Source organism: Pyrgilauda ruficollis, unplaced genomic scaffold (genome assembly GCF_017590135.1).
Source record: "Pyrgilauda ruficollis isolate IOZ18807 unplaced genomic scaffold, ASM1759013v1 scaffold125, whole genome shotgun sequence".
Lineage (NCBI taxonomy): Eukaryota > Metazoa > Chordata > Aves > Passeriformes > Passeridae > Pyrgilauda > Pyrgilauda ruficollis.
In genome coordinates, this window is record NW_024510877.1 from 704,284 (window position 1) to 765,231 (window position 60,948).

At 51.5% G+C, this 60,948-nt stretch overlaps 3 protein-coding genes across 3 annotated transcripts; all 3 read left to right on the plus strand.

Annotated features, from left to right (window-relative positions):
- The first annotated feature begins 30,886 nt into the window (after window positions 1-30,886).
- On the plus strand, window positions 30,887-42,848 carry STC1 (stanniocalcin 1). The gene is given in 5 exon segments (XM_041490671.1): window positions 30,887-30,920; window positions 30,923-31,309; window positions 33,892-34,034; window positions 35,455-35,666; window positions 39,442-42,848. Coding segments are annotated over 5 exon segments (1,047 nt in total). The 3' UTR covers window positions 39,713-42,848.
- A 9,409-nt stretch (window positions 42,849-52,257) lies between these two features.
- NKX2-6 (NK2 homeobox 6) lies at window positions 52,258-56,722 on the plus strand. The gene is made up of 3 exons (XM_041490634.1): window positions 52,258-52,372; window positions 53,619-54,156; window positions 56,578-56,722. Exons 1-3 carry the CDS (start codon window positions 52,258-52,260, stop codon window positions 56,720-56,722), a joined length of 798 nt encoding a protein of 265 aa, XP_041346568.1.
- Window positions 56,723-56,830: 108 nt separating this feature from the next.
- NKX3-1 (NK3 homeobox 1) lies at window positions 56,831-60,067 on the plus strand. Its single transcript, XM_041490674.1, has 2 exons — window positions 56,831-57,122; window positions 59,676-60,067. Exons 1-2 carry the CDS (start codon window positions 56,831-56,833, stop codon window positions 60,065-60,067), a joined length of 684 nt encoding a protein of 227 aa, XP_041346608.1.
- The last annotated feature ends 881 nt before the right edge of the window (window positions 60,068-60,948 follow it).

Below are 60,948 nucleotides of genomic sequence, written 5' to 3' on the forward strand. Positions count from 1 at the left end.
AATGTTCAAAAATGAGGAGTTGTGGCACTCTGGGACACGGCTGAGTGGGCAGGGTGTGATTTGGCCAAAGGCTGGACTTGATCTCGGAGATCTCTTCCAACCTCAATGATTTTGTGATTCTCCAAAAGGAATTAAACCTCAGATCTTCCCAAAATCCTCTTCCTGAGCAGCACAGCTGGGGATAAACCCATTGCCTCTTGTCATTCCAGGAAATTCCCCCTTTTTAATGAAATCATTCTCTTTTTGAATCAAAGTCCAAATTTTCAGCCTTTGCCCTGGGGTTTTGTGGTTTTTCCACATCCTGGGTGGGGTCCCCCCTGCCCACCCCATCAGCTTCAGCCGCATTAATTAACAGCTTTGATGAGATTTAATGGGAAAAGGCTTTGAGAAAACACAGGATCACCCCTTGGAACAGGAGATAAGTGAGATTAGGGGATGAAAGGTCCATAAATCATCTTTATCTGCACTCCTGGATGGGTTAAAGGACCCAGGTGACACAGATAAGGACAAATCTCCACCTTGGCAATGGTCAAACACTCAGGAAGAGCAGCTGAGCCACCCCAAATCCACCTGAGGGTGGGCAGCAGGTGAGAAATGAGGCCAGGGAGCAAATTTGGCTGGATTGGATAAAATTCCAGGTGTTCACAGCCTCAGTCTGAGTGACGTGAGGATGGATGTGGCTAAAACCTGGAATATCTGTAAATCCTGACAGAAATCCCACCTGGAGCTTGGGATTGGTGTTTTCATTACACAAACCTCCTTTGAGGCTGTGTGGGATTCTTGAGGTTAAAGTGGGAGACAGAATGAAATATGTGGTTAAAAAAAAAAAAAAAACAAAAAAAAAAAACCAGCTAATAATGGGATGTTCAGGGGTCAAATCCACATTTCCAGTCTTGGTTGGATGGTTCTCACATGACTGGGAATTTATGGCAGGTTTCAGCTGGGAAAACTCCAGCCAAGGCTGGAAGTGTCTGCTCTGTTTTCCCCCAGCTCCCCCAGAATCCAGCTGGGATTTTAACCCCTGTGCTCTGGAGAATCCCAGCTCTCCAGAATATCTCTGCATCTGTGGAGGGCAAGGAGGAAAAGGAGTTTTAACCCAAAATATTTGGGAAAGAGCAGAAAAGAGGCTCTGTGGCTGAACTCCTCAACCCAGGTTGGGTGGACTGGGGGAGAAAATCTTGCTCCAAGGAATTGGGAGCAGCCTGTGCTGGGAGCTGCCCAGGAGCTCTGCCCCATTCCCAGCCCTGCTCCCAACCCTGCTCCGAGGCTGGGAGGTGCTGAGAGCCTCTGGAGCATCCCCAGGAATCCAGGACAGGAAAAAATCCAAACTGGGGCTTCCCAGTCCTGTCAGCCACAGATCCCTGTCACAATTCTGACTGGGGCTGAAAATCCTGACTGGGGCTGAAACAATTCCTGAATGGGGCTGAAATAATTCTAAACTTGGGCTGAAACAATTCCAAACTGGGGCTGAAATTCCTAACTGGGGCTGAAACAATTCCAGACTAGGAATGGGCAGAGTTCCTGGGGCAGCTCCCAGCACAGGCTGCTCCCAGTTCCTGACTGGAGCTGAAAAAATTCCTGACTGGGGCTGAAATCACTCCAAACTGGGGCTGAAACAATTCCTGACCGGGGCTGAAATAATTCTGAGCTTGGGCTGAAACAATCCCAAACTGGGGCTGAAGCAATTCCTGACTGGAACTTCCCAGTCCTGCCAGGGACAGTTCCCCACAGCCCCCGGGCTCTGAGCTCAGCCTTCCAGCAGGACCTGCAGGAATTGTGCAGCTCCCAGAATTTCAGTTTTGTCTCCCTAAATGAGCAGAAAATCAGGCCCTAATGATGGAAATTTTTCTGAGCAACCTGATAGTGCAACGGAATAATGATGGCAATAAATCAGAGCCCTGGGCCAAAAGTGTGAACAGTTCCATGCAGTCCCTGATCTTCACCCTGGATGGCTCCCATACTTTTTAGAAGGGAATTTACCTAGAAAATATATTTTTTTTATTATTTTGGGTGGGTTGTTTTTTGTTGTTTTTTTTTTTTTTTTTTTTTTTTTTTGGTAAGGGCCAGATGAAAGATTTGCAAAGAAATGTGGGAAAATTCTGGGGCTGTTGCATCCCCCAGGCTTCAGGTAAGATGCTCCAATAAAGACACATTTCAGGAGAGGAGGGAACAGCTGAGGTGGGACACATGAATCATGGCATGGAATTATAACATGGAATTAATCTTAGCATGGAATTAAAGCATGGAATCATAGCATGGAATTATAGCATGGAGTCATAGCATGGAATTAATCATACCATGGAATTATAGCATGGAATTATAGCATAGAATTATAGCATGGAATTAATCATATCATGGAATCATACCATGAATTATAGCATGGAATCATACCATGGAATTAATTATACCATGGAATTATAGCATGGAATTAATCACACCATGGAATTATAGAATGGAATTATAGCATGGAATCATACTACGGAATGAAATGTGGGAAATTTCTGGGGCTGTTGCATCCCCCAGGCTTCAGGTAAGATGCTCCAATAAAGACACATTTCAGGAGAGGAGGGAACAGCTGAGGTGGGACACATAAATCATAGCATGGAATCATGGCATGGAATTATAACATGGAATTAATCTTAGCATGGAATTATAGCATGGAATTAAAGCATGGAATCATAGCATGGAATTATAGCATGGAGTCATAGCATGGAATTAATCATATCATGGAATCATACCATGAATTATAGCATGGAATCATACCATGGAATTAATTATACCATGGAATTATAGCATGGAATTAATCACACCATGGAATTATAGAATGGAATTATAGCATGGAATCATACCACGGAATTATAGCATGGAATCATACCATTGGATTATAGCATGGAATCATACCATGGAATTATAGCATGGAATCATACCACGGAATTATAGCATGGAATCATACCATTGGATTATAGCATGGAATCATACCATGGAATTATAGCATGGAATCATACCATTAGATTATAGCATGGAATCATACCATTGGATTATAGCATGGAATCATACCATGGAATCATATAATGGAATCATACCATGGACTCCTGGAATGGTTTGGGTGGGAAAGCACCTTGAATCCCATCCAGTGCTGTGCTGATAACATTTCCTATCTCAAATTTACACACAAATACATACCTATGGGAGCCTTCTATCAAACTTAGAGAATTCTCTACAAATTCACGTCCCACACAGTGTTCCTGTGCTGGAAGGCACCAGCATTTCCCAGAGAATTTCTTTTCAAGCCTCTGCCACCACCATCGCTGTGAGCCTAATTCTGCATCCAGAAAAACAAAAAGGCAATCCTCATGTTTGAATGGCAGCTAATTCAAGTCATTTCTTTTCTGTATTTCAAGTATATTTAACTTTGCAAATTGAGTTTCAGTTTCACAGACAAATAACCCTGGTCTGATAGAAACAATTGATGATCAGAGAATGCAGATTCCCTAAGGAAAGTAACGGGCAAATGTTAAGGATGACAATGGCAAATATTTTTACTTTCCTTTACAGACACAGTATAGAGTGTGCACTCGAGTTTAGTAAAGCAGCGCTTCCACAAGTATTGTTTGCACACTCCTGCCATGGCAGGGACACCTCCCTCTACCCCAGCTTCCTCCAGCCTGGCCTTGGGCACTTCCAGGGACCCACTGCAGCCACCTCAGGGAGCCAGAACCACCTCAGGGAGCCAGAACAACCTCAGGGAACCAGAACAATCTCAGGGAACCAGAACCACCTCAGGGAACCAGAACAATCTCAGGGAGCCAGAACAACCTCAGGGAACCAGAACAACCTCAGGGAGCCAGAACCACCTCAGGGAACCAGAACGCAAATTATTCCCCATTAGAGGAGAAACAGCTGCTTCAGAGGAAAGGCAAAAACCTTTTTGTGCTGCTGACTCTCACCCAGGACTGTTTAATTGATCCATCTTCATTAAGATTCCGAGATCCTCAGGGTCACTGAGCCTCCTTCTCCCTGAGGAAAGGGATGAAGGGAAGGAAGGGAAGGAAGGGAAGAGGGGAGGGAGGGAGGGAGGGAGGATTGCTGGATGTTTTCTCAGGTGCAGGGGAGGGTGACGCCGTTCTCGGCCAAGGACATCAAAGCAGGGAGACCCTCCCCAGGCTGCCGGGCTGGGTGGGGCCGGGAGTGACTCAGAGTGACGGGAGCGCTCTTTGTGTCAGCCGGAATGGGAAGGAGCCTTTGTTCGGGAACCTTTGCAGCTCCCCGGGTGAGTTCATCCCGGTGAGCTCAGCGGGCAAAACGCATCGGGGACAGGTGAAGAAAATGGAAAACCCTTTAAAACTCTGCGTTTGGGGACATCTGTGTGGGGTTGGGGTGTGCTGGGTGCGGTTCTCTCCCAGCACGGGGATGCTGAGGCCAGTCAAATCCTAATCCAGGACCTTTCCTGTGTGGACTCGAGTCCTTCCATCCCAAACCTTCGTTCACACAAGGGCAGCACCTTCAGAAGTGTCCTGTTGGGGTGCCTGCAGTCCCTTCAGGAGTGCCTTTTTAAGGTGCTCACAGTCCCTCCAGAGGTGCCTTTTTAGAGTTCCTGCAGTCCCTTCAGGAGTGCCTTTTTGGGTGCCCACAGTCCCTTTAGAAGTCCCTTTTTAGGGTGCTTGCAATCCCTTCAGAGGTGCATTTTTAGGGTGCCCACAGTCCCTTCAGGAGTGCCTTTTTGGGGTGCCTGCAGTCCCTCCAGAGGTGCATTTTTAGAGTGCCTGCAGTCTCTCCAGAGGTGCCTTTTTGGGGTGCCCACAGTCCCTCCAGAGGTGCATTTTTAGGGTGCCTGCAGTGCCACCTCCTGCTGGAGCCAGTGATTAATTAGGAACAAGCAATAACAGCAGCACCACATTTAACCCCAAATGGGTGCCTGGGAGGAGAATCCCCCTCCCACACACGGCAGGGCCCGAGGGTTTGGGATGTGCAGGAGGTTGGGGGGCACAGCAGGGGAATGAAACCTGGGAACACAGAGCACCCTCTGCCTGTCCCTGTGTCCCTCTGCCTTGGGGACAGCCACTGCCAGCACTCAGGGAGGGATTGGGAATCCTGAAGTGAGGGTTTGGAGCACTCAGGGAGGCAGATAAAGGATCCTGAAGTGAGGGTTTGGATCACCCTAGGAGGGAGATTGGGAATCCTGAAGTGAGGGTTTGGAGCACTCTGGGAGGGAGATGAGGAGTTCTGAAGTGAGGGTTTGGATCAATCTGGCAGAGATTGGGAATCCTGGAGTGAGGGTTTGGAGCAGTCTGGGAGGCAGATAAAGGATCCTGGAGTGAGGGTTTGGAGCACTCAGGGAGGCAGATAAAGGATCCTGGAGTGAGGGTTTGGAGCACTCAGGGAGGCAGATAAAGGGTCCTGGAGTGAGGGTTTGGAGCCTCTGGGGCTCTGGGCTGAGCAGGAGAACAGTTTGTGCTGGAGCGTGGGAAGTCGGGCTGGGCCTGGCTGTCCCTGACCCGCTGGGCCGGGCTGATTGCCTTTTGTGCGTCCCATTGTCCAGGGAAAGGTGAAGCTCCTGGGGGCACCATGGCTGTTTACACACAGGGGCCCGATTTCCAGAGTGCTCCGTTAATTATCCAGCACAATTAATCCCAGGGATTAACTATCCAACACAAATAATCCCAGGGGTGGAACCAGGCCCGGCTCGGGGCTGAGCTCCTCAGCACCTGCCCTGCTGGTGACTTCACTTTGAAGAAACACAGGATGATTCAACCCTTTTTTTTTAAATATAAAACCTAAATATCCAATAATCCCAAGCACTTCCAGCCCTTTCCTTCACCCCAGCTGCTGCATCCTCCTGCAAATGCAAATACTCCAGCCCAACACCAAAACCTCAGTGCTGGGGGTCTGCTGTTGCACCAACCCAAGTGGCAGCAGCGAGTCCTTGGCTGGCTGCCACCTCTTTTGTCTTTATTCCTTCTTTGTGTACTGCCAGTGGCATGGCCAGGAGTCCTGCTTTGATGAGAAACAAGAATGAAGAAGTTGCAGGAGGAAATCACCAGTGCTAGAGCCAGAAAAGTGGAGCTGCAGTGGTTACACACAGCTCTAACCAAAGCTGGGCTGAGCTGGGCTGAGCTGGGATTGTGCTGGGGCTCAGCTAGACTGAGCTGGGCATATTGGGATTGTGCTGGGGCTCAGCTGGATGGGAAACCCAAAGCTTTCATGGCCTCCAATCCATAAAAATAACCAGAAAGACAGAACTGGGTTTCATTGTGCCCAAAGTAGGTGCAGATCCAGGGGTTTGGGTGAATTTCCACTCGTTCTTTGCTCCTTTCTTAAACAAAGTGGATCATTCACAGCGATTTGGGGTTTGGGAACCTGTGGGGGTTCCCTCAGTTTGGGTCCTGGTAGCATTCCAGGGGTCCTGGAAGGGGAATCACAGTAGGTCCTGCTGGGACTGCACCTGCTCAGGAGGGATGTCAGGCCCTGGGTTGGAATAGGAGGGCCCAGCAGGAGAAAATCCTCCTGGATTTCCAGTGGTGTTGGATAAGGGATGAATCAGCTGCTGAACAATGGGAGGGTTTCAACAGTGCAGCTCTCCCTCCCAGCCATCAAAACTGCAATAATTCCATTATTTTTCCCTCCTCTTTCCTGCATCCTCTCATCGTTAGCAGGCAGGATTCCCCTCTTGGGAGCAGGAACAAACCCTGGCAGAACAAGAAGGAATTCCCATCAAAAATCCCAACACTTCCAGCTCTGGCAACACCGTGGGATGAAGGAAATCAGTTTTACTTTGAAAAATCCATTTTTTCAAGAGATTGAAAACCATACTCCTATCTCCCAAGCTCCCTAGCATTGGAGATGAAGGGCAGAGATTGTCTTTAGTTCATTTTCTGCCTGTACAATCTCATTTTTTGCTTCCTCAGGACATTTCTGAGGACAGATTCATTTCATGATTTGGATGAAGGAAAACTCTCAGTGGAAGGACCAAAATGTTTCCAAACTGCTGCTCTAAACACGGGCCCAGGTGGAAGAAGTGGGGTGAAAAAAGGGGGAAAAGGGGGAAAAGAAAAATAATCTCTCCCCTGACAGGTGGAAACTTGTGGGAAATTGATTTGTAGAGAATTCTTAAATCTAAGAAATGCTTATAATGTATTGTAATGAGGAAATATTTGGCTTCTGATTGTGATGGTGTGAATTTTAACATCTGTATTGTCTCACCCTTCTCATGAGACTCAAAATGGAATAAAAGTTTTTAAAATGCCTCTCAGTTGCCCCATCTCTGGGTCAGAGAAGGGCAAAATCCAATAAATAATGTGAGAAATGAATTTGTAGAGAATTTTCAAAGCTTGAGAGAAGGCTCACATAGTTTGCATCTGTATGTAGACTTTAAGATAAGAAATGTTGATTTAGAAATGCCATGGAATGGACAGACATTGTTGAGAGAGAAATGGAGCTAGAAACAAGTTTTAAAGGATGGTTTTATAAATAAGACTAGATACTTTGGAGAAATGAAACTATGAAAGATGTATTCTAGTAAGATTCATGAGGGGCAATTTTAAATTGACTTTAAGGCATTTATAACATGGTGTAACTAAAGCTGATGGACCAAGAAATGCTTATAATGTATTGTAATTAGGAAATAGTTAACTTCTGATTGAAATAGCATGAATTAGTACATCTGTATTGTCTCACTCTTCTCATGAGACTGAAAATAGAATAAAAGCTTTTAAAACACCTCTCAGCTGCCCCATCTGCGGGTCAGAAAAGGGCAAAATCCAGCAGAAACTCAGGGAAATTATCTGAGCATGCAAACTCCCCAAGAGTGCTTGATCCTAAGCACGAGTGGTTCCTAAAAGTCTGGCATTTAGGGGATTACTCGTGTTTAAAATGAAAGCCACGTGTCTGGATCTGCAGAGCTGCACCTTCCAAGTTCGGGGTGTGAACTGGGCGCTTTGGACTTTATCTGGTGATAAACACCAAAAGAATCTTCCCAGCAATGCCAGGCCTTGGAGAGCACCCACACCTCCAGGTCCCTGGGTTATCCCGGGTTACCTGCTAAAAATGAGGGGAAATCAGCATTAAACTGCTGCTCCCACCCTCACCTCCCTGCACCCCTGGGCTCTCTCAAGTCTCATTTTTTGGGGATTTGCTTCAGCCAGGGGGCAGAACTAAAATTTCACCACATTTTATTCATCTCCCCTGAGAAGGTTTTCCTTCCAACCCTCCCATTCTGCCAGTCCTCTTGGGTTTGTGGGGTGTCAGTGACAGCTTTGGGTCAGGTTTGAGGCTGGGATAACAATTCCAGGTGGAATTGAGAACAGCTTTCCTCTCCCAGCTCAGATGTGCTGGGAAGGAGGAGGATGTTGGCACCTGGTAGAAAATAACGTTCACCCCAACCCCCAGTTATTAAAAACAACTCTCAGTTTGAAGCAGGAGAATTTCATGTTCTTTTTTAAACCCTTGCCTGGCTTAAAACTGCTTTTTTTTAATCTTTATTCATGTCTAAGCTCTCCTTCAAAATCCTCCTACGTGTCTTCAACAATATCTCTCAATAAAGAGTCTAATTATGATTTTTTTTTTCCTCTCAAAGCTTTTATTTAAAAAAAAATTTAAAAAAGGAAAGTGGAGAAGTTCCAAGCCCAGAGCAGCTCCGGAGGTGTGAGCAGCTTCATCCTCTCCCAGCAGCTGATCCTGATCCCAGCTGCTCCTTGCAGGAAGCAGGAGAGGAACTGGGCACTCAAATAAATCCGGGAGTGGCCTCACCTGCCCTGAACTCTCGTTTTTCAGTACAGGCTGGTGCAGTTTCGCTTTTTTTGGAGGAACTTTTTGCTCTGAGGTGCAGCCCCATGTGCCAGGGGTGTTGGAGTAAATCAAGGCCCTGTGGTTCTCCCGTTCCTGGGTGTGATTTCCCAGCTGGATTTCCCTGTCACCAGCATGGCCTCCAGGATGAAGGAAAATGTCCCCTCCTGACTTGTTTGGGGGGAGAGGGGAGCCTGCTCTGCCTGCAGCCTCTGATCCTGAATCCAGGAGCTCTGGGCTTGTCTGGCACAGTTTTATTATAAATATCAACCTTGGAGTGAGCAGAGACCCGGCTGCTCCTGGAGCTGCTCCGGGGCAGGAACCCTCTGGAACTGGGATGGGAGAGCTGGGAATGCTCACCTGGATCCAGCAAGAGCTGGGAATGCTCACCTGGAGCAGGGAAGGCTCAGAGCTCAGAGAGCTCAGAGCCCCTGCCAGGGCCCAAAGGGGCTCCAGGAGAGCTGGAGAGGGGCTGGGGACAAGGGATGGAGGGACAGGACACAGGGAATGGCTCCCACTGAAAAAGGGGAGATTTAGATGGGATATTGGGAAGGAATGAGGGTGGGAGGGCCTGGGATGGAATTCCCAGAGGAGCTGGGGCTGCCCCTGGATCCCTGGCAGTGCCCAAGGCCAGGTTGGAGCAGCCTGGGACAGTGGGAGGTGTCCCTGACATGGCAGGGGTAAATGGGATGAGTTTTAAGGTCCTTTCCAACCCAAACCATTCCATGTTTTATGTCTGATAAACCAATCCCTGCACCATTTGGAGCTGCCTTTGTGGCACTGGTTGACTTTAAGGTCCCTTCCCACCAAACCATTCCAGGATTCCCTGCCTCACTCCAACATCATTGCAGGCCTCTCTCACTTCTCCTCCTCCAAGCCCACCGTGCCCGCCCCAAGAAAAAGAGGATTTGCAGGGCCTGGGCTGGGGAGGGAATGTCAGAGGATGAGGAGCAGTCCTGTGTGGAAACCCAGAGCACTGTGAATATTTCCCTGTCTGCTCTGGGGTGTCCTGACCCCCAAGGGAGCATTGACTTTGACCCTCATTCATGGAGAAAGTTTCCCAGACTTCAAGAGAGGGACACTTCTTCATGCTTCTTCCTTCTTCATCATGGGTTTGGGTGGCATTTTGTTTTTGGCAGAAAAGTCCACATTGCGGGCTTCCAGGGATGAGTTATTGGGTTAAAAGGGAAAATAATCTAGGTGTCAGTTCTTTATTGGATAGTTTGGTCTTAAAAGACCCTTGTAACAAGAGATTGTTAGCCATTTTGTGCCTTTTAATGAAAAGCTGCTGAACTCGTGGTTCTGGGACTGTTTTACTGATGAGAAATAACAAACACCTGACTCCAAACATGCGCTAGAGTCTCCAGGGTCTTCAATCCAGACCAGAGAAACCGACAGTCCCGAGGGTCAGGGTGGATCTTTGTCCTTCTGCAGAGGATCGGGAGCTGCAGCACAGCCAGGGCTGAGTCCAGCACAAGGAGCACAGCTGGGAACAGGAATTCTCCTCTGCCTCCTCTGACCTTCAGCTGGGGCTGAAGGAACCAGCACAGCTCAGGTGTTTTCTCTTTTACCTGTTAGGGTTCTTTTATTTTCCTTCTCCTCCTTCTTTCCTTTCCAACCAACCAGCCCCGTTACACAGTGACATCATTAAAACACAAATTTCACCTTTTTCTCCAATCCTATTGGCAGCTGGGAAAGCTCCCCCAGTGATCCTTTGAAGGGTTTGGAGCTGGGACTGAGCTCTGCAGCCCTGCCCTGCTCCGTGAGCGGTGCTCACAGACCCAGGGACATCAAACCCCCCAAACAAAACCATTTAACCCCCAAATTTCATCTTTTTGCCCAATCCTATTTTCCAGGGGGTGCTGGGAAGGCTCCCCCAGTGACCCTGGGCAGGGTTTGGGGCCGGGGCTGAGCTCTGCAGCTCTGCCCTGCTCCCACAAGAGGCGGTCACAGACCCATGGACAATCTCAAACCCCAAAATTCACCATTTTCACCAGTCCTATTTTCCAGGGGGTGCTGGGAAAGTTTCCCCAGTGATCCTGAGCAGGGTTTGGGGCCAGGGCTGAGCTCTGCAGCCCTGCCCTGCTCCCACAAGAGCCAGTCACAGACCCATGGACATCCTCAAACCCCAAAATTCACCATTTTCACCAATCCTCTTTGCCAGGGGGTGCTGGGAAGGCTCCCCCAGTGACCCTGGGCAGGGTTTGGGGCTGGGGCTGGGCTCTGCTCCCACCGAGGGCAGCTGAGCCCGGCCCTGGCCGTGCCTAACGAGCAGAGCCCGGCCCTGTGTGTGCCGAGGGTTTTATGTAACGAGGGGAAAAGGAGAGCCCAATGTGCCAGGAGGGAAAATTGCTCATTCCGTAATGACTGCCACAGAGCGGGATAATTAGGGTTTCTTTTCTCTTTAATTAGGAAATGGCAAACATAGATGAATCAATTACAAATGCCTCTTTATCCCGCGGTGCACTGCAATTAACATTACTTAAATGTGTTCACAAAGTAGGAGGCCTGGATTTGGAAGGGCACTTCTGGCTGTTTTTTTTTTTCTTTTCCCGGCTCCCAACATGTCTGAACTCCTCCCATCTCCCCTTTCTCCTGCTCCTGCGGGGATTTAACCATTCTGGGCTTTAAACCGTTCTAAACCGTTACCAAAAGTGCCTTTTCCAAAAGAAAAAGTGCTTTTGGAGAGCTGAGGAGTGGAAGACACAGGATCGGGATTTCACTGGGCTCGCACCCCCAACAGCAGGGGGAAAATCCGGGAAATACAATAACTTGATTCATCCCTGCTTCCTGAGGCCGCTGCCAAAAGCGTGATGAAGCCCTGAAGGGTTCGATTTGGGACACGGGGGAACAAAACCAAACAAAACCAAACCTCTCCTGGGCTGGGGTGATTCCCAGAAAACACCCAGCGCCGCTCCCGCTCGGGGTCGGGGGGGAGCTGCTGCTTCGGGGCACGGGAAACCGTGCAGGGAGGAGAGCAGGCTCCAGGAGCGGCTGCTGCATCCCGGGGATGCTCCGAGGGCAGGCAGTGCATCCCGGGGATGTTCCGAGGGCAGGCAGTGCATCCCAGGGATGCTCCAAAGGCTCCAGGCAGTGCATCCCGGCCCTCGCTGCATCCCAGGGGTGCTCCAGGGGCCGGGCTCACCTGTGCCGGGCGGGAGCGGGGCTGGAGCCGTGCCGGTCTCCTCCAGGCATTGCTGCCATCTATTGGGAGGAATGGGCTCGCTCCCGTCCCGATCCCTGCCCGGAGCCGGGCTTTGGGAAGGGGAGGGCTCTTCCAGCCCCGCTGGAGGTGCTGCTGCGCCCCGCGGAGTGAGCGGCTTGGGGGGATCTTCAACCCGGGCTGGGCGCACGGAGCTTCCAGAAAATCCTGGAACGGTTTGGGTTGGAAGGGACTTTAAAGCTCGTCCCACCCCACCGCAGCCATGGCAGGGACACCTCCCACCATCCCAGGTGGCTCCAAGCCCCGTCCAACCTGGCCTTGGGCACAGCCAGGGATGGGGCAGCCACAGCTGCTTGTGTCTTTTCAGGTATTTTTAGGAATTCTGTGGTGGCCCCCCTTGCCGTCCCGGACTCCCAGGTGCTGGTGGCAGGGTCTGGATTGAGGCCCTGATTGATAAACTCAGTTTTGTGGTGTAAGAGGTCAGGGTTAGGTGCAATATTGGGAAGGAATGCCTCCTTGTGAGGCTGCTGAGGGGCTGGGATGGAATTCCCAGAGGAGCTGTGGCTGCTCCATCCCTGGAAGTGTCCAAGGCCAGCTTAGAGAACCCTGGGATAGTGGGAGGTGTCCCTGCCATGGCAGGGGTGGGACTGGATGAGTTTTAAAGTCCCTTCCAACACAAACCATTCCAGGGTTCTGTTTTTCCAATGACACCGGAGCTGAGCACACCCGGGGTGAGTGACCTGCTGAACTGGGCCCTCAGGAAGGAGCCCCACGGACTCTCTGGACAGATTTTATTTTTTTAACCAGCCAAGATGTGCAGAGCTGGAGCTGGAGCTGATCAGGGTGCTCATATCAAGTGTGTGCTTTCAATTTGGGATGTTCCTGGCCCTGCTCCCGGGAAAGGCTTTGAACTGGAGCAGTGGCCTGTGGCTCCCCATGGCTCTGCTGACACAGGACAGGATTTTGGCTGCTTTGGGACAAAAGTGCTGCTGGGAGGGGTTGGTCCTACCACAGGATCCTGGAATAGGTTGGGATGGAAGGGATTTTAAACCCCATCCAGTGCCACCCATGCCATGGGCAGGGATACTTTCCACTATCCCAGGGTGCTCCAAGGTCTGTCCAACATTTCCAGGGATCCAGGTCATGCCTCAGGTTTGAGTTTTTCTATTTTTCAGGTTCTGAGCTGCTTTAGTGTGTGGGTCTGAGCTTCATATTAGGGATAGTGAGCTCTCTGCACATAGCAGGGAGACAAAACAATTCCTGCTCCAGCTGGGCACCAAGGACAAATGATCCAAATCTCAGCCCAAGAGCACAAACACCGTGGGCTGGAGAGAGAAAAACAAGGATGGGAGTGCAGGGGCTGAGCTGGAATTGGACAGTGAACTCCAAGATGCAAATGGAGCAGAGCTGATAAAAGTGAGAGACCCTGTGAGCGGTCGTGCATTTTGGGACCATTTTGGTTCATTTTTGGTGCGGCCCTGGCTGGGCTCTTGTGCTGCCCAAGGTGGATCAATGGAGGCCTTTTAATAAATCCGTGCTTTATTCTTTAGCTCTGCCCAGCCTCTGCTCTAGGCCAGCCTTCCCAAGGCATCACACGGGCAGGCACAGCTCTTCTGGGAAAGCTGCTCCAAGAGAAAATGAGGCTGCAAAGACCCCCAGGTTGTTATCACATCACCCTTGGTGTTGATAAGGCTGAGGCAGCTGGAGCTCCACAGCTACCACTGATGGTTTTGGGGCTCTGAAAACAGAGGCCAAACAAAATTATGGGAATAAAAAGCATTGCTATTTACTGAAGGGCCTTCAGGTACATTTAGGGCAGACAGAGCCCCCCAGGGGCTACACCCAAAATGGATGGTGGGTCATGGATTTTCACATTTTTATAACTTTGGTCCATTTGCATATTGGGGGTTAATGTTCCAATTACAGCTTCAGGTCATGAAGTCATTGACCCCAAGTTTGCTGGGCCCTCGCTGCATCCCAGGGATGCTCCAAAGGCTCCAGGCAGTGCATCCCGGCCCCCTCTGCATCCCAGGGATGTTCCAAGGACCGCGGGCAGCGCATCCCGGCCCTCGCTGCATCCCAGGGGTGCTCCAGGGGCCGGGCTCACCTGTGCCGGGCGGGAGCGGGGCTGGAGCCGTGCCGGTCTCCTCCAGGCATTGCTGCCATCTATTGGGAGGAATGGGCTCGCTCCCGTCCCGATCCCTGCCCGGAGCCGGGCTTTGGGAAGGGGAGGGCTCTTCCAGCCCCGCTGGAGGTGCTGCTGCGCCCCGCGGAGTGAGCGGCTTGGGGGGATCTTCAACCCGGGCTGGGCGCACGGAGCTTCCAGAAAATCCTGGAACGGTTTGGGTTGGAAGGGACTTTAAAGCTCGTCCCACCCCACCGCAGCCATGGCAGGGACACCTCCCACCATCCCAGGTGGCTCCAAGCCCCGTCCAACCTGGCCTTGGGCACAGCCAGGGATGGGGAGAGCAGGAATTGGGGTCCCAAAGGGCTGTTCCTGCTCTGGAAGGGCTGGGATGCAGCAATTCAATGGAAAGGACCAGGAATGAGTCTCTGGGGTTGTGGGGACCCCTCTGGAAAGGATTTAGATCCACTTGCTCGTTTCAGGCTGCCTGTCCTGGATCCTCATTCTGTTCCCATTGGATCTGTCCAACAGTTTTCAACAAGGACAGACGCTTCCGCTTGGAAAAAGTTTGGTGGATGTCATGAATGGAATAAACTGAGGGATGGAGGGTGACAATCCCCTGTGTTCACCCCAATTTTCCACTTGGTTGAGATTAACTTGTCTAGGGTTTATCCTCTTCAGAACTAAAAAGGGAAAACTGAAGCAAAACTGAAGGGAAAACTGAACTGAAACTGAAACTTTTCCCCCCTGAAAGTCAGGGAAAATCCCATTTTGCTGTATGTTCAGCAGGAACTTGTGCTGCCCATGTCCCATAGCTGAGGTGTGTGTCAGCAGCTGCTTCATGTACATTTCTGTAATCTCTTAATTAGAAGGGGGTTGTGCTTGGGAGATTAATTTTGAGGTTCTGAATACCTCGATTTCTTGGAAATCTCAAAGCAGCACCTCCTGCTCAGGCCTTTTTTGGTTAAAAAAAAATGAGCTCTTGGAGGTAAAATCCACTGAAGATGCATTTTCGTGTCTTTTCAGGTATTTTTAGGAATTCTGTGGTGGCCCCCCTTGCCGTCCCGGACTCCCAGGTGCTGGTGGCAGGGGCTGGATTGAGGCCCTGATTGATAAACTCAGTTTTGTGGTGTCCACTGAAGATGCATTTTCAGGTTAATCTGTGAGAAGAGCTGGATTTATCCAGCAGAACCTGGGAACTGAGTGGCGTTTGGGGAGTTGGGAATTTTCTTGCAGGCACCTAAAAATCTGAGTTTCTTAAAGAGGAAACTTTACCTGAAAGAAACAGCTTGCAGAGAGACAAACATAAATAGCCCTGCACGTAGCTCAAGTTCCAGCTTTGTGTGCTTTGTTCACCAGGAATTTGTCAGACAAATGTCTGGGCTCTAACACATCCCTAAGAGGCTTTGAGGCAGCTCCATCAGAAAGTGCAGGAAAAATTGGATTTGGGGCTTTTCTCACCCAGAAATTCCCAGCCTGGTGCAGAACTTCTTGTACCCACCATAACTGTGCTGGGAAAATTCTTATTTGATTTATTTCATTATAAACTTGTGTTTAATGACTCGGGAAAGGGAGGGTGTGAGGTGTTTTCTGAGGGATAACCAAGGGAATTCCTGATGATCCACTGGCCGTGTGGGGGTGATCCCATAAAAAACAGAGGGTGGGCAGCCAGGGGATGCAATTCTACAGATTTTGCAGTATTCCATGGTGCTGGGCACACCTGTGCCATGGTTTCAGGTGTTTTGAGGTGTGAACTGCTGGGTTCCACCTTCCCAAAATCCCAACCCAGGAGCCTTTTCCTGGGCAGGTAAATTGGGAAGGGATCGGGGCTGCCTGTAGCTGAGGCTGCCTTTGGAGACAGAGGTGTGTGACAGAGACAGGGGAGAGGGAACAGGGGACAGGGGACACAGGACAGGACAGGGGACATGGGACACGGGACACGGGACACAGGACATGGGACAGGGGACACAGGACATGGGACATGGGACAAGGGACAAGGGACAAGAAACACGTGACAAGAAAAAAGGGACACGGGGCAAGGGACAAGGAATGGGGGACACCAGATACTGGACAGGGGACATGGGACACGGGCCAAGTGCTGCTCTGCTGTCTTGGGTTGAAAGCTTTAGCTGGGGTGTGTTCAATCCCCATCTGTCAGAGCTGGGGCAGTTATCCTCGGTTCATTGGGCAGTTTGTTCTTTATCTCTCCCACAGCCAGTCCTCCCCCCAGGAGATCTCTGCTGTTCATGTTCCATTAATTATTAATTATCTTCTGTTCATGGCCACTGAGTGTCCCTGCATGGCTGATTTGTATTTTTCATTTTCCTAATAAAGAACTGTTATTCCTTCTCCCATATCTTTGCCTGAGAGCCCCTTAATTTCAAATTTATAATAATTCAGAGGGACAAGGTTTCCATTTTCCATTTCATGGGAGGCTCCTGCCTTCCTTAGCAGACACCTGTCCTTTCAAACCAGGACATCTGCTCACAGCTCTAATGAGGGAGCTGACCCTAAAAGGCTCCTGGGGGAACTGGGAAGGCAGGAATGGGACAAATCCTTTGGATCAGCCACTGGAATGTGTTTGTCCATGATCCATGGAACCCCGAGCTGTGTCCTCCAGCCCATTCCCAGTTATCCCAGGCTCTCAGGCTGCTGATTCCCTCCTGGTGCTCCTGAAAATCCCTGTGTGAATCCCATCCCTAAAAATCCCTGGGCTCCATCACAGCTGATTTCAGGCCTGAATTTTATTATTTTCATTTCATTCCTGGAGCATCTGGAAAACTAAAGGGCTCCAGGAGGTGTTTGGCAACTTGGATAGAAAAGGGCTGATTTAACCCCCATTTTACTCAAATCCCTTTGGGCACAGACCGGACGGGACCAACACTCCAGGCAGGGAGGATTCCCTGGGGGATCAGAGCTGCCCCAGGATATTCCTGGGGGGATCAGAGCTGCCTCAGGCTATTCCTGGGGTTTGGAGCTGCCCCAGGCTGTTCCCGCTGTCCCTCGGGATATTTAGATGGGATTCTGTCCCTGGATCACGGCCTTTCCCTGCTTCCCAGCTCAGCATTCCTCGCATCCTTGCCCAAATTTGCACTTTAATTCCCGGGAAGCCGCTGACTTCGGCACTGGCTGGAGGGGATGATTGTGCAGATTTTGCTGCCTGGTGGCTCTGTACCCTAAAATAACCAAAAGTCGGGGCTATTTTTGGAAGCAGAGCATTCTCCAAAGCTTCCTGCCTTGATTTCCCTGCCTCCCCCCACTGATTGTTCACTGCTCACTGCTATTCCATGAGTGATCCCAAATTCCTACTGCCCCACAGTGAAAAATCCACCATTTCTGTGAATTGGACTCTTTAATTACATTTTTGTACCCACAATTCTTCCAGCCAGCAATTAAGTGCTGTTAATTAGCCAGCCTTCATCCTGCAGCTCCAGGAGATATTTGCTACCCCCAATCCAGACCTTGGCAAGCATTTCCGAGTGGAAATTTTTCTTTGGAAAAGATGTGAACAATTTTCAGTCATTATTCCAGGCCCTTTTCTCTCTCTGGTGAGCAGGAGGTTCCCAGCTCTGAAATCCCTGGAAATAACACCTGGAAATATCCATCCATGAGGAGTTCTCCATAGGAAGAGCTGGGAAATCAGGAATTTCCTGGTATAGGATTGCCAGAAGCTTTCCAGAGTCAATTCTCTGGGTCAGTAGCTGCTCCAGTGGCCACTGGGGAGAAATTCCCTGGATTTGAGGTGGATTTGGTTGTTTGGATTCAACAGCCAAATTGTCCTGTGGTCCCTTTGATAATTCCCTGTTGAAATGAGATCTCCAAGCCTTGCCAGGGGTTTCTGCAGTGAAGGGCTGGGTTTCAATGGGGGGAGAGTAGGAATTTCCAAATCAGTTCACCAGAAGGTGAGGTGGGATGGCAAGGGTGAGGACAAAGTGATGATAAATTCCATCAGCCCATCCCTTCTGGCACAGGTGGGTTCCCAGCTTCCTCAGGCATTGTCCAACCTGTTGTAAACATCACCAGAAACACAAATTATTTGTCCAGGCAGCTCTGGAATATTTAGACTGAAGGCAGCAATCAAGGAGCTCTGGAGGCTCCACGGGGTGGCCAAGGACCCCGAGACAGCCCCGGTCCCTGTGGGAAGGCAGCTGGCAGGAAACGGCTCCTTCCTGGGGCAGGAATGGGAATTTCCTTGAGCACAAAGGCTGGATTCCCACAGATCTGTCTGCTGGGCAACTGGGAATCCCGGGGGAAGCTGTTCCCACAACTGGGATATTGGCTGTCCTCCTTCCCACTTCTTCCTCCATGGAGTCTCTGCTATCCAGGGCAGGTGCTGTAGGACTTAAACTGAGTGATTTGGGGGTTGGCTTCTACCAATCTGACACCCCAAAGGTGTTCCCAAGTGTTCCATGGAGATAAAACTCTGAGCTAAACCAGTGGAGTTTCCCAGAGGGGAAAAAAAGAAACAAAACAAAACAAAACAAAACCTTTAATGTTCATGAGTTAGTGATGGACATAGAAAGAGTTTGGGAATGGGGCTGGGGCTGGGAATGGGAATGGAGCTGGAAATGGGACTGGGACTGGGATTGGGGCTTGGAATGGGAATGGGGTTGGAGCAGGGAATGGGGCAGGGAACGGGGATGGGGCTGGGAATGGGTTTAGAGCAGGGAATGGGATTAAAGGGAAGGATTCAAACCCCTCCTGTCCTAAACCACAAATCCCAGCCAAACCTCCAAAAGCAGAGGCTCGAGCTGGGCCAAATTCCCAGTTTGAGTGAGGCCTGGCAGAGGCTGATTCCTGAGGTCACCAGAGCAGTGACAATTGAACAATCACTGTCTGGCTGTTCTCCTTTCCATCTGATGGGAGAGAAATCTGGAATTTGGGAGCACAGGGGGATGGTTTTCCACGGATGCAGCACAGGCAGTCACTGTCACTGTCACTGTCATTGTCCATGGATTGTCCCTTTGGAGAGGACTCTGTTTCCCTGGGCCAGAGGGAGCTTCTGAAAAGTGAATTAATGGAGATTCTGGATCCTGGTATTCCCTGGAAGTGTCCCAGGCCAGGCTGGACAGGGCTTGGAGCACCCTGGGATGGTGGAAGGTCCCTGCCCATGGCACAGGGTGGCACTGGATGAGTTTTAAGATCCCTTCCTGTTGGAACCCTGGCTGCTGAGAATTTCAGACTGGCTGTGCTGACAGACACTGACCCCCAAGAGAACTCTGCATTGACCTGAGGCCGTGGGCTTCCAAAATTGAGTGACCGCACTGGGACTGTGGGTGTGGAGTTTGGACAGTAGTGTGTGACATCACACTCTTTTAGTAGTGAATTATTAGTGAAATTCACTACTTTTTTAGTAGTGAACTAGTAGTGTAGTTTGGATAGAAGTGTGTGATGTCACCTGGTGGAAAACGTAGAGTTTAAGGTTTTAGAATATAGTAATATATATGGGGCAAGATGGAGGTTTTGGGGTGGAGGCTGCTCCTTCTTCTTCACCTTCTTCTCCTCCTCCTTCTTCACCTTCTTCACCTTCTTCTTCTCTTCCTTCTCTTTCTTCTCCTTCTTCTTCACCTTCTTCTCCATCTTCTCCGTGTTTTTGGGTGGTTTTGTGTGATTGTATAAAAAAGTCCCCATTGCGGGCACGGGTGGTTGGTTATTGCGTTAAAAGTAAAAATAATTGAGGTGTCATTTCTTAATTGGACAGTTTATCCCTAAAAGGCCTTGCAGAGAGAGATGGGGCTCCATTTTTAGTTTGCTAGAGAGAAGTGCTGCAGAGCTCAGGGTTTGTGAGACTGTGACAGAGATAAGAACTGATAAACATCTGAGTCCAAACAAGAAATTCTGTCCTGGGATTGAATCCTGGCCCTGGCAAAAAGAAGTTGAGACTCGCCACCTGCCCACCCTAACCATCCATGGATCCTGTGACTGCTTCTCTTATCCCACCTCTTCTCCCTTTCCCATTCCAGGCTCCTGAAACTTCACCCATTTTCCTCAACACCACTGGAGTGTTTGAAACTCTGCTCTGGAAAATCTTCCCTGCTGCTGCTTTTGGGGAATGGCACGGAAAAGGAAAAACCTGCCTTAAAAGATGTGAACCCTGGAGCTGTCAGAAAAGAGCTGGAGGTGAAAATTCAATTGGGAAGCACAGAAAATGTCCAAAATCCCCTTGAGAATCACAGAAAATGTCCTTTGAGGGAGAGGACAGCTCAGATTCTTTGTCGCTCCCAGCGTCCTTTATCCTTTTCCCTTTGGTTTGGTCCCCTGCCAGGATTTCAGGTTCTTTCCTTCACTCCCATCCCCAGACCTCTCCTGTGGCTGCTTTGGGAGCACCTTTTCCTGCTTCTTTTCCTAATCAATGAATGGGAACAGCTCTTCTGACTAAGCTAAAAATCAGCTTTTCCCTGATCTGGTCCCTGCACAAGGGAATTGTGAGAGTCAGCCGTGGCATTGCTCATCTGTCACAGTTACACACTAAGGAACTGCAGGATTACAAACAGATGGGAAATAGAAAAGTTAAAATCCTAAAGCTGGGATTTCACCTCAGCTGGAATGGGAGGAGCTCCGTGCTCAGCCCCAGCTCCGGGCCCTGCAGGGGCTGTGTGACAAAGTGACAAACAGGGCACTGGGGTGACACGGGCAGGGACAGCAGCACCTGCACCAGCCCGGGCAGGGAGGAGGTGGATGCTGCTGCCTCTGCCTCCAGGGAGAGCAACAAATGGCAAATCCTGATGTTTTCCAGGGAAATTGGAATTGTGGTGGCTGAGTTCATCTGGGGGAAGGTAAGGGGATGTTGTATTATCTCACCCTTCACAAAACTAAAGTTTTTTAAACACCTCTCAGTTACCCCATCTCTAAGTCAGAAAAAAACATAATCGGACATTTTTTTTTCAGAGAGCAGCTCTGTGAAACCTGGGGTAGTGGAAGGTGTCCCTGCCATGACAGAGGGCCTGGAGCAGCTGTCAGATGTTCCTGCACACCTTTTCTTCCTCTATTTTAAGTTCAGTTTGGATCAAAAAGAAGGAGCAGGGAGAAAAAGGGGGGATAAAAAGGACATAAATCAACTTGGAACCTGTGGAATTTCAGCCAGACAACACGGCGGGGCCCTGTGCTCGGGGTGCAGCACCCGGAGCAGCAGATGGGAGCAGAGCAGGGTTGGGAACGAGCAGTTCCTGGCTGTTCCTGGCCAGAGGAAGACAAAAATGAAGAGGCCAGACAAAATGAAGGTAATGAATTCATCAATTAATGCGTAATTCATTAATTAAACCATTTCTATTTACTGAAGGGCCTTCAGGTACATTTAGGGCAGACAAAGCCTCCAGGGGCTACACCCGGCTTTTCCCACCCAAACTATTCCAGGGTTTTATAATTCTGTAATTTTTCAGAGCCCTAAAAGGAGGAGAATGGCTGAATTGCTGATGTGGAAACTCAGGGAAATACAAAAAACTTCCCTGATTCTCCTTCAAAAATACCCAGTCTGTGTTTCTGCAGGTGGCACGTGGGGATATTTCAGGGTGGGAGCTGGGACAAGAAGCTCCTAGATTATCCCAAAATCCAGGAGATCAAATGAATTCCAGGGATCTTCAGTCTGTGCAGTTCTGGGATTTCATCCCCCTCTGGCACAGGCCACAATCCCCAGGGCAGTTTTCCCATTTCCTCTGATATATTTTAATTATGCCCTACTCACTCAGCCCCTCTTACCTTACTGTTATTTAGGCCTTGGCAATTAATATTCTCTGAGAATTATCTTTCCATCTTCTGCAAAATCACAGGGAAAGAAGGATTCTCATCTTAAACATCTTTTTGTCAGTACAGCAACCAGAATATTTAATATACCAACCTTAGGATCTGTGAGTTGTTACTTCAATAAAATTAAAAACCACAAATTGAGCCCCTTGGCAAACAAACCCCAGCAAGGCTGGAAAAGTTTGAAGGGACTTTCTCAGGAGTGGAGTGAGGAGGCTGCTGTGTCATTCCCTCTTTTTTTTTTTTTTAAATTTCTTTCCTTCTTTTTTTAAAATTTCTTTCTGTCTGTATTAAAATTTCTTTTTAAAGAGCTGCTCTGCCAATTGAAATCCTGAATCCTGCCTGATCCCTGCCTGGGAAGGCTCTTCCCTGACTGTGAGAGGAGCCAGCTCCTCCCGAGGATCCTTCCACAGCTCCCAGAGCTGGAAACACAGCGAAGGTGTTTAATGCTTCCCTGCAGCAGGTGGAGGAGCCAGCCACATTCCCATTCCCATTCCCAGCTCCATTCCCATTTCCATTCCCATTCCCTGCCTCGTAACCATTCCCACTCCCATTTCCATTCCCATTCCCTGGCCCATTCCTACTTCCATTCCCATTCCCAGCCCCATTCCCATTCCCAGCCCCATGTCCTGCCTCATTCCCATTCCCAGCCCCATCCCCTTTCCCATTCCAACCCCCATTCCCATTTCCTGCCCCATTCCCATTCTCTGCTCCATCCCCATTCCCTGACCCATCCCCATCCCCCATTCCCAGCCCCATTCCGTACCCCCTTCCCAGCCTCATTCCCATTCCCAGCTCCATTCCCATTCCCATTCCCATTCCCAACCCGCCCAAAATGGGAGAGCAGCGGCTCAGCTGGGTATGGAGTTTAGAGCTGAGAGAAATGATCCTCACTTTCTGTCCTAGATTACAATATAAAGATGTATTCTATTCCCATCCGCACGAGCTGCTGAAACCAGGAGTGGCATCCCTTTTCTCCTTATCTCCTGTTAATGGGCCCATCAATGGGCCCATGACTCAGGGATAATTCCCTCTGGGAGCCATTTCTGTTTAATGGGCAATCAAGGACCAATAGCAGCTCAGAATGATATCAGCCCATTGTGAGATGCTCCACCCAGGGGGGAGGAGCTAAGCATCCCCACCTGGATATAATCTGGGGTTTGGGACACAACAAGCAGTCTTTCCAGTGGATTCCCAGAGGAACGGCTGCCCTTATCCACTGCTTTTCCAGAGGATAAGAGCTACCAGATCGTACCTACAGGATCACCACTTCAACAAGACCATTTAACCCGGACTGCTACCACCACCCTAACTAGCAGGGTGTCAGCTTGTATTCTGACTCTGACAGTGGTTTTTCTTTTGTATTATTGTATATATTTTAGGGGGTTTTTCTCCTCTTTTCCTAATAAATTGTATTTGTTCCCATTCCCAGCCCCATTCCCAGCCCCATTCCCATTCCCATTCCCAGCCCTATCCCCAGCCCCATCCAGCAGCACGTGGGGCAGGGAATTCCTGCTCCCGAGGCTGTGGCGGTGGATCCTGCAGAGAAATGCCGGGCAGCTGGAGGGAAGGGCTGGGTTTATTTTAACCCTTGGCGATGACACCAATTTCACAGCTGCTGGCGCTGCTCCGCTCCCGTGCGAATCCACTGCGGGTGAAGGGGAGGCACAATCTCCATATTCATGGAGGGCTTTGTTCTGGAGGGTTCCTTTTCTCCTGACAGCGATCCTCTCTCTGCTCCAGGCAAGCCTTTGCAAGAAGCTCCGCAGATAATTTGCCGGAGTCGTCAGGCTCGGGAGCAGGGAGGGGAATACCGGGACTTCAGGGGCTTCTCCGGGCTGAAAACTCCTCTGGGGGAGTCCCCTGTGCATGGGGGAGTCCCTGAAAAGGGACTCATTCCCAGCCCCATCCCCATTCCAAGCCCCCTTTCCTGCCCTATCCCCTGCCCATTCCCAGCCCCATTCCCTGTCCCATTTCCCAGCCCCATCCCCATTCCCATTCCCTGCCCCATTCCCATTCCCATCCCCATTCTAATCCCATTCCATTTCCCAAACCCGGACTGCTACCACCACCCTAACTAGCAGGGTGTCAGCTTGTATTCTGACTCTGACAGTGGTTTTTCTTTTGTATTATTGTATATATTTTAGGGGGTTTTTCTCCTCTTTTCCTAATAAATTGTATTTCTGACCGTGCGAATCCACTGCGGGTGAAGGGGAGGCACAATCTCCATATTCATGGAGGGCTTTGTTCTGGAGGGTTCCTTTTCTCCTGACAGCGATCCTCTCTCTGCTCCAGGCAAGCCTTTGCAAGAAGCTCCGCAGATAATTTGCCGGAGTCATCAGGCTCGGGAGCAGGGAGGGGAATACCGGGACTTCAGGGGCTTCTCCGGGCTGAAAACTCCTCTGGGGGAGTCCCCTGTGCATGGGGGAGTCCCTGAAAAGGGACTCATTCCCAGCCCCATCCCCATTCCAAGCCCCCTTTCCTGCCCTATCCCCTGCCCATTCCCAGCCCCATTCCCTGTCCCATTTCCCAGCCCCATCCCCATTCCCATTCCCTGCCCCATTCCCATTCCCATCCTCATCCCCTTCCCCTGCCCCATTCCCTGCCCCATCCCCATTCCCATACCCATCCCCTTCCCCTGCCCCATTCCCTGCCCCATCCCTATTCCCATTCCCTGCCCCATTCCAAGCCCAGGAGCTCACCCAGACCCCCTCAAATTTGGGGTTGGGATCTCCCTGCTGGAGATTTTGGAGCTGCTGGGACTCCCATCCCACCACTCTGAGATTTTGGGGGGCTTCCTTCCTCTTTTAATCATTTTTCCTGCTTTTCCTCCGGGTGAGCAGCTCTGTCCCTGCATGAAAATCCTGCAGTTCTGTCCCCAACATCCTCCGCTGGGCGTGGGGTGACCCCCAAATCCTCTTCCCCATTGGAAAAGCCACTTCCCCCCCTCCACAGGGGGAGTCCCTGAAAAGGGACTCATTCCCAGCCCCATCCCCATTCCAAGCCCCCTTTCCTGCCCTATCCCCTGCCCATTCCCAGCCCCATTCCCTGTCCCATTTCCCAGCCCCATCCCCATTCCCATTCCCTGCCCCATTCCCATTCCCATCCTCATCCCCTTCCCCTGCCCCATTCCCTGCCCCATCCCCATTCCCATACCCATCCCCTTCCCCTGCCCCATTCCCTGCCCCATCCCTATTCCCATTCCCTGCCCCATTCCAAGCCCAGGAGCTCACCCAGACCCCCTCAAATTTGGGGTTGGGATCTCCCTGCTGGAGATTTTGGAGCTGCTGGGACTCCCATCCCACCACTCTGAGATTTTGGGGGGCTTCCTTCCTCTTTTAATCATTTTTCCTGCTTTTCCTCCGGGTGAGCAGCTCTGTCCCTGCATGAAAATCCTGCAGTTCTGTCCCCAAAATCCTCAGCTGGGCGTGGGGTGACCCCCAAATCCTCTTCCCCCTTGGAAAAGCCACTTCCCCACCTCCACAGGGCACATCCTGGTCCTGTTCCTCCCCTTGGACACTGCCTTGGGGATGGGAATGGAGCTAGGAATGGGAATGGGAATGGGAATGGGAATGGGAATAGGGCTGGGAATGGAGCTGGGAATGGGGCAGGGGATGGGGATGAGAATGGGGCTGGGAACAGGGCAGGGCATGAGGATGGGAATGGGCCAGGACATGGGGTAGGGAATGAGGGAATGGGACTTGGAATGAGGGAATAGGGCTGGAAATGGGGCAGGGAATGGGGATGGGGATGGAGCTGGGAATGGGAATGGGACAGGGAATGGGGAAAGGAATGAGATTGGGAATGGGAATGGGAATGGGAAAGGGAAAGGGGCTGGGAATGGGAATGGGGTGGGGAGTGGGGCTGAGAATGGGAATGGGAATGGGGCTGGGAATGGGATTGGGAATGGGAATGGGGCTGGGAGTGGGGCACAGAATTGGAATGGGAATGGGGCTGGGAATGGGGCTGGACCCTCCACCTGCTGCAGGGAAGAATGCAAACCCCTCTGTCTCCATTTTTCAGGGACAAAGCCAGGCCTAGGCTGGATCCCCACGTGTGCTCGGTGCGGAGCAAAGCTTCCAGCAGTGCCTTTAAAGGACTTTTCCCCTTTTCAGAGCATTTTCAGTGCCTGGCGTAGCAGGAGCTGAGTGCTGGAAGTTCTTGATGCGTCTCATCCACGAGGCACATTTGGTTTGAATCAAAATCCCATCGCACCAGGCAGTGGGATTTCCAGCCCGGGATTACGAGTAATTCCAGGTTGTTATTAGCAATCACTTTTCATCAGACACTGCAGCTACAAGATGCAGAACAAACCCAGCAGAAAGAGACTGAAATATGGGATTGCTGTTATTTAAAAAAATCAAATGCAAATCAATCAAGATAATATGAGAAATCCTTTACTTTGCCTTCATTTATGTTGCCAATTCAAGCTCAGTGGAAGACAAAAGTTCACAGAATCATTAAAGTTGGAAAAGCCCTCCAGGATCATCGAGTCCAAGCTGTGACTGACCCAGCCCAGAGCTCTGAGTGCAGTTGGACACCTCCAGGGACTCCAAACCTCCCTGGGCACCTCTTTCCTATATTAAACAACCCTTTCCAGGAGGAAATTCCTGCTGATGTCCAGCCTGACCCTCCTCTGGCAGATCCTGAGGCCGTTTGCCCTCATCCTGTCAATAACTGCCCCCTTATATCGGGCATTAAACAATCGTAGCTTCTCTGTGACACAGCCAAACCCACCCTGACTTCCTGCACACAAAGCTGAGATATTAAATCCCTGTAATAATCAGATTTGCAGCAGTTTTTTGCCAGGTTTATGGAGCCTGTAGCCAGATCCAAGTGGCTCTGTCGGGGCAGACTCCCAGGTAACTCCAAAATTGCATCCTGCCTTTTGGAACAAGTTCTGACACCCCTGCCCCAGCGCAGCCGGGGTTGTTCACCTGGGCTAAGCAAATTAAAAGGTTCTGCTCGGCCTCTCCCTTACTTTGCTGTTCTCCTGCCGGGGTAATTGCAGCTGCTGCCGGCTCCCAGCCCCGGGATGGGGAATCGCATCCCGGCAGCGTGCGGGGACGCGCCGGAGCCATGGCGGGGAGGGAGGAGGGGATGGAATTCTGTGGTCGGGCTTAATGTGCACCTGCTGGGGAGCTGGTCCGGCGGGCTGCGAGGGCGGCTGGCCGGGGGCCAAGGCCTCCACACAGCCAGGTTTGATCCCTGAAAATCCTGGAGTGCTTCCCGTGGGGTTGGGAACACCTTAAAATCACAATGAGCAGGAATCGGCTCGCCCTGCTGGACACGGGTCCTGCTTCACGCCAGCCCGGAGAAGTTGTGGATTCCCCATGCCTTGGAAGCCTGGAGGGGACTCGGAGCAACCCGGGCGGGTGGAAAGGGGTGGAATGGGATGATCTTCCCGACCAAACCACCCTGTGATAGCCCGGATCCTCACGGTGTCCCCAGCCGCCCCTCTGGGGTCCGGGAAGGGCGGGGGGACCCCGAGGTGGCGGCGGGGCGGGGGCGACCGGGGAGCTGGGGGAGTGCTGGTTCCCTGGAAAGGATTGGGGAATGCTGGTTCGGAGGGAAGGGAAGGGAAGGGAAGGGAAGGGAATACTGGTTGTTGGGATCAGAGAATGCTGGTTTCATGGGAAGGGAAGGATCAGGGCACGCTGGTTTGTTGGGAAGGGAAGGACCAGGGAATGCTGGTTTGTTGGGAAGGGAAGGACCAGGGAATGCTGGTTTGTTGGGAAGGGAAGGATCAGGGAATGCTGGATTGTTGGGGAGGATCAGGGCACGCTGGTTCGGTGGGAAGGGAAGGATCAGGGCACGCTGGCTGCTGGAGGAGCCGCGCGGGGCGGACCCGGGCAGGACGTGCCGGGCGGGCGCGCAGCGCCGCTCGCTCCCGGGGCGGTGCAGTTGCTCACGTCCCTCCGGAGCGCGGGGAGCGGAGGGGTCCCGGCTGGGAAAAGGGGGATAAAGGTGGGAAGGGATCCAGTTACACAATGGGAGGGAAGGGGGGCCGCCCTCGCAGCAGTTCCCAGCCGGGAGCAGCTGAGCAGAAACCGGGGGGAGGGGGGGGGTCACTGACTTTATGTCCCCCTTTCTCTTTTTCCTCGTTTCTTTTCTCACCCCCCTCGATTTTTTTTTTTTTTTTTTTTTTTTTTTTTTTTTTGAAGGAGGTTGGATAAAAATCTTAACACCTTGGGAATAGAGGAACAGTGGCACAAAAGGCCGGGCTGTGCAATTTAATAGGGTCTGCTGAATGGGAATGGAAAGAAGGGGGTGATTCTCCCAGGGCTAACAGTGCCTTTCTTTTTTCTCTTTCCACTCATCAGCCAGGAAAAGAAACCCTCCAGCATTTCACCTCGAAGGGAAGCCACGGGGAAAATCTTCCAGCAGGTTGTGCCAAGCTCTGAGGAACAAATAGGGAAACTTTTTATTTTGGTTTTTGGTTTTTTTTAATGGGCTCCCTAGGCTGCAAAGCAGCTGTCACCTGGGATAGGGAGGAAGGAAGGTTTTTAGGGAAAACCTTATCCCATAATGGGTGTTCTTGTATCCCTAAACCTTCTAAGAACAATTTTGAAGGGCATGGCCCTTGAATGAGCCAACCACTGATTTTGGGGCAGTGGTTCCATGGCTGGCTGTTCCTTTTTTCCTTCAAAACCTGGTACAGGATGGAAGCCAAGCTCCTCTGCCACCAAACTCCTCGGAAATCCCACAGCGAGGGCAGAGTGGAAGTTTCCAGGGAATTTTGAGCCCTTTTTGCCTTCAATATGCAAAAGAAAAAATGCAAATGTGCTCTGTGGTAGCACAGGACTCCGAGGTCTTGGGCAGAAATTTGCTCTTATGAATCCCCTGCCAAATTTGGCAGCGGCTCAGCTCGGGTCCCTCACTCCTGAAATCATCCCCCCACTCTTTTAAAGGAAAATAATCAAAGTTCTGCCTCCACAGTGTCTTTTTGGAGCCTCCATAGTGTTCCCCTGGTGTTTTAATATTTGTGTCCTGATCCAACACCACTCACGGGGTCACCATGCCCATGACACCAAACTGAGCCTCACTCGCCTCCTGCTCCTGCTGCTGGTAATTAAAACAGGCAGGAGGTACAACTATCAAACATGGCCCTAAAGGAGCAAATCCCTGGGAAATAGTAGGGGAAAGAACAGAAGAATGCTGGAATAATCTCAAGGTTCCCTTGGTTTAATTCCTCCCTGCACTTGGGCTCCCCTGGGTGCAGACGCGCTCCTGTGGAGGGCCAGGACAACCTGCAGGGTCTGCAGCCTCAAAAAGCCAAAAAAGCCAAAAAAGCCAAGTGGGAATGTTCACCTTGGGGGTGAAGGGTGGAGGGATGGCGCTGGGAGTTTGCAATCCAATCGTGTGGAAAATGCTGAGGAGAGGAGAGGAGAGGAGAGGAGAGGAGAGGAGAGGAGCCGTGAGTCAGCCCCCATTGAAGTGGCTGCCAGAGTTACTTTTGATTTAATCAGGATCAAACCCTCTGGGATCATTCTCGCTTCCAAACTGGACCGGGGCTCTGAAGTGGAGAAACCACAACGCTTTGCGGGGCTGCTGCTTCTTTTTCTTGATTTTTTTTTTCTTTATTTAATGAATTTGGCTCGGTGTCCCAAACCGGAGCCGAAACCCGAAACCCTCCTGTTTCAGGGCTTTTGGCGCGTGCTCGGAACATCTGGCACAGCTGTTCCTGTGACCCCCGGGCAGCAGCACAGCCTCGCTGCTGTTCCCGTTCCAAAGGGAGCCGACACCACCGGGAATGGGGCAGCGCTGCCCGAGCTGGGCTGGCAGCGCCTTCCTGAAGAGCTGGCAGACAGGGATGGGCAGGATCCAGAGGGATCCCATTTTCCCAGGGACAAAAAGGCAGGGATGGGGTAAAGCAGCAGGCAACAGCTTCTGGAGCCCCATGGAAAGAGCCTCCTCCCGCTTCTCTTTAAATTCTTCCTTATTTTCAATTCAGCTGCCATAAACCCGAATAACTGCCCCAAAATGGAGACATTTGCACCTCCATTGAATGTGATTTGTGGGATTGGTTTGTCAAATGGGAATTCTGTACCTGGATGGATCCATGGGTCTATCCAAGCTGGATTTCCTTGCCTGGCACTACACAGCTGAGAGTCCTTCCCCTCCCAGAAAAGGTCCTGGGGCTGGCAGAGTGAGCCCCAAACGTGCTCATGATTCAAATAATCTCAGCTCAGATCAGCCAGAGCCGATCTCTAAACCCTTGCGTTTATTCTAAGCTGCAGGAACTTGTAACTTTTTATCTGGAAATCTTTCTGCACTCACCTTTCCCAATTTCCTTTCAGCTCTAAGGCTTAAGAGCCCTGCTGCACTTTCATCCCTGCAACACGCAGAGCTTTAAATTGTCTCTGGGATCGGGGATGATCAATCCTGCAGCGTGTTAAGCCTCATTACGTGCCCATTAGAACCGAGATTGAATCAGGCATTAGGGTGCCTCCTCCCGTTATGAAATCTGAAAAACAGGATTGAGTTTGGAGCGGGGGGGAGGCGACGAAAACCGCGAAACACCCAAAAATTGGGGTTTGGGGCGCAAGAAAAGGTGTGACGAGGTGATTTTCTGGGGGAATGGCGCAGGTGAGGGGAGCTAAGGAGCGGCAGGCAGGTTTGGGGCAGGGAGGGATTTGCATGTGCCTACGTGAGCGCAGGGACGAGTCCGGGGCTCGCACGTGCTGGGGCGGGAGGGAGCGCAGGGAAAGGTGAGAGCCGGGGCAGGAGAGAGGGATCCCTGCCAGCCCCATCCCCACCCCCATCCCCGACCCCTCAAAGCCGCCCCTTCCCCCTCCCGAGCCGCCCCAAGCCCGGGATCACTCTCGGACGGATGGGAGCAGCTTTCCCTACAGGGCAGGTGATTTTCTTTTGGGGTGGGGGGCGCTTTAGGACGGCGCTGTTATTTCCTCGAGCTCCACGATCCATAGGAAGCCTTCCCCCCCCCACCCCCCCCCATCCCCTCCCTTTCCCACCGCTCCTCCAAGGATGAACTTTTCGCTCATTGTTCTTTGGCAGGTACTTTTAATGGGCTGGAAAATATTCTTCCTGTGAAGTTGCAGTTTTGTGGGGCTTGAATGAGTCCAGTCCTCCCCTGGCTCTGCCCAGCGCCACCGATTGGCTCCGCAGCCCGGGGGGGACCGATAAGGGCGGCTATAAAACCCTCGCAGCTCCCGGTCCCCCAGCGAGCAGCAGCCAGAGGGGCCACCCGGATCCTCCGCACATCCCTGCGCTCATCCCCGGGCTCGCCAGGATCCTCCCTCCCTCCTTCCTTCCTTCCCTCCCTCCTGCGAGCGCGTATCCAGCTCCACGTCTTTGCTCAAAAAAAAAAAAAAAAAAGAAACCCTACCCAACCCCACACTTAGCGGAAACTTGTCAAAGAATGCTCCTAAAGTCTGGTTTTCTCCTGCTGCTGCTGATCAGTGCATCCGCATCCTACGAAGCTGAGCAGAATGACTCTGTGAGCCCCAGGAAAGCGCGGGTGGCAGCCCAGAACTCAGGTAACGCCAGCGAGGAGGGCTCGGAGCCGCAGCCCCGGTGCCTTAAACTGTCTCAGATTTCTCTGCTGCTGATTTGTCTTCTTATTTTTCTTTTTTTTTTTTTTTTTTTTTTTTTCCCCTTATAAACTTACCGGCTGGCAGCACAAATGTTCCTTGCAGGGCTGGCAGGAGCTGCTGGTGCAGAGCTGGAGCAGGAATCTCCTGTAGGAGCCGGGGCAGGGAAGCGCTGCTAGGATGCGATCCAGGCTCTCCCCTCCTCCCGCAGCTCCCCAAGGAGTTCCGTGCACTTTTATCATTTTTATTTTCCTGCTTGCATGTTTCCCTCTCCCTTCCCCGATGCAGCGCTGCTCTGGTGTTAAACCCTTGCTTTTTAGGAAGTTGATCAAATCCGCGGCGCTGGGACTGCCCCATTGTTCTGGGAACATCTGTCTGTTCAAAGAGGGGGAGCCGGAGCCGCCACTTGGAAGAATGCAGTAACCTAGAAACTGTCCCCTGCTCGCTGCGATTGTCACCAACTGATCGCTATCGGGCAGCTGCCACTGTAAAAATACATTGGTGACATTTTTCCAAACTTGCTTCCACAATGGAGGAAAAAAAAAATTGCTTTGGCGAGCGAGCCCTGGATGTGCGGACTTTGCTGCTTAGATAACTTGGAGACATTGTCTGGAACAATGGGAATTAAAAATCCGCCTTCTACTGTACTGCAAAGATATTAACGCTCCACTTCGGAGCTCATTAACAGCTGCCTTATTTTAGATCCGCAAGGCTCTGCGGCGTTGGAGCGGGGTGTTTGCTCGATTTGCTTTTGTATTTGGTTGCTATAGAAACGTGGGGTCTCCCTCTCGCACCGTGCCTAAAACAATCCGAGCTCCGCGCACCCGGAGTCTGCTGCGAGCGAAGTTCTAATTGGAACCTGTGGAAAGCTAATTATGGGGCTGGCTCGTGCTGCGGGAGGTTATGAACCGGGGAGGGGATGAATTACCGAATATTCCTCCCTTCAGGCACGTCAGCAAGAGCGCGGAACGATCAGGGGTTAATTGGGGGAATTTTTTTTTTAATATTATTTCTTCTTCTTTTTTTTTTTTTTTTCGGGAAAAATCCCGGTGATAAAGATTCTCTTTAGGATTCAACTTAGATTTAATAAGGTGCGTTCTCTCCCAGTAAAGGCTCACTTTTCCCACACCTCAGGGCTGGATGGGGGACCCCGGCTTCGCATTTCTTCCCCAAGAATGTCTGGTAACACGAGCTGCAAAGGCAATGAACGTGCCTTGCCCAGGCGCGGGAGGGGACAGATGTTCGGCTCGCCCGGAAAGGTTAATCCCGGCTAATTTCAGGGCAATCATGTGGCAATTCTGCTGATTCACTGTTAAAATGCACTGGATCTGCTCTGAGAAAGCCGGGATGACATGGATACCCTCGTGCTCAGCCGCACCGCTGCCTCCGGGGTTTAATTATCCCCGCAGCTGCATTACCTGAACTTTCTCTGCCCAAATTTCCCTTCCCCTCCCGAATCTTCTGCAAAAATGACCTTTTTTGGCTACACCTGAGAGCTCCCAGAGTAGGTTTAGCACCAAGCTGCTGGATCGAGTCCTTTTGGGTGCTGAGAATTGACTCTCAAGCTAAAATCTTCTTTCTAGGTAATTCAGGCATTTTAGAAAAGCACAAATACCTCCCAATAAGCAATTTCCTGCCAACTTGTTGGCATTTGCTAACAATTCCATCTCATTTTCCGGTGGTTTTGTGACCCAAGGCTGCTCCCTAAGGAAGAGTCCTCAGCACAGCACCCAGAGCTTTCTACGGGCCCATCCTTATCCCTGCTCCTTCTTTAGAGGGAGTTGGGATAAAGATGTAAATGCCTGAAGAGAGAACTGGGTTGGGATGGACATTTGGGTCCCCATCTCAGCAAGGACTGTGAGGTGCTGCCTCTTTTAATCCGTGTGTGATCCTCAAGGGGTTTGGTAGCTGGAATTTCTGTTCCTTGGGGTCCTGGTCGTGTCTTCAGAGAATCCTGGAATTGTAGAATCATGAAATTGTAGAATTCTGGAATTGCAGAATCGTGGAATTACAGAATCATGGAATTATAGAGTTATGGCATTATAGAGTTATGGAATCCTGGAATGGTTTGGGTTGGAAAGGGACCTTAAATCTCATCCTGTCCCCTGCCATGGGCAGGGACACCTTCCACTATCCCAGGGTGCTCCAGCCTGGCCTGGGACACTTCCAGGGATGAGGAATCCACAGTTCCTCAGGGCACCCTGTACCAGGGCCTCACTGCCCTCCAAGTAAGGATTTTCTCCCTAATATCTGACCTAAATCTCTCATCTTTTAGCTTAAAACCAATCCCAGCTGTTCTAGCAGTGTGCATATGAAAAGTTGCACTCCCACTTTTTATAATATGCTTTTCTGCACCAGGAGGGGCTCTGAGGTCTCCCTGGAGCCTTCTCTTCTCCAGCAGCAGCTCTCCCAGGCAGATTTTGGGGCATCAGAGAGGGGCTGAGCCTCGCCGTGGTGCTGGGGCAGGATTTGGCTGTGAGCCGGGCTCTCTCTCCGTGTGCTGACGTTGCCGTGTCTCTGTCCCACAGCCGAGGTGGTTCGGTGCCTGAACAGTGCCCTGCAGGTGGGCTGCGGCGCCTTCGCCTGCCTGGAGAACTCCACGTGCGACACGGACGGGATGTACGACATCTGCAAGTCCTTCCTCTACAGCGCTGCTAAATTCGACACTCAGGTACGGCCCGGCCACAAAGGGCACGGGAATCAAACCCAGCTGGGAATCAAACGTGGCCCAGAATGAATCAAACCCGGCCGAGAATCAAACCCAGCCAAGAAAAAAACCCGGCTGAAAATAAAACCCGGCCGAGAATAACTGGGAGCCGCCTTTTCATGCCCCTGACAAGTCCTGCGGGTTCTAAAGCACGTGCTGAGCGCTCTGCTCAATGCCTGACTTAATTTAAGCTGTGCTTTGGGCAGGATTAACCCTCCCCTCCCTGCAGCCCTTCCTGCTGCTCCTCTCAGCCCCCATTTTTGGCTCCGAGCGCGTCCTCCAGGGCTCTTTTTCCACCCGCTCCCTGCTCCGTGTGAGGACTTGGCACGGAGGGTTCCGTGGGGTGGAGAGCAAGGTTTCCTCTCCAGGAGGAAACAGAAATGTTCTTCTAACAAAATAAATCTCCTGACTGTGTGACCTGGCACAGGGCTGGGCTTTGACTTGGAAGTGTTTGGGTCTGGGAGTGCACGGCCAGATTGGGGCTGCGGGGAGAATAAATGGGATCATATTGGAGGGCTGTGCTCTGCCAAAATCCCTTTCCCTCTGTGCTTTCCTCCCAAAATTCACACAGCCCCTTGCTCCCGGTGCTCTGGCCCCCTAGGACAGATTTAAAAGCTCGTAAAGGCTCTTGAGGTCTGAACCAGAATTGTTAAACTGCTGGCATTAAATTGATGTTAAATCAATCTGTGGGGCAGAGCTGCTCCATCTCTGCTCCTGGCACTTCCAGGTTGAAGATTCCCACTGCCTAAATCCTTTGGGAATGGGAGTTCAGAGCATCCCAACTGCTGAGACTGACAGCTCTGCAGTAACTGGGAGCATTCAAGTCCCATTCCCTGCCCTGTCTGTAATTGCAGGAGGGTAATTAGCACAGCCAGGCCGGGTGGATATCCATAACACTACTCTGTCACATTCTTATTTTCTGAAAAATCCCTTCACCCAGGATTTTTCTCCCGGGAAGCTGAGAAGCCTCAGAGAAAAAGGAAAACAATTCTTATCTCATTTGCTTCTCCTGTGTTTTGCTGCTTTGGAATGTGGTTGGAGATGATTGTTTATCCAACAGGTGATTGTTTCATTGGTTTTTGCTGTGAATTGTTTTCACTCTTTGGCTAATCAGTGCTGAGCTGTGTCGTGACTCTGGAGAGAGTCATGAGTTTCATTATGATCTTTTTAGCATTCTGTAAGTATCCTTTCTGTATTCTTTAGTATAGTTTAGTTTAGTATTCTTTAATATTATATGGATCATAAAATAATAAATTAGCCTTCTGAGAACATGGAGTCAGATTCATCATTCCTTCCAATGTCGGGGCATCCCACAAACACAATACCACTCCTTCCTTTGGATTCCCTGGAGTTCAGCTGAAGGTGCCTTTCCTCCCATTTGCAGGGAAAAGCCTTCGTGAAGGAGAGCCTGAAGTGCATCGCCAACGGGGTGACGTCCAAGGTGTTCCTGGCCATCCGCAGGTGCTCCACGTTCCAGAGGATGATCTCCGAGGTGCAGGAGGAGTGCTACAGCAAGCTGGACATGTGCGGCATCGCCCGCCGCAACCCCGAGGCCATCACCGAGGTGGTGCAGCTCCCAAACCACTTCTCCAACCGGTACGGGGCCTCCTGGGACACGGGAGGGGAACGGCAGAGGCGGGGAGGGGAGGGACAAGGTGGGGAAGGAGAGGGATGAGGTGGTGAATGCCTGCAAGTCCTGGAACATCTTAGCCCAGGAAAGCTCGCTGCCTCCTCAGACCCTGCCCAGCTTCAGCAGCATTCTCCCTGCTCTTTTTGGGAAGTACACTTATTTCCCTTCCTGGGAAAATTAATTTATTTTCCTTTTTGGGAAAATACATTTGTTTTTCATTTTGGGAAATGCACATATTTCCCTTTCTGAACAAATACATTTATTTCCCTTTTTGGGGAATACATTTATTTCCCTTTTTGGGAAAACACACTTGTTTTTCATTTTGGGAAATACACATATTCCCCTTTTTGGGAAAATACATTTATTTCCCTTTTTGGGAAATACATTTATTTCTCCTTTTGGGAAATACATTTAAAAGCATTTCCAGAGGAGAATCATAAAATTATCCAGACGTCCTTTGCTCCAAAACGTGGAGTTTGTTTAAATGTTAAAATTTTTTTGTTGTTTGAGTGCACTGTAATGGTCAAGGATCCCAAACAGGTTGATTAATTCAGCATGTCTGGCACATTGAGCATTTCAGAGCTGCTCAGAATGGTTTGGGTGGGAAGAGACCTTACACCCTGTCTCATCCCAGCCCTGCCAAGGACAGGGACACTTTCCCCTGAAGAGACCTTACACCCTGTCTCATCCCAGCCCTGCCAAGGACAGGGACACTTTCCTCTGTCCCAGATTGCTCCAAGTCCTGTCCAGCCTGGCCTTCTCCATCCTCATCCCAGCCCTGCCAAGGACAGGGACACTTTCCTCTGTCCCAGATTGCTCCAAGTCCTGTGCAGCCTGGCCTTCTCCATTCATTGCCACCATTCCCTTCTCCAGACTGCAGCCATCCCCTTCCTGGGGCTCATGGCACCTGGAAAATGAATCCTTGTCCTCCGGGCCACCACACTGCTGCAAACCCCAGGAAAAAGGAAGGGAGCCAGCACACCTGACCCTGTGCAACCCCACTGTGCCAACGCCGTGCTCCTCATCCCTGGGGACAGCCTGGGGCTCTCTGCTCTGCCTTGGGGCTGTCTCCTGTCCCTGCAGGGACGGGGTTGTCACGCTGCTGCCTGGCACCTTCCCCTGCCAGGCTGCCCTGTCCCCGTCCTCCAAGGACAGGGGACACGGGGAGGCTTCAGGGCTGCTGCAGTCTGCGCAGTCACGCTGCAGGGGCAGGGATTTCTTGCTCCCAATCCTGGAACAATCAGTGCTGAGTCTTGTGATTGGGATAAAAGGGACCTTTTGGAGAGGTTGGAGTAAATAACTCTGGGACTGGAGTGCAACCAGAGCACTGGGTCATGGGCCTGGCCACGGCCAAGGCTTCAGCTCCTCTGGGGTGGCCTTGGCTGGATCCAGGAGCATCCCAAACCTCCAGACCTGTCCCAGGACAGGTGTGCAGGTGATAGATACATTTCGTGTTGCACCAACCAGCATAAATTCATTCAGAGAATCCAAGAATATCCAGAGCTGGAAGGGACCCACAAGGATCATGGAGATCCATTTCCTATTACAGAAAACTCTCTTGTAGATGGAGATGTTTTCTTGTCTATCCAGAAAATGGCAAAATTGGGAAGGAAAAATTATACTGGGGTGGAGTAAAAATTGAACTTGCTTGTCTTTCCCCCAAGCAAATTTGGGGGGCAAATTGGAACCTTCGAAAGGGGTTTTCTGGAGGACTGGGAGAGGAGCAGGCAGCTCTGTGGAGGGCCAGGTTGAACTGGTGGATTGTGGAGCTCAGCAGCCCTGGGAGGGGACATGGGGACATCGGACAGTGCTGGCCACGCTCCTCTGAGCGGACCAAGCCCTGGAGCCTCTCCCGAGGCACAGGGAGCTCCTCCCCCCGCCCGAGGCAGAGGATATTGTGACACGTTGAGGAACAAAAGCAGCAGGATTTCCCAGCTGGAGGTTACGCTGAGGGCTCCCAGAGCATCCTGCTTTCCCAGCCCCTGGCCAGCAGGATCAGAATGTGCCCCTTGGCCCGGCCGCCGGGGGAAGTCCTCAAAGGTCATCGCATCTTCCTGCCATTTCATCTCGGGGCAGGAGCAGCAGGGGAGGAAAATCTCTGTCACAGCCCAGCTCTGGCGGCTCTGGGAAGGTGTCCCAGCGTGGAAGCCTCAGGGCTGGATGGGCTCTGTGTCTGGCCCTGATTTAAGCCGGGTGTGTGGCTGGCTCGGCTTTGCTCGTCTCCACTTCAGAGCTCGCTCCCAGCCCTGCTGAGCCGGGCTCAGAGCGAGCCAGAGCCTGGTCCTTTTGTGCAGCTCAGACTCTGACCTCACCTGACCTCCCCTGGCTGCTCCAAAGGCCGGGGCTGAGAGTTGGGAAAGGATTTTGAATGGGAACTCTCATTTCCCTCTTCCTTCCCCTCCTCCACCTGCAGGTTGTTCTCCTCTCTGCTCCTGTGGAAAAATGTCACCGTGACCTTAAAGTGCTTAAAATAAGCTCCCCGACGTCCTTTCAGGCAGAAATCCCAGCGAGTGTGGGACTGCTGCCCTTTTTCCCAACTTTGTCTCCCTGGGAAGATGTTCCCTGGCACAGGGACGTGCCAGGTGCTCTCCCAGCCCTGCTCCTGGGGCTGAGGAGGAGAATTCCTTGGAGGAATTCTCTGCAGGGCTGGGAATGCAGAGCAGCACCCCTTCCTGGCTGTCAGCATACAAAAAGTGATCCAAACTTCCCAGGCATCCACGGAAGGCTAATTCAATTTCTTGAGAAACCCATTGCTTTTTATACTTCATTACAGGTTGACCTGATTGGTCCTTTAATTAAAACACCATCAGCTAATTAACAAGACACCAATTTATAAACAATCTTATGAGAATAACAAGAAAACAGATATTAGAAAAACACCTGCAGGTTGTTTTTAATAATTGGCTATCATTGTTTATCTCCAGCTCCCCAGAGCTTCCCAGGCCGAACCTGGGAAAACTTACCTGGCTTCTCTCTCTCTCAGGGAGCTGCCACCACTCCTGGCTGCTCCTTGGACAAGGAATTTGTGCCCAGGGCTGCTGGGAGGGGAAGAAGCAGCTGGAGAGGAGGCAGAGCAAGCCTGGTTTGGGGTTCTGGGTGGATTGTGTGTCCTAAGGATGTGTCCCCAGGGAATCAGGGATCTGCCAGGCTTGGACTGGGCTGCTTCTCCTCCCTCTGGGCCTTGTAAGGGCTGTGCAGGGAAAGGGACAAGAGGGACAAGACAGAATGGTGCCACAGGGATGGATCAGTCATGGCTCTGCCAGGCCAGGCTGGGATCCCGGCAGGATCTGTTGTTGCCAACATCAATTATTTTCCTTCCCAAAGCTCCAGGAACTCGGGTGTTTAGCAGAGAGTAAATCACACCCTTTAACCTATTCCTAATCTCTCAGCTCCTCGTTTTTACCTTCCCAATCCACCAGGATCACTCCAAACCCACTGTGCTCACCCATCACCTCCCAGAGCTGGAGCAGCTGCTGGATTAGGGCAATTAAATCAGAATTTTGGCCATGGTGTTCCTTCCCTGTGCCAGGGGCACAGCACCTCCATACCCAGGGCGTTTGGGTGCAGTTACAACAAGGTTGGACTTGGCCTTGGGAGGCCTTTCCCAACCTTAAAAATTCTGCCACAACACCATCAGAAATCAATTCCAAACACGCTCCGGCTGAGTTAAAAATCCTGATTCCCAGAGTTTTGTCACCTGGCCGGGTGACGCCGTGGGCTAACGAGGTCCCTCTGCTGCAGGTATTACAACAAGCTGGTGAGGAGCCTGCTGGAGTGCGACGAGGACACGGTGAGCACCATCAAGGAGAGCCTGATGGAGAAGCTGGGGCCCAACATGGCCAGCCTGTTCCACCTGCTGCAGAGCGACCACTGCGCCCAGGGCCACCCCCGCGCCGAGCTCCTGCGCAGGAGGCTCTCGGAGCCCCAGAAGCTGAAGCTGCTCCTCAGGAACCTGCGAGGTGAGGGCTCCACGCCCGCCCACGCCAAGCGCGGCTCCGCCGAGCGCGCCTGACCGGGGCGGGGCGGGCCGAGCACGACCAAAGCTGAGGGCTCTGCTCTAGGAGTGCTGCACCCAAAGCCAGTGGACTGTAGGTGTTTTAACCCCCAGGAGCTGGGTTTAGTTCCTTAGGGCTCATTTAGTTAGTTCGTCTTTTCTGTTCCTCTCCAACAACACTTCTGCATGGGTCTGTGTTCGGTGTCGCGGCTTTCCCGCCAGCCAGACGCTCTGTCTCTTCTCTTCCCCACAAAAAATCTGTTATCCCAAAAAATCTTAGTCATAAGTAGATCCCTACAGTGGCCAGGCCTTCAGGCACCAAACTCCCAACGTTTGGAGGCTGAGTTTTGTCCCAAACTGTTGTGCTGACACCACCCAGGCCTGGAGATTCGGCACCGAGGGGAGGAGCCCGTCCTCTCCTGCAGGTGACGAAAGATGCACTAAAAACCCTTGCACATCCTAAAAACATCCGTGGAATTCATGTCATGAATCTGTGCTGGCCATGGACGAGCATGGATGTCACCTTCCTGGTCCTGTAGTGTCACCCTCGGTCCTAATCCTTCCAGCAGAGTGCTGTGAACACGTTTAAGTCGGGATTTACCAAACTCCCTGCATGGTTTAGTCAGCAGGACCTGGCACCACGGTGCAAAATGAGTTCAAACCACCCCACAAACCCCAAAAGCAGGAGAGGGACGTGTTCTGCCATGGAAAGAGGTTGTGGCTGGAGCTGGTCAGGAGGTCCCATAATCGTGTGTTGTATTTCAAAGCTCACATCTCTGTACTGTATTTAACTGCCTGAAGCTTTAAACCAAGCCTAACAGAAACAAAGCCTGTCTTAAGATTAGAGTATTAAAGGCCTTGCTCTAACTGTGGTATAAATAGTGCTAAAATCTGTCTGTACTGTACATAAACTCCACCAGAGTCTGCTTCAAAGGAGCAGAACATAATAACTTTATTGCCTAAACTGAGTTTTGTAAGTCAGCTCTTTCATTATTATTATTATTATTATTATTATTATTATTGTTATTATTACTTTCTTTTTCCTGGAAGCAGCACCTCTGTCATAGTCAGGAGTTCGCATTCCACTCTGTGGCCTTTTCAGAAAGGCAGAGGGGAAAGGTTTAGGGTGGGAATCGCAGGACCAGGAACAGCCTTTCAGAGCTAAAAAAGAGGAAAAATCCATAAAAACCCAAGTTCAGGCTGCTCAGTGCTGTCCCCACAGGGCTTCCAGGAAATGCACTTAGACCCAGGGCAGAGCTGCTGGGAATTCCGGAATTGTCAGATCCTTTGGGAATCTCACAGGGCAAAACTCCCGGCAGGATTTCTGGGGAAAGGCAGGGAAAATCCATAATTCTCTCAAGCTCCAGCAGGAAAGCTGAGGACGCAATGAATGCTCTGGGAGCTGCCTTTCCTCCATCCTCCTCCTCCTCCTCAGCGGGCTCTGGGAAGAGGAGCAGAGCTGGAGACCCCAAAGCTGCTCCCCACCACAGCCAGGCCCTGGTGAGCCCAAAAATGCCTTTTGTGGTGTGGGATCCACCAGGCCAATCCCAAATCCACGCCTTGGAGTCCCTGCAGAGTGGGAGACTCTGCCTCAGAGTGTTGGAGAGCTGTTAAAGGAGGGATCTCTTTTTCTTATGGAAACCTGAAGCAATATAATTTTGGTTTTTTTGTGTTGTTTGGGAAACCACAAAGCCTTTAAACCAGAACTTGCTGCTAAAATATCGAAACCAGATGCAGTGGCAGCGTTTCAGATGTCGCTGTCTTCATGAAATGTAGCCCAGAAGTGCTGGCAGAGAATTGGAAGCAGCAAAAAAATATTGCTGACATCGGTGGAGGGTCAGAATTTGTAATTTTTTTGGGATACTCCGAATGGAGCCATGCAGGGCAAGGGAGATGCAAAGCTGCTCCTTCCTGAATCAGGCAGGGATTGAGAGGCCGACACAAAGAAGTTCTGAGAGGTGAAAACCAACAGCTTCTGGAATATCCCGACCCTAAAATTGGGATTATATTTAGGAATTGATCCCAGGAGTGCATCCCTGACTTCCCACCCTGCAGCTGTTGGGAGCCAGGGAATTCCACTGGGGTTTGTGCATCCAGTCTGTGCATTTATTTGGGAATTGGTCACAAAAGGTCTTTCCCTGCCTCGGGGCAGTGGTCCAACCCCACCTGGGAGGCTCTGCTGGTGCTCCAGAGCTCCCACTGTGGGATCCCAAAGCTCCCAGGAGCTTTCCAAGGACACCTGTGCAGGGACATTCCTCATGGAAAGTGGCTTCTCCACCCACCCATTTCTCTGCAACCCCAAAAAGGCGCCTAAAGCAGATTTGGGGCCTCCCAAATCCCATCTTTTTTGGGGGTGCCATAATGAAATTTCCCTTTCCAGCAGTGATTCCAACTTTGTCTCTGAATATGGGTGGGAAGAGGAGCGGGGAGATGATTCCCCCTGGTGAGGTTTGCTGTGGTGCCCCAGGGAACTCCCCCTGTGCCATCTGTGTCCCAAAGAGCCAATTCCCCATTTTTGAGCTGCTTTGAGGTCACTTTTGTCCCTGTGCTGGAGCAGGGAGGAATTTGGGATCTCTCATCCCTTCCCTCGCCCGAGCTGGGCACTCCCAGCTCTCCCTGCTCAGCAGAGGGGATTTGGGGTTCTTCCCATCCTTTGGGGATGATGGAAATGTTTGGATTTGGGTGTGAGAGATCCCTGGGGGTGGGGAATGATCCCCACCATCAAGTCCAGCAATTTCACCCTGGATTTCATCTCTGCTTCATTTTTTTGGTCTCACAAAGGGATTTTCTTCTCTCGGGGCGGGGAGGGGCTTCTCTGGGAAGGTTTGCATGAGTCTCGTGGTTTGTTTGCACTTTAGACGTTTTTGTGCCATTATAAATTTGCATTATTTGTATTTATAATTTAAAGAGACCTAGAAAAGGGAAAAGGGAGAGAGTTTGGGGGTTTTGGGGGGGTTTTGGTTTTTTTGCTGAGTACTGGAATAAACAGTGAGCATATCTGGTATATGTCCTTATTTATTGTTTCCATGACATTTGTAAAGCTCCGTGTGTTCATATAAAGGTTATTTGAAACATATCATAGCGAGGAAGAGAGGCAAGTTATTTTCTTTGCTTATTTTTATAATTAAAGATGCATAACGTAATGAGGCCTACGTTGGATTTTCTTCTGCAATGAAATAAAAAAGTCAAATTTAAAGGGTTTTGGTGTCCGAGTCTTTATTGGGCTGCTGATGGCAGCAGGATAAAATTTTTTATTTTTATAAAATAAAATTTTATCATTTTTTTCTTGGATTGAGCATCAGAGCCCTGCTGTCTCCTCTGGCTGTTTATGGCCTGGCCTGATAATTGCATTTTATTCACCCTACTTATTAAGGCAGAAGCACTTTTTAATGAGCGCAGCTGCAACACCCTGCAGGGAAATAAAACACCTGGACTCTGGATTTCCATGTGCATCTTATCCAGTCAGGAAATCTCAGATTTCCACTGGAACATCAAAATACATTTAATAATCAGCAGAGAAAAAGTGGGATCTTAATTCCGACTCTGCTCCAAAAGCTGCTGCAAAGTTTAAAAAATCATTTTGACATCATATGAGAGTATAAGAATAAATAGTGGAATTAGAAGAGGATTAATAAAAGATTTCTTGCCCTAAAATCACGGAAAGGTTTGGATTGGAATGATCTTAAAGCTAAACTCATCCCACTCTCTGCACTATTAGTGTAGTGTAAAATAATTTAAATTCTCATTATAATAATCATTATCATTATCATTATAATAATCATTGCATCATTATTAATAAAATTAATTGTTTAAATTATTAAGATGACTAAAATAAGTATTACCATAAATTAGTTAATGATAATGAGTACTAATATATCATTACTATAATTATTGACATTATTGGCACCATTGGAAATTCCCTTGGACACTTCCACCTGGAGCTCCCAATCTTGACAATATTCCAGAATTCCAACAAATTTTTAAGACTTAGGAATAAAATGGACACATTTAGGTCAGTGCTGGTAATGGAGGGAGCTGAATTCCCAAAAAAGGGCAGAAGCAGAGGGGTCTGACTTTCAGCTCTGTGGTGGGAAAACTGGGAGGAAAATCATCCTGGAAAAGGAAATTCTGGCTCAGTGATGAAGAAAATTGTGCTAGAAAATGAAATATGTGCTTGATGATGAAGAAGAGTCCTGGAAAAGGACATTTTGGCTTGGTGACAAAGAAAAACATCTTGGAAAATGAAATTTATGCTTGATAACCAAGACAAAAGTCCTGGGAAAGGAAATTTCACCTTGATGATGAAGAAAAGAGTCCTGGAAAAGGAAATCTGGGCTCGGTGGTGACGGAGAGCTCGGGAAGCATTAAAATCCTGGTTGATTTTCCCCTGGAAAAAAACCCAGAAATTTGATTTGGCCAGGATCCAAAGGATTGACTGGATGTTCCTTTCTTGTCCGTGGGGGTTTTTGCAGTTTTGTGACGAAACAAAGGGAAAACCAGTTGAGATTTTCCCAGTCCTCACCCTTCCTGCCAGCTTTGGGAGGGAGGGAGAGAAGGAGGAGTGGGATCCTTGACACTTCCAAAGGGCTGGGAATGAAATTCGGGACCAGAGTTCCCTTCCTGCCTCCCAGGAACTGAGAAAAAGAAAAAGCAGGGGAAAAACACTCCCACAGAAATGAAGGACAACAAAAACTCCCACAGAAATAATGAAGGATGTTGTCTTTGCTGCCGTGATTCAGCCATTCCAAGCGGGAATACGGAAGGAGTTCAAAAAATAAAAGAAGTGGAGTTGCTAAAAATAGAAATCAAAGCTCAAATGGCCAGGATCCAGAGGTGATTCCCACTGGCAGAGCTCAGATGGGTGAGGAGCAGAGGAAAAGGCAGGAGAAATGCAGAGGGATGGAGATTTGCCCAGGGAATTCTCAGGTCCCCAAGATTTTGATGTATTTTTATCCATTTCAGTGGAAAGCAGTGACCAAAAATTAGTCTGAGGGACTGAGGGGATGATGGGGCTGGAAATCCCTGAAGACCACAGAGCCATGGAATGGGTTGGGATGGAAAGGACCAGATCTTCCAGATCCTTCAACCCATGGGATGATGGAGTTGGGAATCCCTGAAGACCACAGAGCCATGGAATGGATTGGGTTGGACAGGACCAGATCCTCCAACCCATGGGATGGTGGGGCTGGAAATCCCTGAAAGCCACGGAGACATTGAATAGGTTGGGTTGGGTTGGACCAGATCTTCCAACCGATGGGATGATTGTGGTTGGGAATCCCTGAAAACCAGAGAGCCATGGAATGGGTTGGATTGGATGGGGCTAGATCCTCCAGCTCAACCGATGGGATGATTGTGGTTGGGAATCCCTGAAAACCAGAGAGCCATGGAATGGGTTGGGTTGGACAGGACCAGATCCTCCAGATCCTCCAACCCATGGGATGGTGGGGCTGGAAATCCCTGAAAACCAGGGAGCCATGGAATGGAGTGGGTTGGGTTTGGTTGGGTTGGACAGGACCAGATCCTCCAACCTATGGGATGATGGGGCTGGAAATCCCAGAAAACCACAGAGCCATGGAATGGGTTGCATTGGACGGGACCAGATCCTCCAGCTCCATCCCTGCTGTGTTGCTGGGTGGGTCAGAGGGAGGATTCCCTGCTTCCAGACTCCCAAAAAGTCACTTTTCCTAATAAATTTCCACCTTTTCCAAGGAGCCAGCCCTTCCTCAGTGCAAAAAGCTGGATTTCCAAAGGCTTTTCCTCCCCAAAAAAGCCAAAATCAGTGTTGGAAAGAACATCAGAGAGGTTTTCTGTGACTCCCCCCAGATTCAACCAGAGAGGTTGGAGAACCTCAGGCACAAAATACCTGGGAGAGACCCAGGAGTTTTATTCCAGGAGCTGTTGGAAAAACCAGTAAAACCAGTATGAGCTCATGGGGGGATGGCATTATTTCCACTGAGTTTTTTTCTATTTTCCCCCTTTGATTTTGATTTTTAAGCTGAGTGAAAGTCCAGGATAAGCTGGACTGTGTCTCCAAAGGGTGATCCCTGGTTCCTGTGCATCCCTGTTTCCCCCTCCAGCCTTGCTCCTGCTCCAGATGGAATCTTCATGTCGGAAAAAACAAAACTGGTCATGGTTATTTAAAGGGAAAAGGGTTAGGGTCATGGTTTAGGTTTAGGCTTAGGCTTAGGCTTAGGGTCATGGTTTAGGGTTAGGGTTAGGGTTAGGGTCAGGGTTAGGGTTAGGGTTAAGGTCAGGGTTAAGGTCATGGCTTAAGGTTACGGTTAGGGTTAGGTTTACAGTTAAGGTCATGTGTTACAGTTAGGCTTAAGCTTAGTCTTAGGGGCAGTTTAGGGTTAGGGTTAGGGTTAGGGTTAGGGTCATGGTTTAGGATTGGGGTTTAGGGTCAGGGTTAAGGTCAGTGTTAAGTTCATGGTTTAGTGTTAGGTTTAGGTTTAAAGTCATGCTTTATGGTTAGTGTTAGGGTTAAGTTCAGGGTTAGGGTTAGGGTTAGGGTTAGGGTTAGGGTTAGGGTTAGGGTTAGGTTTAGGGTTAGGGTTAGGTTTAGTGTCAATGTTTGGTTCATCCACCTCCACCTATGACAGGTCCTGTAGGCCCAGTCCTGGTTTGGAAATCTTGAGATGCTCCACCTCTCCCAGCCATCCCTGATCTTGGCAGAAATTTCTCTGCATTCCTAACCTTGGGATTAATTTCTGACCCTCATGAAGCAGTTTCCAACCCCAGAGAAGCACTGCTCCCACCCTTGTGGTTTTAAAGAGCATCTTCCTCTTGGCAGCCTTTGGACAATCTCAGCTTTTCCTTGGAGCTGTGGCTTTCACCAGGATTTTTAAATATTTTTTATTTAAATTCAAGTAATGGGCTTTTTGGTCTGACCTCCAGCAGTCTTTGAGGTCTCCCATCCCTGCTCAGGAAGTTGCTCCCAGCCCAGTGATGGATTTGAAGTGTGGGAGAGGCACAAAGAGCCCATAATTCCTGAGGCATTTCCCCTGGCCTGGGAATTCTGGGGTTTGATTTAAGCTGGGCCATGCCTGAGTTTTCAGCGTGGGATGACATCAGAGAGACAAAAATGAAGCAATTCTGGGTTTAGGAGTTTATTTAATCCAGATATTTTCAGTTACGTTTTCGGGCCAGAATCCAGGGGATCTTTCCTCAATCTAAATAAATCTCCCATTAAAAATAAAAAACCAACCCCAAAAGCAAAACAAAACCCAAACCAAACAGATGTTGCCAGAGTTCCAGAGCAGGATGCAAATCCCAGAACTTTTGCCATGGCTTTGAAATCCCAGAATTGTGGAATTCTGGAATGGTTGGGCTTGAGAGGGACCTGAGAGCCCATCCAGTGCCACCCTGCCACAGACAGGGACACCTCCCAATGTTCCAGTGGCTCCAAGCCCTGTCCAGCCTGGCCTGGGACACTTCCAGGGATGGGGAAAATTCCTGGGAATTCCATCCCAGGCCCACCCCACCCTCTGAGGGGGAGAACTGTGCCTTTCCCACCGTGACTTTGGGATACTCGGAGCCATTATCCCGCCGGGAATTTCCAGGAGAAGCGGGCGAGGCTGGAAGGGACCCACGCCTGTCACCGCGGGGTGAAGCACTCCAGGGGTTTTATCCCGGGTGGTTTTTTTTTTTTTTTTTTTGTTTGGTTGGTTGGGTTTTTGGGTGTTTTTTTTTTTTTGTTTGTTTTTTTTTAATTTGTTTTCTTTTGTTTTGGGGGTGTTTTTTGGGGTGTGTTTTTCCCCACGCCTCTTGTGCCACCTGCTGACGGACGGCTCCGTGTCCCCGCAGCCCCGGAGCATCCCCGGAGCATCCCCGCTCCTCCTCCAGCATCTCCCGCTCCTTCCTTCCCTCACCCCGCTCCCGCCACCAGCCCCGACCCGAATTATTCACGAGGCTTCACCGAAAAAAATCCCGTTTAAAAATAACTCAGAGCCCGCTCAGAGCACTTTGAACCCCGCTGGTTTTTATCTCCCGTGACACAGCAAAGCCCCAAAAATCAGCAATTCCCGCTCGCAGCCGCCACTGCCCCGCTGCTCTTTAGCGGGGGCTGGAGGAGCACAGCGGGGATTTTCCCACCTTTCCATTCCTGAGTTTTGGGGGTTTGGAGGAGAAGCAAAGCTGCAGATCCCGGCTGGCCAAGCAGAGGGCACTGCTGGCTCACGATTCCAGCCAGGGCTCTGCTCTTTGAGTCCATCCCGAAGTCCCGGCGCAGAAAATCTCTGCCGGGAGCAGAAATCGCAGGAGCAGCAGCTGAGAAACCCTGTGTCCCTTTCATCCCCCCGCCTCCAACAGGTCCTAAAAAATCCAGGAATAATAAGTTAAAAAGTGGGAATAATACCCAGTCGAACAGGGCCGTGATGGAGAGCACTGGGGAAGTGCTGAAAATGCACAAACTGGGGGGGGAAAAGAGATTAAATGGACACAGGAGATGAGAGCCTGGCCCAGTTTGGGTTCATCAGGATGTCCTGACACCCAGCAGGGCAGGGGAGTGGCTCCACCCCAGAGGCACAGAGCAGGTTCTTCACGAAAATGCACTAAAGTTTAATATTTTTATCCCATGGATTCTGAAATGTTGGAGATTTTCTTTCTTTTTCCCCCCTGATGTTTATTAGAAAGCTCTGGGGAGGGAATCTCCTCCCCTCATCCCCCTGCAGCTCCTTCTCACTCCCATCCTCTCCATTTTTTCTTTTACTTTGCTGATGGAAAAGGACAGAAAGCAGCTGGGAGGAAGCAGAGGATGTAGAAAACCCTTTCCAGTTGAATTTCAGCTGTGCCAGAGCATCCCCAAACCCCTCGGAGGTGCCCGTGCACAGCTCTGTGCTCGCATCCCCTGTGCACCCCCTCATTACTCCCTTTATTTATTAATTCCTAATATTCCCAGTGTCAATATTCCCATAATTCCCTCACTCCTGACCGCTTAAAACCCCAAATCCGGCAGCACCGAAGCACTGCGGGGGGTGTTGGCTCTCCTGAGAGGCGGATTCGAGTTTCCAGGGCTTCGGATGCTCCTCCGCCGCCGCAGCTCCTGATGCATCCCAGCGATATCTCCCGAAATCCGATACCGGGATGGTGCCGCTGCCATGGCAACGCTCCCGTCCCACCCCGAAGTGCCTTTCTGCCGGTTTCACCTAACCTGGTTAGAGGAGCAGTAATGGCCCTGGAGAGCCGTGACCGCATTAACCCCGCGCCGAGGGAGCGGGATGGGTGGGCGCTGGGAACGGATCCTCCCAGGCTTCTTCCCAGGAATTCCCGGCGCCATCCCTGCCCAAATGCTCCGGCCCAGAGCTTGGGGAAGCACTGGGGAAGGGTCTGGTCCCCCTGGGAAGGGTTTGGTCCCCCCAGGATGGCACTTGGGAAGAGCCTGAGACCCCTGGGAATGTTCTGATCCCACCTGAATGGCACTTGGGAAGAGCCTGAGACCCCTGGGAATGTTCTGATCCCACCTGAATGGCACTTGGGAAGAGCCTGAGACCCCTGGGAAGGGTCTGGTCCCCCTGAGAATGGTCTGATCCCTTCTGGATGGCACTTGGGAAGGGCCTGAGACCCCTGGGAATGGTCTGATCCACCTGAATGCACTTGGGAAGGGTCTGAGACCCCTGGGAATGGCATGAGCCCCTCGGGAATGTTCTGATCCCTCCTGGATGGCACTTGGGAAGGGTCTGAACCCCCTGATAATGGTCTGATCCCACCTGAATGGCACTTGGGAAGGGCCTAAGACCCCTGGGAAGGGCGTGAGCCCCTTGGGAAGGGTTCCTGTATGGCCTGAACCCCTTAAGATGGGTCTGATCCCTCCTGGATGGCTCTTGGGAATGATCTGATCTCTCCTGGATGGCACTTGGGAAGGCCCTGAGCCCCCTGGGAAGGGCATGAACCCCCTATGAAGGGTCTGATCCCTCCCGGGCGCCACTGGGAAAACCCCAAAAAGGCTCCGGGAAGGCTCAGCAGCAGGTTTTGGCCGGAGAGCACCTGTGAGGTGATTTAGGAGCCTCATTTAAGCCTCTGGAAGCTGCAGAGGCCACCTGCCATCCAGGGAGGGCTGGGTGTGACCTGTGGAGAGGGATGGGGACGGCCACAGTCTGGATGGCACTTGGGAAGGGTCTGAGACCCCTGGGAATGGCATGAGCCCCTTGGGAATGTTCTGATCCCTCCTGGATGGCACTTGGGAAGGGTCTGAACCCCCTGATAATGGTCTGATCCCACCTGAATGGCACTTGGGAAGGGCCTAAGACCCCTGGGAAGGGCGTGAGCCCCTTGGGAAGGGTTCCTGTATGGCCTGAACCCCTTAAGATGGGTCTGATCCCTCCTGGATGGCTCTTGGGAATGATCTGATCTCTCCTGGATGGCACTTGGGAAGGCCCTGAGCCCCCTGGGAAGGGCATGAACCCCCTATGAAGGGTCTGATCCCTCCCGGGCGCCACTGGGAAAACCCCTGCATGGCTCTTGGGAATGATCTGATCCCTCCTGGATGGCACTTGGGAAGGGCCTGAACCCCCTACGAAGGGTCTGATCCCTCCCGGACGCCACTGGGAAAACCTCAAAAAGGCTCCGGGAAGGCTCAGCAGCAGGTTTTGGCCGGAGAGCACCTGTGAGGTGATTTAGGAGCCTCATTTAAGCCTCTGGAAGCTGCAGAGGCCACCTGCCATCCAGGGAGGGCTGGGTGTGACCTGTGGAGAGGGATGGGGACGGCCACAGGGCCCCAAAGCCATCCCGGGACACCGATCCTGGGTGAAAATCCATTTTCCATCCCTCATCCCAGCCGGTGCCTCGTCTTTCCGCGGGTCCCGAGAGCCAAACCCCGCCCGTCCATTAATCCCGGAGTCATCAGGGGCGGATAAAGCCACTTCCCCCAATTCCTTCCTGCTCGTCTCGATCCCAGCCAAGCATTTCACCTTGGCGCCGGCCGCGAGCCGAGGTGTAAAATGACCCTGTTTGCTCGCAGCCCCAAACAAGGCGGCCAGACGGGGCCGTGGATCCCCCGGGCACCGGGAAAGGGCTGGGGGCGAGCGGGACGCGGGCCTGGGTTTGTGGAGAGGGTTTGGAGCAGGGAAACTGCGGGAAGAGCTGGCACGGGACCAGGATCCAGCCTGAAGAGCCGGGGCTGGGTCAAGGAGCTGCAGCCTCGTTCTTCTGTGGGACTGGGAATTTTGGGGGGTGGGCTGTGAGTGCAATAACATAAAAATGGCCCCAAAAAGGGGGGGGAAAGGGGGGGGGGAAGCAAAAAGAGGCGGGGAAAAAAGGGGAAAAATGCAAAAAAAGGGTAAGATAAGGCAAAAAATAAAAGCGGGGGGAAGGGGGGGGAAGCAAAAAGAAAAAAAAAAAAAAAGGGAAAAATGCAAAAAAAGGGTAAAACAAGGCAAAAAATAAAAGGACATCTCAGAGGAGAGTGTAAGAGAGAAATCACCGAGCAGGGCCTGGGCTTCCCCCACCAAAGGGATTCAGGAGATGCTGAGGGGATGCTGAGCCCTGAGCCTGAAAACCTGGGGAGGTGAGCTCGGTGATTCCCTTGATGTGTCCGGCCAAAATTCCCACTTTACACTGGAAAATGGGAATCATGGAAAGGCTGGGAAATCCCTCAGATGAGACCCCATGAACAGGAATGTCCTGGAGCCAAACCCAGGGACCCAGGGGCTGGGAACGAGCCCGGGGGTTCCCCAGGAATTCGGACCGACCCGAGTGGGGGGCTCCGAGCGCTTTTCTCCCCGAGCCACTGTATTTATTTTCCCTCCTGTTGCAGCCCCTCACTTCCTTGCCGGCTTGGGGCCGTTTATTTATCCAGCCTCCCCTCCCGGGCCGCCCTGGCTGGGGCGGAGGCCCCGGCCCGGCCCGGCCCCGGCCAGCCCGGCTCTGTCAGGGCTGTCAGCGAACACCCGTCCTGAGCCCGGCCAGGAATTTTAATTGAAATCGCCGCTCCCTGGGCTCAGATAAAGCACAGCATCACCCCACGGCCCGAGGGGCTCCCCAGGACCCCCCCGCTGTCCGGCGGGGTACCAGGAGCCGACCCCGCTGCCCAAATTCATGGGGGTACCCTGACCCCTCTCCATGCCCTGGGAAGGCTCTGCCGGTTCAGCCGAGGAAGCGCTGGGTCAAACTGGGACAAACTGGGAGGGAACTGGGGCCCGAAGCTGTCCCACGTCCCTGTCGCAGCGTCCCCTCCCCTCCCGCAGGAGCTTGGTGGTCTGCGCTCCTTATCAGCGCTTATCTGGCGGAGCCGCTCGCTAATGTGACCTTAATGGAGCTCAAATGGACTGGATTTGTTTTATTGCGGCTCAGCCCAAAGCCGGCACCCCCTGCCCCCCTCCCTCCTCTCCTTCCCGCTTCCCTTGTTTTGGAAACACGCAGGGAAGGGGCTGCTCCTTCCTCGCGGCTCAGGGGGCAGCGCATGGGGAGCCGGAGCCCCCCGGGCGGCAGGGAGAGCCCTCCCGGCACTGTCCCTCCTTCCTCTCCTTCCCCTCCTTCCCCTGCTCCCCCCGACCCCCGGGGACCCCCCGGGCCGGGGGCGCTTCGTGGAGGGTCGGAGCCGGGAGCGGGGCCGGCAGCGCCCGGAGATGCTCCCCACGCCCTTCTCGGTGAGGGACATCCTCAACCTGGAGGGGCCCGGGGGGCCCCGCACCGCCCCCGCGGCCCGAGCCGCCCGCAGCCCCGCCGGGCAGGACGAGCCGCGGCCGCGTAAGTGCCCGCGGGACCCCGCGGAGACGGGCGGAGGAAGCACCGGGGGGACCCTGCGGAGCCGCTCTCGTTCCCCGGCGCTGCGTCCTCGCACCCGCCGGTCCCGGTGGTTCCCCTTTTCCTCCCTTTTCCCTTTTCCCCACTCTTTTTTACCCCCTGGTTTGGTTTTGGGTTTTTTGGGGGGCATTTTTTCGGGCATCCCGCTGCGCCCCGGAGCCGCCGCGCATCCCCCGCGTATCCCCCGCGCATCCCCGCAGCTCCGGCTGCCCTCGGGGAACCGGACCGTCCTGGGGTGGATGGAGCTGGGGGTGGGTTTAGGATTTTGAGGGGTTTTTCCTGCCCGAAGTCACCCATCGCCACCGCTTTGGATGTCACCCCCGTGCGGCGCTCCGTGAGCCGGCCCCGCCGGGGACCCGCCCGGCCCCGGCAGCGCGGAGGATCCGAGCGGGGGTCGGAGCTGTCCCGCTTCTCCCCGCAGCTGAAATCCCAACAATTCCTCTGCTCCTGTTCCCCTCACGCCCAGCGGCTGCAGAGCGGGGAAAGCAGCGGGGGCAGAGCTGGGCAGACTGGGAGGGGGAGAGCGGAGCCCGGGGGGATTCTGTCCCCTTCACACCTTCCATCATCCAGAGCCTTCCAGAACCCCCTGGAATTCCCGAATTCCCAGCGCATCCCAGCCCGAGCTGGACCTGATCCCGGCTGCTCCTCTGCCGCACAAATTCCCAGCAAATCACAAATCTCCCCAAACCCGCAACTCCTCTCAGATTTAACGATTTTCCCTCCTCCACTCCCAGCTCCTTCGGGATTTTTTGTTTTGCCGAAATTCGGAGGAAGGTGGGATTCTCCTTTCCTGCAGCTGGAGGCAGATCCTGCCGGAGGTGTGGATTCCACAGCAGGATGGTGGGGAAAGGGAATTTGGGGTCTGGAATACTCGAACTGTGCCCGCTTTCCCCAAAACTTCAGAGGAAGGGGGAAAGGAGATTTTATCCAGAATTCGTGTAATAGCTTAATTAAAAATAAATTTTAAAAAATTAAAAAGGGGGCGGGGAAAAGAATTTTATTGAGTTCTCAATAAATATCACGGGAAAATTCTTATTAAATTTATCAAGTATCAGCCTTCACCTTAGGAACTGTCAGCCCTACTCCATCCTATTCCCAAGGGGTGCCACTCCCGGTTTGATCCCTCCCTCTCGCTGGAAACGGAGCTGGATTTGGGTCTGACTTTGCTTTCTTTTTCTCCCTGCCGCAGGAAAATCTCTGCTCGCTGCGAGCTTTGAGGCCGAGGAGCGGCGCGGGGAGCCCAGCCAGGCGCGCAGGCAGCGGCGGAAGCCGCGCGTTCTGTTCTCGCAGGCCCAGGTGCTGGAGCTGGAGCGGCGCTTCCAGCGGCAGAAATACCTGTCGGGGCCCGAGAGGGAGCAGCTGGCGCGGCTGCTGCAGCTCAGCCCCACGCAGGTGAAGATCTGGTTCCAGAACCGGCGCTACAAGAGCAAGAGGCAGCGGCAGGAGCGGAGCCCGGCGCCGGCCGTGCCCGCGCTGTCCCCGCGCACGGTGGCGGTGCCGGTGCTGGTGCGGGACGGCAAACCCTGCCCGGGGGGCTGCGGGCCCTTCCCGGCTCCCTGGGGAATTCCAGGTCCCTTTTCCTCCAGCTCCTGCTGCGGCGGCAGCGCTCTCGGGGCGGGGTACGGGGGCGGGTACCCCGGGGTGCAGCCCGGTGCCACCCCCGGCGGTGCCCAGCGCCTGCCCCCCGCTCTGCCCGCGGGAATCAGCGCCGGGAGCCGGAGGTGAGCCGGGAAGAAGCACCGGGAAAGCTCCCGCTGCTCCAGAGCCGAGCCCCGATCGCGACAGGAGCCAATCCAAAAGAATTCTGCCAGCCCGGACAGCGGAACAATCCCTGGAAAAAGAGAGGGGACGCTGCCTTCACAGCCCCACAGTGACTTTTGGCACGCAGCAATTATAAATTATTTATTATTAAACAATAATTTGGAGTCTGGCCCCTCCAGCTCCCAAGGGATTTGCTCCCCCAGGATGCCACCAGGACTTTTCCTTCCTCAAGAAAACTGGAAAACAGGGGCCGTGCACATCCCTCTGCTTTTTTTTTTAATGGACAATATTTAATGCTTTGTGTTCCTATAATTTCTAGATTTATTTCTGATTTGTTTTTCTTAATAATTCCCAGCACAGATATCGATTTCTGCCTTTATTATTAATATTATTTTTGCTGTTATTATTATTTGCAAGTAAAAACAAAATGGTGAAATTGTGTTTTCTCCCTTCTTGTCATTTCTCACTTTGTATTTTGAATTTTACCATCTGCAGTTTGCACCTGAGCATCCAAACCTAAGCCAAAGAAAAATAAAAATCAAATCAAATCCTAATAATCCGGGCAAAAATCACCTTGTAGACCAAGTCTGGGGATTCCACAGGGTGCTTTTCCCTGCAGTTCCATAGGGAATTTCATTTTCCCTGCAATTCCACAGGATCCTTTTTCCTGAAATTCCACAGGGAACTAATTTCCCTGCAGTTCCACAGGGAATTCCTTTTCCCTGCAGTTCCACAGGAAATTCCCTTTTCCCTTCAATTCCGCAGGAAATTCCCTTTCCCCTTCAATTCCACAGGGAATCCTTTTCCCCTGCAGTTCCACAGGGAAATCCTTTCCCTGCAATTTCACAAGGAATTCCCTTTCCCCTCAGTTCCACAGGGAATTCTTTTTCCCTGCAGTTCCACAGGGAATTCCCTTTTTTCTGCGCTGGGAATTGCTGCTGGCACTGGGAGAAGCCCTGGGATCGCAGTGCACGGGCTCACCTGAAATCCCCAACAACGCTGGGAGTTTTCCTTGGAGGTCCGGCCACAAACTGAGGCAAATCCCAGGAAACTCCCCAAAACAAAGGCAGAAATCAAGGAAGGAAACGGCTTCCCTCAGGAAAAAAACCTGGAAAAGGGAATCGTAAGAGCTGGAGGAGCTCTGGGCAAAGCCCTCAGGGACGGGGTGGGATTGTTGGGATCAGCCAGAGCCGGGTACTCGCTGATCCCTCCGAGCTCAGGATATTCCCAATTCCTTCGTAACTCTGCCCAAATTCCCTTTCTCTGCCTAAAAACATTGCAGCTCCTGAGCTTTTCCGAGCGTTCCGTGAGTTCGGGGGGCTAATTCCCAAACCAGAGGCTGCAGAAGGAAAAAGGGCTGGAAAAGCCGGGTTTGGGGCACGTTTGCACAACCGGCTGTAACCAAACACCTCCTATAAAATCAACAAAGTCCGCAGGGGATTTGAGGGAAATCTTTTGTTTCCCTTTTTAAGGGTAAAAAAAAACCCAGGCCCGGCTGAAGGGGCTGGGTTTGGGAATTAAAGAAGGGATCAGTGCTGATACTTCGGCAGGAAAAGGGGTTTGGAGACAGCAGAGCTGGAGGAGGTCACTGATAAATCATATTTAGTGACTTAGAGATTTATTTAAATACAAACTGCCCGCAATTCCCAGGGATCCTGCTCATGAGCATCACCAGAGCTCCCACGGGACCTTCCCCAGGAGATGGATTTGCCTTGAGATGGCACAAGGTGGATTTTTAATTCCGTGTTCCCCACATCTGGGGGGTCCCGAGGCTGTTCGCGTTGTTTTCCAAACAGAAACTCTGGAAGAACAACTACAAATCAATCGGATCCTCAGGAAAGAATCTGCTCTAGCGGGCGACTCAACTCGTGGTTTTTCTTGGATTTGGGAAGGTTTTGCTCCTTTTGGGTGACCAAGACTTTGTTGTAAAAGGTGTTCAGGCTTCTTAAATGAATTGAGAGATTAGTCTGAGGTTCAGGCTTAAACTTTCAGCCCTTTCCGTGCCAGGATTTGTCTCTGGAGCTGCTCTTCCTGGCTTTTAAATCATCCCAGGCTCTCGTTTGAGCAGCTTTGCAAAGCTGACAAAAATGTCTTTGACATTTCCCCGTTTTCTGACACGCTGGGAGTACATCAAAGCGGAGGCGTTTGAGGAAAACCCTCAAAATAAATCTAAACACCACCCAACCCTTTTATTTCTCCGCTTTTCCCCCTGAAAGCAGCGTTTTCCCGAAGCGCTCAGAGGTGGAAATCATTCCCATAAGGGAGGGAGAGCAGAGCTGGGACTGGGGCGATGGATGCAGAACATCCTCCAAGGATGCTCTCCCAAAAAAAAAAAACCAATCCGGACGCATTTAATCCCAAATTCACGTCCTCGTCTTCAGATCCGGGGGAGATTTGCGAGCAGAGAAAGCGGGGGAGGCGCAGAGGGGCGGCCGTGACCCCGCGGATCCGCAGGAGGGACGCCCCGAGCGGGAGGGAGAAGGCAGCGCCCGAGCCCGGCGGGAGCGGCACGGCCGAAGGGCGTAGACCGTGCCAGGCTCTCCAATCAGCCCCGCGAGGGCTGGCTCGGGCCGGATAAACGCGGGGCCGGGCCGGATAAATGCGGGGAGCGGCGAGCGGCGGGAGCAGCAGGGGATGAGCGGCGGGGCGCGGCCGGGACGGCGGCAGAGCTCGGCCCGCAGCCCCCCGGCCATGAGCGGCACCCCCGGGGCAGCCCCGCAGCCCCGGGCCGGCCCCTCCAGGCCCCGCACGTCCTTCCTCATCCAGGACATCCTCTGGGACGAGCCCGAGCGCGCCGGGAGCGGCGGGGATGCGGGGCTGGGAGCGGGCAGCGAGGAGAGCAGCGGGGCCAGCCCAGCCCCGGGACTCCCCCCCGGGGGTCCCCATCCCCCGGGAGCCGCGGGGACAGCCCAGGGACCGGACACAGGTAACGGGGGAGCGGGGGGGAGCGGGAACGGCTGTGCCTGGGGCGGGGATGGAGCGGGACAATCTGCGCTTCGGTCGGGGATGGATCGGGAATTGATCGGGGATGGATCAGGGATGGCAGTGCTTGGGACAGGGAATGGATCAGGAATGGCAGTGCTTGGGACAGGGAATGGATCAGGGAATGGATCAGGGATGGATCAGGGATGGATCAGGAATGGATCAGGGATGGCTGTGCTTGGGACAGGGAGGGAATGGATCAGGAATGTCTCAGTCTGGGATAAGGAATGCATCAGCAATGTATTGGGAACGGATCAGTAAAGTCTGTGTTTGCATCAGGGAAAGGATGAGGAATGTCTGAGCTTGGGTCAGGGAATGGACCAGGAATGGATCAGGGATGGATCACAGACTGATCAGGAATGGATCACAAATGGATCAGGGACTGATCAGGGATTGATCAGGAGTGGATCAGTGATGGACCAGGAGTGTCTGAGCTTGGGTCAGGGAATGGATCAGGAATCCAGACCCGGAGCCACTCTTGGATTAAACTCCAGGAGTGTCCGAGCTGGAGCAGGGGAGAGTAAGGAATTCAGAGGCTGAGTGAAAACCTTTCCTCTGTGCCCCAAAGGGCTCCAAGCTCGGAATCTGCCTAAAACGTTGCTTGAAAACCCAATTTGATTCATTTCTACAAAAAATTGGGGAAAAAAATTCTTGGGAAAAAAAATTCCCTTTAATGCAGATCCCAGAAAAGGCACCTTGGGAAGGGGCTGCCCAGAGAGGGAGAAGCAGCATCCAAAATCCCAGTGGGACTCAGGATTTTGGGACAAGATTTTTGGAGATGGGACTCAGCCTTTCCCTGCCCAAACATCCCAGGCCGAGCTCAAACAGCCCCAAATCCCTTTGGAATTCTCCAGCACTGGCTCTGACAGCCCTGCCAGGGGAATTTTGGCTTTCCAGCCCAATTCTATTAACAGAAATTCCTACATAAAAGCTCTGGGATTCCAGGGACAACCAGGATTCACAAAGTTGGGAATTTATTCCCTTGGTTTTTTCTTGTGTTCACACCTTAAGAAAATAAATGGAAAAATGACCGAAAGCCAAAAAAATTTGGCTGATTTCCATCCAGATAATGTTAAAAAAGGGATTAACTCCAGAAATAAATTTAACTGAGGGGTTTTAGCTGTTGTGGGTGAGACTTCCCAGGAGCTCAGCACCTTCCTGGCTCCTGACTTTGGTGATTCATTGGGAATTAGTTGGAGATCCAAGGCCAGGTCTGAAGTTTGAGATGTAAAGGGTTAAAACTGCCCTAAAATCTCTTGGCATTGCCTTGGAGAGATGGGATGGAAAAGGCAGGAATTTATTCCCGATGCTGTCCCACTGCAGCCCTGGGCTGCTCCCATTTCCCACTGCAGAGCCATTCCTGTGAGGAGTGGGGAGCTCGAGGATTTATTTCCTTTGGGAATTCTGGTTTTCCCACAGGCACAGGATATTCCAAAGCAGGATTTGATATGAATCCTGCAAAAAAAAAATTCCTTTGATGCCATTTTAGACATAACAACAGAACCTTGGGATTTAGGGAGACCTCCACCAGCGCTGGAAAATGTCCCTTTTTGGGGATTTCATCCTATCCTATCCTATCCTATCCTATCCTATCCTATCCTATCCTATCCTATGCTGTTTTATCCTGGGATGTTATTCCATCCTATCCTATTTTATTTGAGGATATTATTCCATTTTATCCTATTTTATTTGGGGATATTATTCCTATTTTATCCTATTTTATTTGGGGATATTTTTCCTATCCTATTCCTAATCCTATTCCTATTCCTATTCCTATTCCTATTTACTATCCCTATCCCTATTCCAGCACTAGAAATATCCCTTTTTGGGAATTTTATTCTATCCTGTTTGTTTGAGTAGGGATTTTTGTGTGAATGGGAATTTTTGTCCAAGTGGGAATTTTTATCCAAGAGGGAACATTTTCTGAGTGGGGATTATTGTCGAATTGGGAATTTTTGTCCAAGTGGGGATTTTTGTCTGAGTGGGGATTTTTATCCAAGTGGGAATTTTTGTCCGAGTGGGAATTTTTGTTTGAGTAGGGATTTTTGTCCAAGTGAGAATTTTTGTGCAGTGGGGTTTTTTGTCTGTGTGGGGATTTTTGTCCAAGTGGGAATTTTTATCCAAGAGGGAACATTTTCTGAGTGGGGATTATTGTCGAATTGGGAATTTTTGTCCAAGTGGGAATTTTTATCCAACAGGAAACATTTTCTGAGTGGGGATTATTGTCGAATTCGGAATTTTTGTCCAAGTGGGGATTTTCCCAAGCGGTTCTTTCCCACTTTTCCCTTCCCAGAGGCGCCGGTGGAGCCGTTCCTGCCCGACTGCGCCCCCGCCGTGCACCCCATGTGGGGATTATTGTCAAATTGGGAATTTTTGTCCAAGTGGGAATTTTTATCCAAGAGGGAACATTTTCTGAGTGGGGATTATTGTCGAATTGGGAATTTTTGTCCAAGTGGGGATTTTCCCAAGCGGTTCTTTCCCACTTTTCCCTTCCCAGAGGCGCCGGTGGAGCCGTTCCTGCCCGACTGCGCCCCCGCCGTGCACCCCATGGCCCCGCGGCCTCCCCGGCAGGGCAAACGCTCCCGAGCCGCCTTTTCCCACAGCCAGGTGATCGAACTGGAGCGCAAATTCAGCCACCAGAAATACCTGTCGGCCCCCGAGAGAGCTCACCTGGCCCGGCACCTGCAGCTCACCGAGACCCAGGTGAAGATCTGGTTCCAGAACAGGAGGTACAAGACCAAGAGGAAACAGGTGGTGGCCGGGATGAGCCGCTTGGACTCGCGCCAGGAAGCGCCAGAATTCCCGGGAATGTCGCTGCTGGCGCTCAGGGGCACCTGGCCCTACCTGCCCTGCCTGTACTACGTCAATTCCTGGAGCCCCTCCTGGTAGAAATGGCTTTTTTTTTTTTTTTAGGGGGTTTTTCCTTAAATCCAGAAGGGAGGCGTTTCCTAAAATCCAGCGGCAGCGTTTCGTAGTGACAGCGTGAAATTGTCTCATCACTAACACTGAAATAAGTGAAAAAGAGCCCAAAACTTTAATTGCAGTGCTCTGGGAATTCCCAGGGAATCCGTGGCTGCCCCATCCCTGGAAGTGCCCAAATCCAGGCTGGAGCTGAGGGCACCTGGCCTTGCCTGCCCTGACTCTACTGCGTCACTTCCTGGAACTCCTCCTGGTAGAAATGGCTTTTTTAGGTGGAAAAGGTCTGGTTTTTCCTTAAATCCAGAAGGGAGGAATGTTTTTTAGGTGGTTTTTCCTTAAATCCAGAAGGGAGGAATGTTTTTTAGGTGGTTTTTCCATAAATCCAGAAGGGAGGGATTGCAGTGGCAGCGTTTTGTAGTGGCAGCATGAAATTGTCTCATCACTAACACTGAAATAACTGAAAAGAGCCCAAAATTTTAATTGCAGTGCCCTGGGAATTCCCAGGGCAGCCCATCCCTGGAAGTGCCCAAATCCAGGCTGGAGCTGGGGGCACCCAGCTTTACCTGCCCTGGGGAGTTCCTGCAGCCCCTCTTGGTAGAAACTGCTTTTTTTTGGAGGAAAATATTGCTTTTTCCCAAAGTTTGGGGTGGTTTAACTCTGTGTTGCTCTTCCCAGAGCTGATTAGGGGTGGGATTTCAGTGGCAGCGCAAACCTCTCTGGCCACTAACAATGAAATAACCAAAAACAGCCCAAATTTTTAATAACAATTAATTTAGTGTTTGATTGCAATGCTCTGGGAATTGCCAGGGAATCCGTGGCTGCCCCATCCCTGGAAGAGCCCACCTGGCCTC

Excerpts from the sequence above, each read along its gene's own strand:
- NKX2-6 (XM_041490634.1), top strand. The coding sequence starts at position 52,258 with ATGCTCCCCACGCCCTTCTCGGTGAGGGACATCCTCAACCTGGAGGGG. Across the intron at positions 52,373-53,618 it reads CGCCGGGCAGGACGAGCCGC|CCGCAGGAAAATCTCTGCTC; the intron begins GGCCGCGTAAGT and ends TTTTTCTCCCTG. Across the intron at positions 54,157-56,577 it reads ATCAGCGCCGGGAGCCGGAG|ATCCGGGGGAGATTTGCGAG; the intron begins GTGAGCCGGGAA and ends CCTCGTCTTCAG.
- NKX3-1 (XM_041490674.1), top strand. The coding sequence starts at position 56,831 with ATGAGCGGCGGGGCGCGGCCGGGACGGCGGCAGAGCTCGGCCCGCAGC. Across the intron at positions 57,123-59,675 it reads AGCCCAGGGACCGGACACAG|AGGCGCCGGTGGAGCCGTTC; the intron begins GTAACGGGGGAG and ends TTCCCTTCCCAG.